The sequence below is a fragment of the Terrapene carolina genome, unplaced genomic scaffold (genome assembly GCF_002925995.2).
Source record: "Terrapene carolina triunguis isolate 2854851 unplaced genomic scaffold, T_m_triunguis-2.0 Scaffold231, whole genome shotgun sequence".
In the NCBI taxonomy this organism is placed as follows: Eukaryota; Metazoa; Chordata; order Testudines; family Emydidae; genus Terrapene; species Terrapene triunguis.
In genome coordinates, this window is record NW_020664582.1 from 3,940,036 (window position 1) to 4,012,124 (window position 72,089).

Consider the following 72,089-nt stretch of genomic DNA (forward strand, 5'->3'; position numbering starts at 1 on the left):
GGAGATTCTCAATTGTGTCTGCCAGGTTCAAAATAGTTTAAGAAAATATCTAATTGCAGGTATGGATTAATGCCTACAGCCTAGAACAGGGGTAGGCAACCTATAGCATGCATGCCGAAGGCGGCATGCGAGCTGATTTTCAGTGGTACTCACAGTGCCCAGGTCCTGGCCACCGGTCCAGGGGGCTCTGCATTTTAATTTAATTTTAAATGAAGTTTCTTAAACATTTTAAAAACCTTATTTACTTTACATACAATAGTTTAGTTATATATTATAGACTTATAGAAAGAGATCTTCTAAAAACTTTAAAATGTATTACTGGCAACGCGAAACCTTAAATTAGAATGAATAAATGAAGATTCTGCACATCACTTCTGAAAGGTTGCCAACCCCTGGCCTACAATAAACAGGTTCTAACTCTCTGCTGCCATAGAAGGATTTAATGGCTCATGACTCTTTTGCATGACACAGCTATTTAAGTTTTAACTCCCAAATGGAGAGTAAAACATGGGGGGCAGGTGTGATATTGGGCAAGGAACTATGTATTTGCATTGTATTAGTACCTAGGAGTCCTGTTGGGTCAGGCAATGCACAAACATAGTAGAGAATCTGTTCCAGAACTTTCACTCTGTATTTGTGTTTAAGTGAGATGTGTAAATGAAAGAGACAAATAAGGAGAGGGCATGACTAGGTAAAAGTTAATCTGTTGTATAACAAGCAGTTGTATTGCGTAGCCATTATCAGATGGCAGCATTGTGTAGGCATCATAGCAGAGGTCAGTCATGAAGTGATAGTTTAATTTTGGGATTTTTTTTTTTTTAAATAGAGTTTTCCCCAAGCATAATGGGAGCATGTGAGAACATTAAAGTCTTGATGGGAGAAATACTAATGGGCAGTATAGGCTGGCATCTTTTGTAGAGCAGTGATGAGGGCTGTCATGTCCAGAAAAACTGATAGGGTGAGGCTAAACCTTGAAGGGCCATAAAAGTAAAGACAGACTTAGGGCTGACATTGGAAAAGAGGAGTGGATGGAGGGATCTGAGGGTGTGTGAAATCTTAATAGCAGCAATTTCAGTGGAAGATAGCAGAGTTGAGATGCAAGATGAGGGCCTGGCTGAGAGATTTTGGTGGAGTGCAGAGAGGAAAGGCCAGATCCATAGAATTTTAACAGAAATAAGTAATAAGAATTAGATATGGCCTGGAAGTGTGAGCCTAATGAGAGGGCAGTGTCAAAGATGACCCCTAGATTACAGGCCCAATGTGCTCTGGGCTGCTTTGCATGGGAGAGCAGGATTTTACCCTTGCTTGGTAACATGGAGTTTTTTCTAATTAGGTTGGGAGGGAGAAAGAGGTTTTATCAATATGTCGATTATGAGCGATTCTTGAATAGGTGATTAACAGTACTCTCATTTACCCCTTTTAGTTTCTATTATTGGGGAGAGGAACGTATGACTTTGGCTGATTTGTGAGTTCCTAGATTGTGTCTCACATGGTGTGAACCATTTTTTTATTTACTTCTAGGTGGCTCTGGCTCTTATTTTGGGGTGAGTAGAGATGGACAGCTTTTCTAATTTCTTGAGGGCCAGAAGGAATTAGTAGTTATTGGTCCTTCAAGACATATCTGCTCTATATATCTCTTACACTAGGTACTTGGCAACACGTGCAGTAGCTGATGTTCAGAATCCTGTGGCAATGCAGGACATGCCCTGGAGCCAACAGAACCTGAAGTTGTGTGAGTGTGGGAGGGAGTCCCAAGCAAGAGGGGATTTAGACTATCAGAAGTGGAGGTGGGTCCTGAGTAGCCTTCCCTTCAGTGCCTGCTCCTGAAGCACAGACGACTCGATTGGGTAACAAATTGGATAGGGTGGGGCAGTGACTCTATACAATGAATAGAGCAATAGATCCATCTTGCCCTTGTTTTGAAGGGATGCTTAAAATAAAAACAATGGATAGCTAAAACTATGAAGGCATTTTCATTTTTAAATTTTGGTTAACTGCATATGTTCTTTGCTTTGCTTAGCTTAAATAGTGAAACTCAACTGGTCTGTTTCACTTCTTGTTTACAATCAGCCTCACTTTCTAGTTAAGCACTAGAACAATGGTGCTTTTTGACTTTCCAACACCCCAGGACAATATTTTTACAAACACTTTTGAAAAACCTTAAACTAACTTCAACGCGTGTAATATTAGGCCCAAAACATAAGCTGCCTTAAAAAACAAAACCTAGTGAAGCCTAAATTACTAAAGCATTGCTTTAAAGTTGAAACTTAGCTATTGAAAACATAACCATGTGGCTGCATCCAAACTTCTAACACTCCCAGAGACACTGTTTCAGTGGCTGTAATGTTCAGTGTCTGGGTTTAGTTGAATAAAGGGCAGATTAACAGTCATGGTTTCTGAGTGTTACACTCTTTAAAAAGTGTATGACTTATTAATAGTGACGCTGGCCCACAGCAGCCCATTGTCTGACTGAAGCGTGAAGGTGATATGAAATACAACAGGAACCTTGGACCACATTCTATAGTGTAACAAATACATGCTGCTTTTTCGTACTTCAGTGACATCTGGTGGCCCACTCTCCTGTTGACTTAAACTACACTGATTATGCCAAATAGCTATTTCCTACGAAAACAAACAAACAAACAAAAAGTATATTGTGTGTTCATTCACATGTATTCAGTATTGAAATCAGAGCACCCCCTTCAATTTCCTTAGAACTTAACTCTCTGTTGGAAGATTAATTACTGAAATCAAAACAGCAGTCTGTCTAGTTTAGGAATACTTAGCAATTCTTAAACTGAGCTTGCATATCTATCTCTAGCCTAATTACCAACAATGGTAGCTTACTTTAATTGCAACAAGGTTCTCTCACCCTTTTCCCCCCCCAGGTATTTGTAGCCAAAAGGAATGTGACCACTTACTTGTATGCACTAAGATATAGTTAATCCTTTAGTTACTGGACTAAATATCCTCCAAACCCAGTTGGGTGACATGGGAAGCAGAATACTTGTGGCAAAATTAAGCTGATCTACTTGTCATATGCAGTTGGTACAGAGAGACAGTACTGGAGAAATGTCATGAATTTAGTTTTGTAAGAACTATGAACAAATGAGTTTTTAGAGTATACCTATTGAAAAGCTGTTTGGTATGTAATTAAAATGTTCTTCCTTTAGTTTTTGCAAAACTAAAATCTTGCTTAAATTTCACTAGGGGCAGAATCAAACCCTGTGGTTCACAGAGAGCCAGATCTTCAAGAAAGCAAGACCATAATATTGCAGTTTTTCTCCACTTGCAATTGCAGCCAGATTGTCAAAGGAATTCAGCATGCTAGGTGCTGATTGTCAAAAGAAATCTGGCCCCAAGTGTGAGATGCTGCACGCTTAAAAATGTGACCCTACTGCTCTGTCTCTATGCGCAACACACCAATGATGTCATTAGCCATTCCTCCTGGAATACAATTTAAGTGTCTGCCTAGCTGTTGCACATAGGACCAGGCACTACACTGTTAATTCACACATTACTCATGCTGCAGTCTATTAAGGGAGTTTAAAGACTGAAGTTGGTAATGTGCAAGAGTGACTCACAAGACATGTGTGACGAGTTACCATTTTTTCTCTAAAACTTAGATTTGACCACTCTGTGTTCACAGAATGTTTTTTTTCTGCAGTAGTTTCTAGAGATTTCTAAAATAACTTCAGAAGGCAAACTCTAACTTCTAAAACAAGCACTTCAGAGTCGTTGCAAGCACTTCACCATGAATATGGTCTAGCAATTGACTTTCCATTAGAATACTCAAACAGTAATTCCAGTACCACTGTAACATCAAGTATAGTTGGCCTCTGTATGATAAGGTCTTTGTGTCTCCTGTACAAGGAAAATAAGTGTCCTTGAACTCCCCCCCTCCCCCATTTATCCTAGAACTTCACTTAACTACCTCACAAACAATTCACAACTTGGATTTCGTTTAGTAAGCTGGTCACTGACTCTTGTGTCCTGCAATACTCAAGTATCTATGACCAGAAGCTTCACAGGAAATCACAATATCGCAGATGCTGCTGCACTGTGATTTTCAAATCTCTCTTTAGTGTTGTATTTGTGAGGCTCAAAACTAAGCCTAAAAATAAGATTGGAAAGACCACAGTCCACAGCATGATTAGAGGAGGAAACCGATGGTGATGTTAATGCCTGCCTAATCCTCTCAGAACCTTTTCAGTACTCAATCTTGAAATGAAATTTGTCCATGATTTTGACAATATGCAGGGAGAGAAGGAAGTTCCTTCCTTATTCTCTCCCCCCCCCCCCAAATATGCTAAACCGTTCAGTTTCTGTCAGCAAAAATCCCTATAGTAAAACATGCTGAGATTCCATTGGTAGATCAAATAATTATTCACTTTCCCTTAATCGTGAGTTATGTGGAGTCTGGCAACAATATCTGAGGTATGTGACCCGCATCACCACAGTATCAGAGCATCAAGATATTTTAATGTATTTATCCTTGCAACACCCCTGGGAGCAAGGCAGTGCTATTATCCCCTTGTTACAGATGGGAACTGAGGCAGAGACTAAGATCACACAGGAAGTCCGTAGTAGAGCAACGACTTGTAGCCAGGTTTCCCAAGTCCTAGGCTAGTACCCTAGTCAGTGGATCATCTTGTCTCTCCTTCTTTTTCCCCTCTGCCAAAGAGGCCATCTTTGGTTCTAAAGAGTCTCCCTGAGTCCTGGCATCTGGAAAAAGTTGTTATTAAGATCTTCTCCGTTCACTCTTTGAGGCCTTCACAAAATTCTGTAGTACTTTTTCTTCATGCACAGTGGATTATCTTGTATTTACCTTGTCCAATCTTACCTTGAGTGCAAGGTAGAATATATTTTACAACTTAAATTTCTCAGCAAAACCCACAGGGCTGGATCTCCTTTTCCTGCAGAAGCTATATCATGGGAACCTTAATTTTCAGTGCAAGTGGCTAGACTTGTGGGAGGATCATCATTTCAGGAAATGACTACACCGGGTGAAGTTCCTCATAACTTGATTGCAAAATTGAGACCTCACTTAATGCACTTAGAAAAGAGTTTGAAACTTGTGGTGCCTTTATGCACGGTGGATCATGCAGAACTCTGTGCCAGAGGGGTCCAGTGGAATGAATGAGTTCATAGACCTGCAGTCCCAGCAGCCCCCTGGCTCACAGAATTATGGAGCTATTGCACCAACTACAAATACTGCTCAGTTCTTACAGACACCAGGAAACATTTCAGCAAAGAGATCTTACCTAGCAGTTGGTGTGCTGTGCTATATTAACTTACTCAACTACATGGATTGGTTTATTGTACCAGGTAAGACTCTTCCTCCTCTCTCTTAGAAAGAACAAACTATAGTTCTCAGCAACTCTGTTCACTCCACAGTTAATGGGGAAACATCTGGCTTAAAGCTGTTTATCTGTGTAAAAAAACTAAATTATTCAGAAGCTCAGACTGTTTAACACTTTTCACTTGTTTGTTTTGGTCCGTTGGTCACACTTCCTGTCAAGGTGCCATTTATAGATTTTAATAATTGTTAAAGGTCCATAAACTTTTAAGCAACCTCCAACTATTCATGTCTATAACATGCATATAACATGCATTAATCATTTATTAACCCTTAAATCATATATAAATGGAACCTGGGTATAAAGGGCAACTGATCTGGTTCTAAGTAATGACTTTGCAGAGCTTTGACAAAGATGCTTTTCTGGGGCTGTAGACAGGCAGCTCACAACATCTACCTTCAGTAGGCTTTTCTCCTCTCTGCCTGGGGAAGTGAGTGGGGGATTACTGCCCTCTTTGCTTGCTTTAGACAGTGCTCCCATTGAAACTAGTGAGCCTTGTATGAAAAAGGACTAATGATGAGATCATCCCTGACTCTCTTCTCTTATGGAGGGGATTAAAGGAGCAAAAAACCTACTCTTTTGGCCAAAATTTTGACAGGGAAAGGCTGGTTTTATCTTCTGGCCCAGTGGAAACTATGTGATCTCTGCAGTTAGGAGTTTCACATAACTTCGGGAGGAGTTGAGGCTAGAGGAGACCCATTCTCCATTTCATTGCCCTTCAAAAATCACAAATAGTTCTCTGAATAAGATCATTCTGACTTAGGAGGATGGTTTTTGCCAAGGCATGAGTGGGAACCATGATAAAAGCAGTGCTTCTAGTGGAGCTTTGTTGCAATTTGGATATCTGGAGAATCGTGAGGAAGCCATGGTTCTTCAGATGAATTGTGATCTGTGGGATTTCTTCTGGTTTAGGTGTCAAAACCCTATTTCTACTCCGCTCCCTCCCTCGCCTGCAAACCTCTAGCTTGCCCTCAACTTGGAGGTAAGAATGGAAACTTGTGATGGGTTTCCCAGGCTCCCTGCCAGTGTTTTTCAGTTTCCGATTGGGCACAAAGACTGGAATTTCGTCAGTTTCTCTATCTAGCAGACCCACTTTTTATTCACAAAATAGCAAATTTAACTTGGCAATCCTGAGTCTCTTGTTTGTCAAGGTCTTTGCGGGTTTGGTCATCAGTCTGGACTTAAATAAATGCCTGACTGCCCTTAACAGGAAAGGGAGTTATTTTGTGCACTAAGATGAAACTATATGTGCCATAGACTTAATTCACACAGGAAGCAGTTTTAGCAACGATGAGGGACTGGGACTGTACATTGTTTGTGGGTTCAAACTTGTTTTCCCCTGAATAATTGGGGAAATGAACATGGCTCCTTTTCAGCCAGGAATAGGAAACAAATAGGAATATGAGCTGAATGAAGTAGCAAGGCAGTTATTGCCACAAGCCTTTCATGGGAATTTTTGATTCTCCTACTATTTTCTTTTGCTTAGGCATCAAATAACTGACCCTCAGCTAGGAGCCGAATGGGGGATGGACAGAATAACTGGAAGGGGGGATAAGGAGAAAGAATACACACAGGGAAAATGTTGGATGTTAATAAAATGAATTTGACAGAGGCTAGGTATGCGAAGTCCTGGCCATCGTCATTGTCGTTCAACACATTACTAGACCTGTACTACTTTAGCTCCTTCCAGTCTATGATATGAAAGTGCTTTACACATATTTGTTAAAGTTTCACAGCACCCCTATGAAGTCAGTGATGGCACCCCAGCTTAACCAATAAGGAAACTGAGGCACAGTTTAACACAACCGAGATAACACAGGAACTCGATAGCAGAGATGGGGCTAGAACCCAAGCATTCAACAGATCAGTCCTGTACCCTAACCCTAAGCTAGGAGTTAACTGAAATATGTTTCAGTTCTCAGAGTTCTAGATCCCCTTTTGTTTGCCAGTTAAAACAGCTACCTATGCCGTATAGCAACATCCTGTACATCAGCTTGAAGTCAAGCTGTATTGTAGAATTCTTGCATCAGCCACCTTCCTTTTTAACTCTCCTATCTCTTTGGCTGTCAGAACCCTTAAGTAAAAGGTATGTCTACACAGCTCATGGCAGCGAGCCTCACAGAGTGCTTTGGCCGACTTTGGCTACCGGGGTTTGCACTGATGCTCTAAAAATAGCTCTGTCGACAGCATGGGAAGTTGCAGCTCAGGCTGGAGCTCAGGCTCTGAAGCCTAGGGCCGGGCCCGGGGGGAATAAGACAGCAACTTCCCATGCTGTCGACACAGTTATTTTTAGACTACTATTGTGAGTCCTGCTAGCCCGAGTCTGCGTAGACATACCCAAAGTGTCTGGCTTTTAATAAGTTTGAACAGGAAAGTAGGGGAGGTGTGTGCATCAACTTGCAAGGGTACTGAAGGCTATGGAGAAGTTGTGGTTTTCTGTTCTTAACAGTTCTTTTCAAGATGCAATCTGCTTTGCTCTGACCCTCAGCCATGAGAGACCTTTTGTCTGTGTGCATCTAATTATATGAGGGGAAAGGATAGAATAGATTCTGTCAAATGTTTCTTCAAGTGTTGATAATTGAACTTTGTCCCTCTTGTTTGTAATCCCATTGCTGGGGGTTAAGGTCAATACTTTCCAACTTGGTTCCCACTAAAAGTTATACACCTAAATAACTGGCCTGAATTTCAGAGGTGCTGATCATCTTTGGCTCCTATTGACTTGTGTGGCTTGGTATGTGAAAGCTAGAGAATTATTTAGGTGGATAATTTTAGGTAGCATTCAAACTGAAATTTTTTTAGCTTGGGTTGGAATGCTCAGTTTGCATGTGTGGAGAATCTACTTGCAATTCCAGTTGCAGTTTTACTTTGATACTTCACTTTCTGCATTTCCTGTTGATCAGTGGTGCTGTGCATTGATAAATAGCTACCAAGTTCTACCAGTTCTACCCTAGAGGCATGGATAAAAGGGTCTAGTTTGATTGATTTCTAGTGTGGTAAAATCTTGACCATTAAAAGTCTGTCTCAATCATTGAAATAACTTCAGGATTTAAGTGGGGTTCTGCTCTGAAAAGTGACTAAAAATGTCACTGGAGTTCCATGTGTTGTACATCAATGTTTGTTTGTTTTGTTTTTTCTCATTCTAAGCCCTGCAAATTTATCCTGGGATATGAAAATCAAAGTCTGAAGGTCTACACAATCACTAAAAGCAAAGGGCCTGGAGGCAAAGTTCTGCCTTCAATTACACCTGTGTTTTCTGTAATGAAGGCACAGGGATTGTAGGCATGACATGTACGGATGATTGCAGAAACTGACTGGTGAAGGAAAATAGACTCTCCAGTCACTGAGGGAGATTGCAAGAGTAGTGGACTACAAAAAATAATCTGTTGCTTGCACGTGAAGAATACAGTATAATCGGAAGAAATTAAGAATCAAATATGGAATCTCAGTGTTGCTGCTAGTCTCATTTCAAAGTCACTTTAATCAGTCATCAAAGTAGGCCATATTCAACTGTTGCTTGTCTACCACGCTATTGGAGATTAGAGAGTGGCACCATGTCTCCTCATTAAAATTCTTTAAATTCCTTTTTCAAAAACATAAAAATAAACTAAACCAAGTAATACAAGAAGTGAGAAATTGCTAAAATATCCACTATTATCAGACTAAAGGAATACAAATACATCCCTGTTTCTTTATTGTTTAAGCCTCTACTATCTATTTTAAATTTTGTCTCAGGAAAGGGCTGATGCGTGATTAAAAGATAAGTGTGTCCTAGCTACAAATGCAGCCTAAAAATGATGATGGTCATGATATTATGTAAATGCCATGTTTTATCACAACTGCATTAATGCATCCATATGATGTCGAATCCTAGTATTTTTCCCTATTTTGTTGCTGATGTAAAGTCAAACAGTTTTGAAAGAAACTAACATTTCTTTCAATATCTTTTAATAAGCTGGAAATGTTCAAATTTTGCCACTAGTCTTAATTAGTTAAGAGGAAGTGAGGAAGATCAGCAACCAGCTCTTCACACCTTTATATAAACCAGATACAGAAACATCAAATAATTCTTTATCACTGCAAGCTTGTGGTGTTTGTCAGTGTCATAGGGATTACAAAAATCCTTTGTCTCAAAATTGCTCTCCTACATATGCCTCAGTTTACCCCAACAAAGTGGGTACAAAACATCAAGCTCTTGTCAGGATAACAATCTTTCCAAATGGTGAAAACTATTTTTAGAGAACTACTACACCAATCACTAAAGTTTATTTTTTTTAGCCTTCAACTCGTAATAAGGACTATTGTAACCATTAATACTCTCTTTGGAGAGAGACAGAAATCAGAGCACCTCTGTACACTGAACATGTTAAAATGTCATCCTTAACAGAATTTTAGAAATAACTTTTGCTTATCCTAAACATTTCAGTATCTCTAGCTGCATGCAGCTAAAAGCCCACAAAATTAAACTACCATCTATTCTATTTTGTTTCCCATTGGGTCCGTCTAAACCAGTGGTTCCGAAACTTGGTTCATGGCTGGTTCAGGTTAGGCCCCTGGCGGGCTGTGAGACGCTTTGTTTACCTGAGCATCCGTAAGTACGGCTGCTCGCAGCTCCCAGTGGCCACGGTTCGCCGTTCCCAGCCAATGGAGGCTGTGGGAAGTGGCACGGGACGGGCCACCGCTTCCCACAGCCCCCATTGGCTGGGAACGGCGAACTGCAGCCACTGGGAGCTGCGAGCGGCCATACTTACGGACGCTCAGGTAAACAAAGCGTCTCACAGCCCACCAGGGGCTTACCCTGAACAAGCCACGAACCAAGTTTGGGAACCACTGGTCTAAACCTTGAATTGTAAACCGTTTATACATCACTATGTACACACATGGCTCTGTAGAAATTCTATGGAAATCCTGGCTGAGTTGAGTCTTGCAAGATCTCCAATAGTAGGATGACTATGAATTGCCTGAAGAAAGTGATGGAAACTTCACAATAACTAGTTTATTAACGTATACAAGATGCTATGGAAGGTTTAAAGATTACAGCCCCCAGGAAAATTAATGGGCCAACTCACCACCTCTGTGCAACCCCTTGACTTGAAGTGAGTCTTCAGGTTAGCAAATGAGTAAAATGGCAACTACTGAGGAATGATACACTCTGCTATAGCTGCATAATTATGATTTTTCTCTTTGTTGCAGGGGTGCTGGTAGATATAACGAAGTACTTCAACATCAGTGATAGCAGTGCAGGCTTACTGCAGACAGGTAAAGAGATGTCACAGTACTGGGAGCAGCTTAGCCTACTCCACATCCATGTTGCCTGTCTCTAAAATGCAGTCTAGTTTGTCCCTGCTCCTTATTTTTTCCAGTTTCCCACTGTCCTGTTGATTTCAGCTTTGATCTTTAAAATGTTTAGTCAGTTTGATCACAAATACAAGACTGAAAGTCACTGGCTAAAGTCTGACCAAGCCTGCAGCCTTCCAGGAGTAAAGAAAGTGCTTGACTGTTTGTGGTCACCACTAAAGTTCTTACGGCACTTAAATCATAAGAATTGAGGGGGGTTAAACTTGGTTTCTCACCTAACTTCCAACTTGGGCAATAAAATTCTGCATATAAAAATTCTCCTTGAGGTTACCATTGGGAAAGATATTTGCTTCCTGCCCTGAATACAACAGGTAAAATTCTAACCTAATCAAATCCATTGACTCCAGGGTATAAATAGAGCAGGCTAACCAATTAAATTGCTCTTTTTTTCATAAAGCAATTGGCATGAATTAAAGTTCTACATAAAGTGGTCATTGTATGTAATCCCTTTGTTTTACTTTTAACTGTTGGGTATCTTTCAGACTCTGTAAAATGATCAGTTCCAGAATTAGAACTCTTTAACTGAATTCGATAGTATTTAAGGGTGTACCCCCTTTTGGAGCATGCTTTGGGAATAACCAATCCATTCTGGATGGTGACATGAACTAGTAAGCTGGGCTGACAGTGTCTGAACTGTAGCTGCAGAGTCTGGAGGCGCAACCTTAGGCTGAATTTTCAGTGTCTTCCTATGGGCTATTGAGGTACCTGGGAGAAGTGTCTTTCAGCTATGTATATAAAATAGTAACACATTTCATCCAGTTTATTGCTTTAATCATGTATTTTACTGTCCATTGGCTCTGTCATCTCCATCTGTAAACTTCAATAGCTAGAAAAGCCACTGCCTAAAACAGAATTAATAAATCCAAACATCTTGTAACTAGAAAAGAGCCAGGGATTTAAAAATGTGAATTGTTTGGATCTGGAGGGTTGGCTCAGAGCTCTCCACTCATGAATTGCACTTCTGCAACCTCAAAATTGGGCATTCCGCCTAATAAGTAGCTCATGTCAAGTATCAGAGGGGTAGCTGTGTTAGTCTGTATCCACAAAAACAACTAGGAATCCGGTGGCACCTTAAAGACTAACAGTAGCAAATGGCATCCCTCTCTGGGGAGCGAGGGGAGCCATAAGAATAATCTGGCCAGCATTGTCACTGCTCTTGCTTTGGATTGCAGTCTTCATCTTCTGTTTTTTGCTGTCTGCACCCTTCTTCGGATACCTTGGTGACCGGTACAACAGGAAAGTCATCCTCAGTGCTGGTATCTTCCTCTGGTCAGGTGTGACGTTAGGCAGCTCATTCATCACTGAATCGGTACGTCACTTGCTTATTTGGAATGGTACTTTTAGAATCAGCTGCCTGAGTCTTGCAGTGACTCATGGAACTTTTGTTCTGATCACGTTATAGTTTGTTAAAGCTTTCAGGCAGCACCCTGGAGCTTACTCCTTGAAACAAGAGTAAATGGGCTTTGTGCAGGAAAGCTCTATAGGGAATGATATCCTGACCCTTCCAGGCCATAGCGCACCAGTGAAGCTATTCTACAGCTGCTGCTGCAGTATCCTTAGCTTTGTCCTTGCCCTCTTTCTGAGCGTGTGCATTAGGGTGTAGGGGCTTGGCTGGTGAATCTGTGGAACTACTGACCATGCCTTGCAATGCCCCCCGGTGACACCCCAAGAATTCACCACATGCTGCTGCAGAAGGAAGCTTGAAAAGCACAGTGTTGTGTTTGGAGGGGGTGCAGGTGTGGGAGGAGACAGCACTCTGAAGTCAATGGGAGTCATGAATGAATAAATGCCAGGCACTGCAGGATTTGGCCCAGTTACTTCAGCTGCCCTTCTTAGATCCTCCAGTTTAGTGAGGCTACTTTAGTAACTATAGGGGACTCAAAGTGTTCTCCCTGTTGTAAACACTGGTAACTGGAACGACCCTGGCAGAGGCAGCTAAGACCTTGTCTACACTAAGGGCTTGTCTTCACTACTGGCTAGATCGATGCAGCGGCCATCCATTTAGTGGGTCTGGTGAAGACACGATAAGTTGATGTGAGAGCGCTCTTCTGTCGACTTCAATACTCCACCTCCCTGAGAGGCGGAAGCTGTGTTGGCGGGAGAACATCTCCTGTCAACATAGCGCGGTTTAGACATAGCTGTAAGTCAATCTAAGCTACGTCGACTTAAGTTACATAATTTAACTAGCATAACTTAAGGCGACTTACATTACCCCCTTAGTGTAGACCAGGTCTTAAACTCCCATCCCATGAGAAACATGCTTTCTTAAAAGATAGCTTCCATTTCATGTGTGCTTGTTGGATCTTAATGTCTCTTCTGTCCCCAGTACTCCTGGATATTCTTCCTTTCACGAGGATTTGTTGGCATCGGCACAGCCAGTTACTCCACCATAGCGCCTACCATCATTGCGGACCTGTTTGAGAAGGACCAAAGGACCTGTATGTTGTCTGTCTTCTATATCTTCATCCCAGTTGGAAGGTTTGTCTGCTCACCAGTAACGGGCACTTCTTGGAGCACTTTCTGAATTGAATTTTTTCATGTTTACTTTTTCAACTAAGAATGGTTTTTTGACCCATTTTTTTTTCTTGTGGAAAACTTTGATTTCGGTGGAAAAATTGAAATATTTTAATAAAACGAAAGCAAACTGAAAAGCAGAATTTTTCTGGAATACCCAAAGCTTTTTGGGTTTTCCTTAAAAATATTGTCAGGGAGGTTTTTTGTTGTTGTTGTTGTTTTTTAAATTTCCCATGAAAAACTTGCACTTTTGAAACATCTCTACACATAAAAAGAATAAGGTACTGAAAATGTGGTTTGCTTTCTTAATAAAAAACCTCCTCTGAGAGTGGGAAAATAATGGTCTTATAGATAAGCTGTCCAGAGTCCTACCATGTGTTAGTGACAGTCAGGACTAGAGCTCAATCTCCCAGTTAAAGCTAAAGGAAGGAACCATTGCAGAGCTTAATTCATATGGTTTACCCAAACAGGGTCTCGCAGTGAACCTGTGTGTGGGCTGCCTGGATTTGGATGCTTGGGTCTAATTACACAGAGTAAATGTTTACTCCCAGGGGAAAGACTCCTCCTATCTCAGGGGTGGGCAAACTTTTTGGCCCAAGGGCCACATCTGGGAATAGAAGTTGTATGGTGGGCCATGAATGCTCACAAAATTGGAGTTGGGGTGCGGGAGGGGGTGAGGGCTCTGGTTGAGGATGCGGGCTCCGGGGTGGGGCCAGAAATGAGGAGTTCAGGGTGTGTGAGGGGGCTCTGGGCTGGGGCAGGGGGTTGGGGTGCAGGAAAGGGTGCAGGCTCCAGCTGGAGGTGCAGGCTCTGGGGTGGGGCTGGTGATGAGAGTTTGGGGTGCAGGAGGGTGCTCCGGGCTGGGATCGAGGGGTTCAGAGGATGGGAGGGGGATCAGGCCTGGGGCAGGAGGTTGGGGCATGGGGAGAGGCTCAGGGATGCAGGCTCCGAGCGGCACTTACCTCAAGTGGCTCCCGGAAGCAGCAGCATGTTCCTTCTCTGGCTCCTACGCGGAGGCGCGGCCAGGTGGCTCTGCACACTGCCCCATCTGCAGGCACCACCCTTGCAGCTCCCATTGGAGCACCGGAGGGGGTCACTGAAGTGCGTAGGAGCCAGAGCGGGGACATGCCTCAGCTTCCAGGAGCCGCATGGTGTGGCCCCCGACCCTGCACCCCAGCTGGAGCGCTGGAGTGAGGCAACCCCCAGACCCTGCTCCCCAGCAGGAGCTTGCGGGTTGGCTTAAAACTGCTCGTGATCTGTAGTTTGCCCATCCCTGTTCTATCTGATACGCTGAATAATACTCTCCCCTACCCTGCTTCTTAACCTTGCCCCTACCTCCCCCACTCCCCGTTTACCATTACCTTCATGGAGGGAGGGTGGGCAAGCCAGAGGCATCATCACATTGCTTCTGTGCCTTCGTGGGCCTGGAAAACCCTTTTCTAGCATAGTCCAACATGAATGGGTAGCTGCTCCCCAATCTTAACATTTTGTGTGGGGCTGCTGGATAAGGGCCAATCTCCCATTGTCCTCCAAATCTGTCCTGTGAGGGAAAGGTAGCCTGACCTCCTGTGATTCAACAGTAGGGACACGCAGAGTGTGTCTGTACTATGAAAAATCAGTACCTGTTTTTCAGCATCAGCATACTTGCATAAATATTAATGTAAACGTGGCTTGGATATTACCACCATCTCAAACCTGCTCTGAGCAGGTTACAATGCCTAAACCCAACTAATTTCCCTGGGAGCTACAATTGAATAGGCCTCACTGCTAGGAAATGACTGCAAAAAATGTTCCTCTATGCTCCTCTCAGTACAAATCCTACCCCTGCAGGGCCTTGGGGTCTCACGGCACCAATGGAAACTAATGTTGTCTTGGCATCACATTTTGTCTTTTCAGTGGTCTTGGTTATGTTCTGGCATCTAGTGTAACACAGGCTGCTGGCCACTGGCATTGGGCATTCAGGGTGAGTCTTTCCCTTTCTCTCACTGCTCAGTAATGATCCACTCTTTGTAAAATCCTGGTTTTGACTGGGATCCATATAGCCTATTGGGGTCTGTATCATTAGGATTTCAATCCTGTATGCAGGGACTTCTCTGATCACTGTGTCTCAACAAGAATGTTAAAAGGGTTTTAAAAAAGCAAAATATAAGAATAAATGGAGGGGAACATAGTTACCAACAGAGAAAAGAGTTGGAGTCCTAGAACCTTCAATTAAAGCCCCTCTTTCTTACATAAATTCACTATTTAATGGAACTCTTTCTGGAGGGTGAGCAGGAGCGCTGCCAGCTTTTCTGCTGCCCTAGGTGGCGGAAGGTCCCACCCCGAAATGCCACCCCCCAAATGGTAGCACCCTAGGCGACCACCTAGGTCGCCTAATGGGTTGCGCCGGCCCTGAGGGTGAGTGGTGTTTTAAGGTTCCATGACTGTAACTATGCTCAAAGCAAGGATGAGTGAACTGCAGAGCTGCCATCCAGTCAATTTTTAGGTGGGACATTGGATCCTCCTTAGCTTCATAGGTACCCCTTAATTAAAGACCCATTTGGAAGAGCTGCAGTGGACTGAAGGGTAGCTGGTGCTGGGCCTAGAGGCCTTTTCAGACAGAGGCACCTAAAAACTAAAATGGTCATTACTTTGACATAGAATCATGTCATTCTGCAGAGAAATTGTTACAAGAGGAACCAGTTTTGTGAAAATACTGCTACAAATAACCCCTATTCCAGTCTTGTATTAGTCAGATTGCCGTGATGAATGCTCTGCCCTTATAGGACATTTCACGTCTTCAAAGCACTTGATAAATCTTCCTAACTCACCTGCAAAGTATGTCAGCAAGTATCAGTGGGGCAAAGAGGACATGGGGTTTGACTTAGAGCTGCACGGAAAATGAGTGACAGCTGGGATTAGAACTCTGAAATACTTGATTTGTAGTCTCAAGCTCAATTCTTCTACATTATGCTGCTCAAAGTGTCCTGAATAACCCCCCTATTGAGGTACTTGCTGGATTAGAAGTGTGCACGTGGGTGCGAATGCTTTTCTAGGTGCAGCAGGGATGCTACGGCTCCCCTATCTGGTGACCCGCCTGCTCGAGATCCCAACATTGCATCGTGGGGAGCCCTCCCCTTACATTTTTCTCCAGGATCATGGGGAAGGGGGGACGGTGCCTTTGCATAGGAGACTGCATAAGGGTTGGGGAACATACTGCATCTTTTCACCAACATCACCAAAAGGATTTCTCCCCTGAGAGAAAAGCTAATCGTGTCTAGGTGACGCATGCAACTGGGTCTAGGCTTGTCTGCAGCTTCCCTAAATGTAAATCTTTAGGAGCAATGTTGTGACTTTCTTTTGCTAACTGGCCTTCAGTATCAGAGGAAAGGTGACCGTGACCTTACTCCAGTTTTGTCTCTACAGATAACTCCTTGCATAGGTGTTATAGCAGTGGCTCTTCTGATTCTACTGGTCCCTGATCCAACCCAGGATGCAGCTGAAGGACATGGAGGCGAGAGCATCACTAGCACAACTCAGGGAGCAGATAAGAAGCCTGGTGCCCAGAGTACTGACAGCTCGACCTGGTGTGAAGATGTCAAATCCCTCAGCAAGAAGTAGGTGGCTATGGCTGCAAAGGCTACACCCCGTAGGTGTCTATGGCTGCAAAGACTAAACCAATAGAGCGATTCCAAATTCAGAGAGCTCCCATATTCTACATGCAGGTCCTCTGCATCTATGTGCTGTAGGGCATGTAAGATCACAGAGATGTTTGTAATGAATCCCCCTTCCTTAATTACTGGGATACTGCCTGTGAGACTAAGAACTGATCTGCGTTGGCCACTCTCCCCCTATGAGAGGAAAGAAAGATGCAAAGCAGCTAGTCTTTGGGACAGAGGGAACAGGGGTGTCTGGCTCACTCATTACTGGAGAGACCCTGTTAGAATTGCCTATCTAATTTAGAAATGGGCCTGAACTCTAGCACTGGTTCAGTCTAGCTGCTACTGTCATGCAATTGGAAACCTGATCCAAACCTGCCTCTAAACTTAACAGCCCTGGGCCTCTATGTTGGGATTCAGTTCAGGGGTATAACTTCACAACTCTGGCCCATCCCTAGCATGTACAAATGTTTGTGGTCTCCCCTGAGGCTATCTGTTGCTGTGATTAGTTGGAATCAAATGAAATATAAATCCAGTGTAGAGGAACTCCTCACCTGCTTGTGGTAGACCAAACATAATCCTATTCCTAGGTGTACAGCTGATGGGGCTGAGAGTTCACCCCAACAAACAAAGGGCGTCCCAAATGTTGGGTATTTTGACAATTAGGTTGCAACATCCTGAGTCATGGTATGAGGATGAACAACCCAGATGCTCCTTCAGATCCGAGCAAATGGAGCACATTAGAGGGCAGAAAGAGCTGTGCTACAATCTGTTGATCCCAGTTCAAAGTAGCCTTGCGGGCCCTAGACATTATAGTCAATAGCGTGCTTGGAGGTCTCAGATGACAGGAGATACAGGAAAATGAGGTGTCTTTATAACAGGTCTGAGAGCCAATTAAACACCTGCAAATTAGGAATAGACCATATAATTCTACACTACTACTGTCTCACTGCTGCCTCATGTCGCCCTGTTTGTCTTGTCTTTATACTTTGACTATAAGCTCTCTGGAGCAGGGACTGTCTTTTGTTCTTTCGCCATATTGCCTAGCCCAGAGGGGTCCTAGTCCATGACTGGTGTTCCGAGGCACTACAATAATACAAATAGCAAATGAAAGCAAGTTGCAATTCAAATGGCTGAATGCCCCGTGGGGCTTTCTAACGGAATCTGTCTCATTCCTAGTGTTCTGCAGCAGCAGGAGCAGCGCACTATTGCTAATAATTATTCAGCCCTGTGAATCTATAATACCTTCTGCCCTCCCTTCCCCTAAGAGCTTCCAGAACAGGGGCCTGCCCCAGCAAGTGCTTACTGTTGGGCATATGTTTGTTACCATTTGTGACTTTAGCAGGGCTACACTTGGTAGTACATGTTTGCCTCTCCCAACCTTGCTCCTTTAGGGGAATGCTGGGCTCAGGATCTGTTGCCATGGAGTATCAGTTCCTTAGCTCTGAAAAGTGCTTAGAGGATGACATGGCTGGCAGCAGGGGAAAAATAAGAACAGGAAATTCCATATCTCTCAGTGGTGCCATTACTTGTGACCAATGTGCTGTTGAACTTCGTGCCTAGGTGTTAGTGTTAATACCATTGTGTGATCATTTCCTTTTCATGGTGCTGAATTTGTGGGTGTCTCCTAAGGAATGTTGTATCAGCACTTCTCAGGCAATCTTGAATAGTCTACTGCAGTGCCTTATGATACCAGGGGGCTAGATCCTGTAAGATCAGGACTTAGATTTGTGAAGTAACTGTGCATCATCTGATGTATGACCAGCTAACCACATCAGTTTTGGCAAAAGGCTGGAAATGCTGATCTTCTTTATCCGCTGGGTGGCACTGTTTACCTGCATGAAGTTTCTTTCTCCCAGGCCAGACTAACATTGTAATCTGCCTTCAAATGCATTCTTATCTGCTCCCTTTATTTTAAGGACAAACTCCCTCTTCTGCTTTCCTAGGAACCAGGCTTGATCATATCTGGCCACCATAGAGTGACTACATCTGGGAGGATGGAATTGTGGTTCATTAGTAGTGGCTGGACACTAGACTAGAGAACGATCCTCCACTTGGTGACTGGCATTTCTTTATGTGCACCCTGCGCAATAATCAGACTTGCGACCCAAATCAGGATTTTTTGTGGTCTGTAGGCAACTGCTGTCTTAGGTGAGCCAAAAGGGCTTTGTCCTTGGTTGTTCCAATGCATGAAATGCAAAGCTTTACTCATCAGAAGGTCAGTATTCAAACATTAGTGATGTAACAGATCTGTGGCCGCCTAGTGTCACGTACTGGCTGTGTATGTATGCGACCTATTTGCCTCTAGTGACTGATCCACAAAGAATAAGGGACCTACTACCGCAAATTTAACTCTTTAACTCAAGTGCTAGAGCCATGTGTCTTGAGGAGCTGAGGTACTAAGCTGCTAATCCTGGCTCACTGGGAGGTTATGACATGTCATCTATAGCACATCAGTGGTTCTCAACCAGGGGTACACATACTGCCGGGGGTTCGCAGAGGTCTTCCAGGGGATACATCAACTCAACTAGATATTTTCCTAGTACATCAAAAGCACTAGCGAAGTCAGTACAAACTAAAATTTCATACAGACAAAATGAGAAAGTACGCAATTTTTCAGTAGTATTGTGCTGTGACACTTTTATTTTTATGTCTGATTTTGTAAGCAAGTAGTTTTTAAGTGAGGTGAAAATTGGGGTATGCAAGTCAAATCAGACTCCTGAAAGGGATACAGTAGTCTGGAAAGGTTGAGAACCACTGTCTTACACTAAGATGTCATCCTTACCTTGACCCCTTAGTCTAAAGTAGACTTTCTGTTAGTCCTAGGGGGTCTGTGAAACAGTTTAACAGTTCTAATTGCTTCCAGTAGAGATAGCTTGTTACACTGCTTACCCTTCTGCTTGAAAACTATGTAGGCTGATTAAGAAATAATGTATACTTTCATGACACTTTGAGATACAGTAACACTTAACTTCTCAACTCCTTCCTTAACTATTGGACCATCCAAACTGTTGTGCTTGTGTATATTGGCAACAAAACAGATTTCAAATCATCCTGAGGCACTCAGGGCTCTCTCTGTGCAATGTATTTTCAAACTGTTGGCAAGTCATGACATTTTCACCCACCTTCCAACACTCATTTTTCTTTCAGAGCCTACCTGCAGTAAATGCTGGTGTGAATCTTCAAGAGACTAAAGATGGACTTTAACACTGTGAAAGCAATAGTTCACGTAACTAATTAATGCCTAACCCTTGCTGGTTTGAGTGTATATAGATTTGATCTCTTCAATAATCAGATCTTCATAATCAACAGGGAAGTTACTCATGTCGTTAACAGCTCTCTGAAGCAATCCATTCATATTGATTACTTAGAACACTAGATACCCAGGCTGGACTTCCCCTTCCTTCCCATGCCCCATTCTTTCAAACTATTGATCATACTAGCACTAATACTTATTTCTTTTGGTGTGACAGCCGAAGTTTCATCTGGTCCTCATTGGGTGTGACAGCGATGGCCTTTGTGACTGGAGCCCTGGGATTATGGGTACCACTGTTCCTTGACAGGGCTCAGGTAGTCCATGACCTTGTACCTCCATGCCTTCAGGAGCCATGCAAATCTCCCAACAGGTGAGGCACACTTCACTCTGAAAAGATCAGACAGGATATAGGAAATGCATATATGAACACTCCATGTTTCTAAATGCTAATGGCTGTCATGTGCTTTCTCTTCCTAAAGACAAAGGGTGGGATGTGGCTGTGAACGCTTATTGAGAAGGCATAAGTATTGCTCCATTTTACAGATGACAAACTGAGTCAGATAACTGACTTGTCCAAGGTCACACAGGTAGTATATAATGTAGCCAGGAACTAATGCCGGCATGCCCTCCTTATGATGCGGCATAATTCATCTGTACATTGCTTTAAATTGTCTGAGGAAAGAGATGAACTGTGCATATTACGATTAGCAGTGTAATCTCTTGACTAAATTACTCTTACTGTACACTTCTTGCGACAGAATCTAATAACTGGGGTGCCCTAAGGGACTGCTCCTCATCCCAAGTGAGTGGATCACCTAATTAGGAGAAGATGCTGGCTTGCTCCTGAAATGCTTCTCCAATGCCTTGACTTGGCTCGTGTACAATGTGCCGGTTCACTAAAGGGTTAAAATCGGCCACTGGTGAAAGGCTCTGATCTCTCCCAGATGAAGCTGACTTGTAGTGGAGGAAAATCCAGGGCAACATACTAACTTCTTTAAACAGCGCTTAGAAGATGGTACTAAATTGGTTTGGCTTTGCAGAATTGGCTCCCTCCTTCCAAAGAAGTATCAGCCCTTGATCTGCAGTGCATCCCTACTTGGATGCCACTGAATCCCTGATGGGTGTCCCAGACAAGCAGCAGCCCTTGCAAGAAGTAGAAGTCTTAGAGCCAGGCTTACACACACATATATCAATTCAGGTGTTCCCACAAGGACTTTCACTGATTTTGCTACACTGAATTAGTTAAATCTGTGCAATTTCCGTGTGTAGACAAGCCCTTAATTTGGCTGCTTGGGGAGCATCCCAGTTAAACTTATTCTCTTAAAGGGCTTTCCAGTGGCATCAGATATATCAGTATTAGAATACGTGGGTTGGAGGGGAGAAGTAATTTAAACATCTAAGTAATGAAAAATTGCTGCCTGGAGAAGGATTCAAGCATGAGGTTCAGATTCAGAGTTTAAAGGAGTTTAGTCCTACCTTCAGTGCATATGGAGAACAACTGATCATTGTCCTCTTCCCTTAACATATTTGAAGACTGTTATCAGTATTTGGTCCTGCCATGCGGGCAGGGGACTGGACTCGATGACCTCTCAAGGTCCCTTCCAGTCCTAGAATCTATGAATCTATGAATCAGGTTCCCTCCTCAGTCTTCTTTTCTCAGGACTAGATATGCCCAGTTTTTTTAACCTTCCTTCATAGGTCAGGTTTTTGAAACCTTTTATAATTTTTGTCGCTGTCCTCTGGACTCTTCAGTTTGTCCAGATCTTTATAAAAGTGTGGACATCCCTATTCCTTTCCTACTATTCTGGTATTAGAATCAACTGCCAACGTGGCAAAGTTACTGTGACTCCAGTGTGAATCAGGCTTGATTCATCTGGCACAGTACCATAACCTTTTATATCAAAATAAGGTAATTTCCACCAATCAATAATTTATCTGCAGGCAGAGCTCTTCTGGAGAGGAATTCTCTGTTACAGATCTTGAAATGCAGATAAAATATCAGGTTCCTTCAGAAAATGATGTGTGGTGTCGGGAGGAAGGGAAGGATTTGTTACTTTTGTGTCCCAGCAAGGCAGCAGGACAGAGCATCTGATGCTGTAATTCCGATCTGACATTTCATTGGCTTTGACGTTCTCAGAACCCTTCCTCCTTCAGGGTGGAGGAAGACGATCCTCCTTGGCTTTCTGCACTTAGGGATAGTGGAGTGTGCTCAATACTGCGCTCCCACCCTCGCTAGCTACTGCCTTTCACAACACAAGCAGCAAAACATCTCCCCGTCCCCTCTTCCTCTATGTACCGATTGCCAGACTCCATGCAAGTATGACTCATCGGGCTTATGATCTGTCATGGACATCCCAAACCAAGCTATCCCTAGCCTTTCAGGATATTTCAAGGACTGAGTGATTTGCCATACTCTTCATCCCTGTAGGGGGTTTAGAATGAAGTAAAGCAAATCAGTAGAACCCTGGTCATGTCCTGGTGGCTGTGAAATGCAAGAAACCTCAAGGAAGCAGGCCAGAAGGTTCTGAATTTGGTGCTTGAGGTATCCAGACAAGTACCTGGGGGTTTCAAACACTAAAAGATTCCATGACAGTCTTAAAAAAAAAAAATTATCTCCAGAAATGGGTTTCATCACTTAGCCAAAAGACCTCTTCCACTGCTTCTGTCTTAGCTGCTCCTTTTCTGTCTTACGAGTGGCTATGTTTCAGTACTAGCCTACAGCTCATAGCTCCTTTGGGATAAAAAGGGATCTCTAAACACAATTGCAGGGCCCCTCAGAAACACTAATGTAACCTTAGAGCTTCAAACTTGCCTGTACCGGGCAAATGTGTCTAAAATAAATCTTTTGACCATTGATGCTCTATCCATGTTATTTCTAAGAAGAACTGTTGAACTGTGACGGTTGCCTAGAGTACTGAAGAGTGGTAAGCCTATTGCACACTTGAACTCTGCCTAATAGAGTTGGCTGTCAGTTATTGCTTCACCTTTTTAGTGTAGAATTAGTAACTAATTTCCTCCTAATCATCTGGGAGAAATGGTAAGAGCCAGTGTGCTGCAGTTTAAAAGAACAGATTCCTTGTTTGGCATCACAGCCTGCTATGTAGAAGTGCAGATCTCCCTGCCGTAGAGCCAGGGAGAGCCAAGAAAGGGCACCGTTTCTTAAGGGTATGTCTACTCTGCAATTAGACACCCATGGCTAGCCCGTGCTAGCTGACTTGGGCTAGGCTAAGGGGCTGTTTAATTGCAGTGTAGATGGGCTTGGGCCGCAGCCCAAGCCCTGGGACCCTCCCACCTCTCAGAGTCCTAGAGCCCAGGCCCCAGCCTGAGCCTAAACATCTACACCACAATTAAACAGCCCCATGAACCCGAGTCAGCTGGCCCGGGCCAGCCATGGGTGTCTAATTGCAGAGTAGACATACCCTTAAAGCCACATAGAGTGCTACCAGAATGCTAAAATAGTTAGAGCCTCTTGTGTTCTGAACCCTACACTTCTGTCTCCATTTCATTCGAGAGGGCTATGATGGATTAAATTATCAGGGACACCAAAATCTTATTTATCACAGGGAAGTTTATTTTTGTCATCAGAATCTCATCTGGGATAGAAGAAAGGGTTTACAAAAGTCCCACTGGAAGTCAAGATAAGTCTTGCTTTCAAGAAGACAAACTGGCTGTTCCTCTGAGGAGCACTTCAGCTTTCACAGGCACATGAAACAAAACTGAGTGGCATTTGAAACTCTACATTGTGAAAATATTTTGTGTAGTTCCAACTGGATAACTGTTCAGTCTGCCCCGAGCTGTCATGTAAAGAAGGGCTGTATCCAGCAGTGGGAGAAGTGTCCCACGTGAGCCAGATTAATTTGAGGGTTATGATGGGTTCTACCAGTATGATTCCATGTGATGGGATCTCTTCCAAGAGAGCAGACAGGTACAAAGCTACCCCATCCGTACTGGGGGTGGGGGAGTAGCTCAGTTCATAGGTATGGCCAAGATGGCTGGAAACTCCTCTCAATCTATGGCTCTCTAAGGCAGCTCCTACTGATGGAGCACCCAGTGGGTTGTTAATCTCCCTTCCTCTGGCACAGGTGATAACACCTGCTCTGTGCATGGGGGCATCACTGCTTTGGCGGACACGACATTGATAGCAGAATTATAATTTCCAACTAAGCATGTATTTAGCCCTGGAGGACTTGGGTAAAATGGAGCCCAGATTTGATTTCTCCATTAAAATCCTTCTCTGCTTTGTGCAATAAACACCGAAAAGAAGCTTGAAACTTCTCTCTGAGACATACAAGACAGGCTGAGGTCACAAACTAATGATAGACACTTGGACTGATTCTTCTCCCTTAATGTGCCTTTATTGCCCTACTCATCCCATCCCTTTCCTTTACTGCCAGCCTAATATTTGGAGGAATTACCATCGTGACGGGAATTGTTGGTGTCATCACTGGGGCAGGAGTTGCAAGAAGATATAAGAAGATAAACGCTAAGGCCGACCCTCTTATCTGTGCTGTGGGCATGTTGTCCTCTGCCCCATGTCTCTATCTGTCTATCATGCTGGCCGCGCGGAGCATCCTTGCTACTTACGTAAGTGTCGATGAACTGTGTAGCCTTGACAAATGGTTTTGTAAGATAGCATGGGTGGGTTGCAGGGTGTGGTCCTCAGAATGGTCTAGTTGAAGGAATTTAATTAACAGCTTGCAATGGCTCATGCCACAATGTAGGCCGCAGGCCGAGTGCTGCACAGGAGACTCTAACCTGGTCTGCGGTTGCAGTCTCTGCTTCCAAGGTGCAGCCTAGGGACTACACACCCCATTGTGCAGAGCTCCCCTTTCAATATGAACAGCCAGACCACCTATGGAAAAGGGAACGTTGCAGACTGGGACTTGTAACCTCCATGCACTGCATCTTTGTATTGAAGAGGGTGGTAAATTTAGGTAAATTCAACCTAGTATGGCCACTTGCTAAAAGACTACAATGCACCTTTAGCTGGGCATGGTTTGACTGCCCCAGGTTTCCAAAGGTATATTTAGGTGCAAACTCGAAGTCCTAACTTGGTGTTTGTTTAAATGAATCTGCCATCTATGATACTATTTCTCTTCTCTCCCAGAACACTTAAAGATTACAATGTGCTTGGCACTGTACAATAAACAAAGTTCCTGTTAAGAAGAATTTAGTCAGCAAGTTGGGTGCCCAAAATCACTAGCTGCTTTTCTTAGACCTGTGGAGATGTAACCAGAAGCGAAAATAGCCTAAATCCTGCTCTCAGTAAAGAGGAATGCAGAAACATACCAAGAGAGATCAGTAGCTGCAGGAACTCCCTGTGAGGATGAACTGAATGCAAACCTTATTTTAGCAATAATCTGTTAACAGCTATGAAAGGAATCCCAAGCCCTCTCCAATGACTCTAGATCCACCATTACCAGAATTAACATAAACAATAGGATCCATGTAAAGTTAATTACAGTAATCAACACTTCACTGCAAAAAAGGGTGCTTTCACAGTGCTTTCTCTTCTAAAAATAGCTTTTGTTCAAAAAGGTTTTCCTTTTGCCTCTTCAGCAATCTAAAATCCCAGTGAAAGACCACTGACACTTAAGGGGGAAAGAGGATGAATTTTTCATGCACACAGAGCAAAATGTGGACTTGACTTAAAAAAAATAAATAAATAAAAAAAAGATTCAGGTATGCGGAGGTAAATGGCAGAGAATATAATTGTCTTGAGAATCTGCGTGCTTTCTCTTTATAAGAGCCTCTATCTCAAATCCGTTTACAGTCCTGCCGCTAGCAGACATTTTTACACCTAAAGGTGCAGCACACAATCATAACTGCGTATTGCACTAACGTTAACAAACATTATAGATGATTCTGCCAGCCTATCATAGTGCTTCTCTCCCCCTTCACGGCCTCTATTTCTGACTATGGATGGTTGGATGAAAACTCATTTGCTCAAAGGAGTTTGTCAGCTCCTGTTCCCTAGTTGTTGCATGAGACATCAAATGACGACCAAGCAGCATGAGATGAAAATCTTCATGAATGAAAAACATTTTTCACACAAAAATCTCGTAGTTTTAAAGGGTGGAGGAATATACCACCATCCCCATCAAAATATATTGGCAGAATCCTCCTCTGAATAGAGGTTGGCATCCAGCACTCTGTTCTCAGGATTTGGGAGGAAATCCCAGAGTGGGATATGGACAGCCATAATTTCTCCCTTCTCTCCTCCTTCTCCAACCTCCCCCAAATACAGGCCAGTGGGTCTTTAAATGCTGCAGCTTCTCTATATAGATAGAAGAATATATTATAATATATTATACTTTTATTTATTTATTTATTGAGGTCTGTGTAGTCTTGCCACCTGTTTCTTCTGATTCGTACAAGTACAGCTGCCTAACTGTTCCCCTTCCCAATACTTACTATGCTGTTGTTTTTTTCTTTCCAAACTCCATCTGGCATAAGTCATAATGGTGTGAGAATTGGGGTGGACTGCCAGCTGGTGCATCTGACTCAAAGCTCCCACTGAATTGGAGCTTTCCGTGGTGTAGGAAGCAGGCAGAGAAGCTTTCCCATCACTGTTAATTCAGCCACATGGAGGCCAGGAAACTAGTCTATATCTTACAGTATAAGAAAGCTACTGAGGCAAAAACTGCATGCTTCACATAGTTTCTTAAGGGTGCTTGCTGTATTGCTCTGTCCATATCTGAATACATTATGAAGGCTGCTTTAGCTGTAGGTAGCTGGTGGGTGAACATCAGCCTTGTGTTGTCTATCCAAACTTACAAGAAACCTCTGGTGGAAGTTGAAATGGAAGTATTTCAAGACTTTTTCAGTATTTCCCTGTGGCAGCTGGATTGGAGATGCCATTAGAACAGTCTCTTTCCTCCGCTTTCTGTCTGCATAGTTCAGCAATTCTTGATTTCAAAATTAGTTTTTGTGCAGGTTGTGCAAATTGCAACAAAGTTGTCTGAATTTTGTTCCATCTCAGGATGTAGTTTGGTTTGGATCACCTGTCTGAATCTATTCCACCATCCAAAGCTGTAAGTTTTCTTATGCTGACAGGAAAGGAGTATACTTGTCTGTAGCATCGAGTACTGTCTCCTTAGTGCCTTGATAAGTTTTTATGTTTGAATTTTAGCTATTTATCAAGAGCCAGATTACAACGAGGGCTGAATTCAAACTGGATTTAAATGACCTTAGGACTGAGTTTGCCCCAGTGAAGCCAAATTTTGAGCCAACCTGCAGCTACTCTCTTCTTAGCCACCGACTGCTGCAATCCAGTGGGATTGGTACCTGTGGCCTGCACTTAGACTTTCTTGGTTATGTGTGATGTCTGCTTCTTGCCCAAGTGACTCTTTTACTTTGTTTAGGAAAGAGGCACCATGTTTTCCTTAAACCAGCCCATTAATTGCTACTCTGACTCTTCCCTAGATAGATCTTGCTGGAACGGATTTCGTACAAACTTGATTCCTTCATCTATTTTATTTTTCATTTGACAATGTCACAGCATGTTGGCTGCCCTTAAAATCCCTTTCCGAATCTCTTCAGGAAAAAAAAATCACAGGGGATTTAGTTTTTTTCTAGGACGGTTACAGGGAACCCCAGGGAGTCAGATGCTGCGCATGTTGCTGTTCCTATTCACAACCCTCCAGGGCTGATGTAAGTCTTTTCTTCAAAGCTGACGGTCCCTTCACATAGAAATTGTAGCCAATGCGCCATGTAAACTACCATCCGGCTTTAAATTGCCCATTTGTCAGGGACTGGGAAGGGAAACAGGGAAAGGAAATAGACAATTGGAGTGGGCACAGTGCTGGAATCCAGTGGAGGGTGGGAGGGGGGGAAAGAAAGGGGGCTTAAAAATGAGGGCAGAGAAAGTGATACAAATCTCCTTTGATACAGTAGACATGGTTACCAAGTTCTTGCCCAAACGCTACAGCTGTACTAAATATGCAGTATTTAGGGCCACTAATGTAAAACGTAATGTATTTGAGGCAAGGTGGGAACCATTAAGACTTAAATAATGGACCAAATGTGCATCCTTGGTGCAACTGCCTTGACTTCAGTTGTTGGAGGAGGGATAAATCTAGCCTATTATGTATGGCAGGCAGATATGATCTAGCTTCGCAAGCCATTGTTGCAATGCATTTATTAGTCAGTTTGACGACAATCATGGAAGATTATTTGTTAATGGTATGTCACAAGGTACGTGACTGACTTATAACAGGGCTTTCTTGAATCTCATTTCATGTTTAAATATCATAGTACAGCATTCAGTCTACTTTATAGGTGCTATATAAGAATACAAATACCTCATTCACAGCATTAATCCTAATAAAATAATAACCCTGTTACTGTGGAATCTTATAACCATTTCAATATAACTAATTGCTGACTCCTAGTACTGTATATAGGACCTCAGCTGACTCTGTGGTCTGAACAGTACCGTAGCTGGGCTTTCCCTGTTGTTTTGGACAGACATTCCAAACCGTTATACTTATTAACAGATGAGGGCTGACTTGCCACAAAACAACCAAGATTGTCTGTAGCTCTGACAGAGCCATTCCCCATATTCATTTAGAGCAGTGATTTGAGAAGTCTGAGGCTGCATTGGGGAATGGCAGAAATAGCAGGGTGCACATAAATAATGCATTGTGTGTGGCTTCTCTGTGTGAGTAAAGTACTTCCAGGATCTATTTCCCTGAACCAGGAAAAAGAAACACACACAAAATCTCTATACTCCTGTGTGCAGCTGGATGGTGAGTATATCTGGGAGGTACCATGATGCATTTATACCATAGGTGGGAAAATAAAATTGGTGCTAGTTCAAGAACAGATAACCACGTGAATCTGCAGCTTTAGGTATTGCATCCCAAAGCTGGTTGGGTTAATATTTTTCCACTCTGAGCTAAAACTACTATCTGCATGAGACCTTAAAAATGAACTCTGTTAGGCCAAGGTGGAATCACTCATACTACCAGAACTAAATAGATCTAATAATATGGAATAGTACAAAGTATTTAATAATGATCTAAACTACTCTAGTGGAATTGTATGGAGCTGTAGGGCCTGGGGCCTTTGCTGTAGCATGCTGTAACTCTTTATCCCTGTTTCTCTGCTCTTCCAGCTCATGTCAGTCCCACCACTTGTAATACTCTTGGCCCAGTTCATCTTTGACTTCCCTCTTTGGCCCTCTTTCTCAGCACCTTGTTTGGCACGTCCTTGTGCTGGAGGAAGTGTCTGGACCTATTTCCACTTTGATTTTAACACTAGATTTTACGGTTTAAAGTTATTCTATTTCTGTATGACAGATGTGCTCCACGTGTCCTCTTTTTTTGGTGCATGTACATTATATATAATGCCTTGTCCTACTATACTGCCTTTCATCCCTGAATCTCAAATTATTTTACAAATGCAAAGCATCATGAGTCCCCTGTAAGGGAGATGTGTAGTATTAACCTGCTACTTCTATAAAACAGGGATAAGTGAATTGCTGAAGTCCATAGTGTGTTAGTAGTGTCCTGGACTCTTTCAATCCTTTGGTTCTAATCGCTACACAAACACACACCTCTTCTAGATCCAAAAGATCTGCCACTTTCTTTCAGTGTTTCCATAAATCTCCACTTTCTTTCAGTGTCTCTTCTCTACATCACTTGAACCTGCACTGCCTCTTATAACCTGCTGCAGGATGGATGGATTTGCATAACGCTTAAGCGGCACAGCAGGACTCAACTGCATGCAAACACTTGCAGAAAGCCCCTTTCCAGTACTGAAATCCGCTCCCTCAATCTGCAGTGATTCTAAAGTATCACATTACAGATAATGATCCAGTTGAATTTTCGTGGCACCAGTAAAAGAGAGGAAGTAAGGGACTTGTCTAGCACATGATCAATTAGGACTGTCCAGGGAGAAATTAACGAAAGCATGGTAGTTTGGGTTGAGGCAGAGAAGGGCTAGTGTTCTCTAATGTTCACAAGGTGCTAGGGTATTTGTGATTATAGCCAGGTGGCTTGACATAGGCAGAGTTGTATGATATTGCTACCCATATTAACAGACATGTTTCATTGTGGGTTTGGTCCAAAGTGCTATAATGAAAGTATTGCTTGCTGCCCAGCTAAGACTGGCACAGAAAGCATTTTTGTACAGTTTATAGGCTATCTGGAACTGGAAAAGAGACTGCATCCAAGTCTGCAAGGTCAGATGTGACAGGGCACTCCCTCAGCTACCCCATGTGCCGTGCTGCCAGGCCTGTTTGTATTCTTGTGTAGTCACAATATACTCACAGTCTTTTGCTTTTCCCCCATGTGTATCTTCAATCTTTAGATTCCTAGCATCGCCGAGCATAGTATGGGCATATGTCAAGAGGAGCCTTCCACCCGGCTCGCTCTCTAAACTCTCCCCTTCATTCCTGTTCCTGCCAATTACATAGCTTCCCTTATTGAGCTAATTACCTCATTAGCCCAATCATTGTCCCCAAGTGTCAACAGTCTCTCATAATAGGTTAACTGCCTCCAGTTAAGCCTGTAATCTTCTTTGTTATGCCATTACCTAAGTGACCAGGGTGCTACAGTTAGCACTCTGGCACAGTGGGTTATAGCCCAGTCCACCTCCCCCTGAAGTAAAAGGAAAGGCTCCTGTTACTTCAGTGTCATTTGGGCTGTGCACATAAACACAGGTGCTGATACATCCTGAGCCAGAGATATTGGTATTGGTCACGGTCTGTTCAATGAATAGCATTTCTATTGTAGTAGGTTGCTTAAGTTTCATTTAGCTGAGTTCAGAGTTAATGGGTGCAGAGGCAAATTAGGAAACTGCTTTATTAAGCATGTTGGAAGGAGATAGGCCTGGATTATAGCTGTATCCACATCCCTCTGAACTTTAGGGGGCGGGAATGACTCAGCATCCAAACGCAGGTCAGACTTCACAGCTAGCCCTTCTCTCTAATGGGTCCACCCAGAATCCTAACTCCCCTGGGAAGAGCCTACCCATAAGATTTGGCTGTGACTGAGAGTTCACCGCTAGCCTTACTTCAGTTACACGAGCTGAACTTCTAATGACAGGTTTCAGAGTAGCAGCCGTGTTAGTCTGTATCCGCAAAAAGAACAGGAGTACTTGTGGCACCTTAGAGACTAACAAATTTATTAGAGCATAAGCTTTCGTGGGCTACAACCCACTTCTTCGGATGCATATTGAGTGAAACATATCGAGGAGATATATATACACACATACAGAGAGCATGAACAGGTGGGAGTTGTCTTACCAACTCTGAGAGGCCAATTAAGTAAGAGAAAAAAAACTTTTGAAGTGATAATCAAGGTAGCCAAGTACAGACACTTTGATAAGAAGCAAGTGTGAGAATACTTACAAGGGGAGATAGATTCAATGTTTGTAATGGCTCAGCCATTCCCAATCCCTGTTTAGCCCTGAGTTGATTGTGTCTAGTAAAGTGAACTAGAACTAGTTTGAATTGATTGAACAAAGGAGAGACTCTTGTTGCATCCACCCTCCTCTTTGGTCCGTATGTCTGTCTAGACTGGAAGCTCTGCAAGCAGATCCCTGGCCTGACATTTCTAGCCTCCAGTGTGATGATAACTGCTTCTCACAACTTCTATAAATGATCCCTTTTGGTGGGTGTCATTCCCCAGAATCATAGCACAACTGGGCTTCCAAGGAGGTAGGTCAGTACTGAGGTGCATGGGCTAACGAGGGAGGAAAGCTTGCCACAGCATCTTCCTGCACGTGCTTTAACTGTAAATTCACCCACAATTCTTAAAAATGAGAAGAAAAACAAAGTCACAGATCTGTAACTATGCCATCAGTACAGTGATTACAGGCTGTTTACATAAGCACCTGCTTTAACCACTGGACTTAGTGGTTCTCAGCCAGAGGTACACTATCCCTGGGCGTACACAGAGGTCTTCCAGGGGGGAGCCAGTTCCTCACATACATATTCGCCTAGTTTTACAACAGGCTACATAAAAAGCACTTGCAAAGTCAGTACAAACTAAAATTTAATACAGACAATGACTTGTTTATACTGCTTTATATACTATACATTGTTATAGGTTAACTTTTTAATCTTGTGGTGTTTCCATCAGATGCGGTTTGGTCCACACAACCTGATTTAAACCCATATCTAGGGACTGGCAGGGAGAGGGTTAATACTTTCCAAGACCACAGATGTAAGATTTATTAGGGACCCAGCATAGTGGGAAGTGTGGCGTGGCCCATCTGCGGTGAATTAGGGAATCCCCACAGGGTACCATAAGAGGGATGTGATCCAAGGAGTCTGGGCTGGCTGTGTCTAGGAGCAAGTTCCTCCCTCCTCTTGGGAAGAGCCCTCTGAGTGCAGTACTTGAACTTTGCCGGCACAGAGTCATCCCGTTGGTTTCATTTAGAAACCTGGCCAAAAGCACCACATGGAGCTCATTTTAAAACTCATCTCACTGTGGGGAACTCCTGCCGCGCTATTGGTTTTATTTATTTATTTATTTATTTATTTGACTGGGTTCTGAAATGCTTGCTCCCATCTGCTACACCTAAACCTGTCCCTTCTGTTTTATGTGTCTGAGAGTTTGGGGATTGGGAGTGAGGACTCATGACTCCTGTCCCTGACTCTGCCACTGACAAGATGTGATGTTTGGCAAGTCACTTACTCTCTGTGCCTCCATTTCCCCATCTTTAAAATGAGACACTATTTGCATTTATCTCTGGGGGTGTTAGGATGCTTAGTTAAGGTTTGTAAAGAGATTTTCATGTACAGCACCTCTCATTAACATAGCAAAGTGTAATTACACTTTGGTGAACTCACCTAGCCACTTTATGGTACAGAAAGTCAATCTGTCAAACAGAGCTACTATGGTTTGTTTTGTTTTTCTTTTTTCAGATTTTTATTGCACTTGGAGAATTTTTTTTAGCCTTAAACTGGGCCATTGTGGCGGACATACTACTGGTAAGTTCAAATTCATTCTTCCTGCCATTGTATGGTTTGTGCTGATCATTTTAATTCTGTTCTCAAATCTGTGTACTCAAAGTACCTGCTTCTCCTACTAAGCCTTTTGTCTCCTCCCAAGAATACCATAATCGGTACCCTATTAACACTAAAAGTTGGCCTGTACCACCAGTAAGAGACTCCATTTCACTGCCCATATTCAAATGTTTTACGTTTGTGCTGAAATGGCTTTGAATAAGAGATCCAAGTGGGGAAAACTCAACATCTTTAAATCACTGTTTTCTAAAGAAAATTGCTTATTAGGGAAGTCTGATGAAATATGCATTGTTACTCTCCTTGGCTTGCGGTGTCACTACTGGAACCCCCAGTAGTGTAGTGAACTTCGCTGTTTTCCTAACACTTTGGAAATGTGGCACTGTTTATTAATTTGATCTGTAAACGCTGAAAGCTGTGTGCACTGTTTTGGGGAATAGAGGAATTTCCTGATAATTGACAAAGTGGTGAAATGAGGTGGAGTCACTTGCTTCGTAATTTTAAGCCCAGATATTTAACATTTTGAGACCATTAACTCTCTGGAAGGGGGAAAAGTGTTCTAGCAGATGGACATTATGCTGTCATTAGTGATCTCTGCTGAAGGTGTACATGAAGGGACATGCTCAGTAGCAATAAATTCACTTGCAGCATGAACTCGAAAGCCCCTCGGAACAATGCCTTTGCTGCCACGCTGCTGCCATGTGGAGAGACTAGCTTAGGCACAACGCTGGGACTTGGGCAGCATTCTTTTCATGCATTTGGAGTGTGCATGATCTTGGGACAGTAGCTGTGGTGGAGATAGGGAAGACGATTGCTGCCTAATCAAGTGTGATTAATAATATACTTTTGTTATCACTAATGCTGTCAGTCAGTGTCCTGATGGACACCGGTCCCATCAGCGCTTGCCTTCAGGTGACCCTTCTGTCGGTTCGTTCAGTCAGTCCATCCTTGCTTTCTTTGCCTATTCAATAACAACTTGCTGAATTCCCCTCTCAATATTGACGTCTTCTTTCCATTGTGACTCTTTTCTTTAACGGGGACTGTCTGCTAACATTGCTACTCTATAAAGGAGTTCACGTTCACAACGAGTGCACAATCACACCTTCTTACTGGGTAAACTTCTACAGCCTATTCTATTATGCAGTAGGTCAAACTAGAAAGCTAGTTTAAAAACTCAAAAGACCAAGCAAGTCACAACTTTGATACACTCTTTGCCGTGATAGAAGGTGACACTACACCTGTCAGGTCCAAACCTTTTAATTTTTCCACTTGCCAGTGCAGAGGTCTGCCACCATTTTTTTAGCGACTAAATGCCCATCGGGGCAAAGTGCAGTAAGCTGTTTTCTGAGAATGCTTTGTGAGGTAATCTTAAATTGTAAACTTCAGTAATTCTCATTTTCCTGGTTACACAAATCTTCACTTAGGTCACTTGTTGTGTCTTTGCTCACTCAAGGCCACTATAACTTAGGAATTGTATCCATTGCATTGAAAAGCCGTGTGGGTTCAGTGTACTGATGCTATCATCTTGGCTGCAGAGCGACACAGTAACCATTTAATCTTGGTTTTTTTATATATATGTATTGTCATTTGTATCGTTCAGACAGTTGCTGATAATACCGCTGGACTTGGGAATGGCTGTTCTTATTTTGCCATGAAAGTGGCTTTTTTTCTCCCCAAGTGGTGTTGCTATCCAGAAAATATCTTCAGGCTTTATTTATCCTGCAACCTGTGGAGCTGCAGACAAAGGAAGATGCTGACTGAATGATAAGACTCATGCTCTTCTGTGGCTATTGAATTAAGATGTATTGAATGTAGCAACCTCTGTGCCCCTTCCCCCCAGCACTAAAAATGAAGAGAACTAATGTACACACATAATAACTTGTGTGAATGGAGAGGTGCCAAGCTCCTTCATGGCTCTCATCTAGAGAGGTTAGATGGAGTCTCCATGTGTATGAGTCTGGTTACCAAAGTGAACAACCAAGACAACAGTCATGAGGGAAGAAGGCAGCCTGGGGAAGAGCACATTTACTTGTGGGGTGTCAGCGTGTGCACAGGAGGTCTTCGGCAGCTCGGGGTGAGGAAGATGTCTTGGCTGGAGCCTTTGGGTTGGGACTGGGTCAGCTTGTCTGGTTTGGGAGAGGCTCATGAAGTATATGGGTACATTTGTGTGTGTGTCACAGCTGGGAGTGTGAATGGCAGCTCTCCTGGGAACGTACCCAGTCTTGTGCAGCCAGCACTGAAGCACATGCTGCAGCATCCACACTTGTATTGTTAGTGAACAGGCCCTGTAAATTAAGACATTTGTTTGGGGCACTTTGCCTATCTGCATAGGCATGCACAGCCCATTTCATTAGGGTGTGCACCCAGGGAGCCCCACCCTTGCCCTAGTCCCGCCCCCATCCACTCCCTCCTACTTCCCACCCCCTGGGTGTGGTCCAAAGTGCTGTAATGAAAGTATTGCTTGCTGCCCAGCTAAGACTGGCACAGAAAGCATTTTTGTACAGTTTATGGGCTATCTGCAACTGGAAAAGAGACTGCATCCCAGTCTGCAAGATCAGATGTGACAGGGCACTCTTGCAGTTATTTTAAATGAAGGTCAGCGGTTAAACCTATAACATTACTCAACATAAAGCTGTTATCTAGATGTAGAAAGGGCTTATCTACACACAAGCTGGAACTGAAATAACTCAACTGGTTGTAATTCATGCCACTAGTTATTTACTTTGGGGCAACTCTGTGTGTGTGGACACGTACTTAGGTTAAGTGCCCAGTTATATCTAAATAGGACATTTTTATTTTCAAAAAAGCATCCACACACAGACTCACACCAAAATAACTAGTGGCATGAATTTAAAAAAAAGTCTTCACTTCACCAGCAAAGAGTTGTGTTCACAGCAAGAGAGGTAATGTAATAGTTAGCTCCTATAAAATCCTAATGGTGACAAAATGCAGGCAGTTTTAACGTCACCTATCTACACGGTTAACATTCATAGATTCCAAGGTCAGAAGGGACCACTGTGATCATCTAGTCTGACCTCCTGTATGACACAGGTCATAGAATTTTGAACTAGAGCATATATGCATTTCAGAAAGACAGACAGACACTCACTCACTCCCTCCCTCCTTCCCTCCCTGTGGCTGACTATGCCTACCTACCTCACAGGCCTTGGCTACACTGGCGCTTTACAGAGCTGCAACTTTCTCGCTCAGGGGTGTGAAAAAACACCCCCCTGAGCGCAGCAAGTTACAGTGCTGTAAAGCGCCAGTGTAAACAGTGCCCCAGTGCTGTAAGCTAATCGCCTCGGGGAGGTGGAGTACCTGCAGCGCTGGGAGAGCTCTCTCTCAGCACTGGCGCACGACCACACTTGCACTTCAAAGCGCTGCTGCAGGAGCGCTCCCGCGGCAGTGCTTTGGAGTTTCGAGTGTAGCCAAGCCCACAGTAAAAAGTACCTCCGTTTTATCTCCACTGGGACTTTATGGCAAGATAACTAACATGTACTAGTTGTCTCACTGTAAACAGACACACCTTTTTCAGCTGTCAAGACATGGCCTTGGTTATTTTGCTTCCAGTGTGTGTAGGCATAATGTTTGAAGTAAGATGCCCACTATTAAAGCAGCATATACAAACTCGTGTCTGAATAACACATGAGGGAAGGGGCTTTTCATGTGGCGAACACTAGAATTGAATTATAAAGTGATGCCAACAGCAGTCAATGCTACCTGCCTGGTTAGACCCCAAATGGGGACCTTTATGGAAAACCCAGGTACAACAAGGATTGGTATTTACTAACTAGGCCAGGGGTAGGCAACCTATGGCACGCATGTCAAAGGGGGCTCGCGAGCTGATTTTCAGTGGCACTCACAGTGCCTGGGTCCTGGCCACCGGTCCGAGGGGCTCTGTATTTTAATTTAATTTTAAATGAAGCTTCTTAAACATTTTAAAAACCTTATTTACTTTATACAACCATAGTTTAGTTATATATTATAGACTTATAGAAAGAGACCTTCTAAAAATGTTAAAATGTATGACTGGCACGCAAAACCTTAAATCAGAGTGAATAAATGAAGACTCGGCACACCACTTCTGAAAGGTTTCCAACCCCTGAGCTAGGCAGTGCTCTTCTGTGTGTTCGTGCTGAACCCAGTGCCTCAACATGGTATGGAGGGAAGTTTTGGGGCTATTGCAGTGAATAAATGAAGACTCGGCACACCACTTCTGAAAGGTTTCCAACCCCTGAGCTAGGCAGTGCTCTTCTGTGTGTTCGTGCTGAACCCAGTGCCTCAACATGGTGTGGAGGGAAGTTTTGGGGCTATTGCAGATGATTTCTTAAAGATGTAAAATTGAGGCCTGCTCTATTCACCCATTTTTTTGTACTGGCATGGCTATTTTATTTTGAACCAAAATAGTTACACTGATCCAGCCTGTAGTGTGGACACAATTATACCGGTTAAGCTAATTTCTCTTTCCAATACAGGAATAAGCGATACTGGTATAACTGCATAAAACGTTTATGTGTAGAACCTGACCTCTTCTGGTAATTAAAGAGCGTATGGTCCTTTTTGCAAGAGTATGGGTGTTAACCCTGGGGTCCTGGCCAAAACTAACTTGAGTAATTACTTGTAGCCTTCCTAATTTCCACCTTCAGTTTCAGCTGAAGCAGTTATATGTGATGGTGGAGTGTTGTTGGTGCAGTGTAGCTGCATTTCAGTGATGGGTGGAGTGATTCCTCTGTCAAGGGCTCTGGGATCTCTTTAGATGGAAGGAGATGCATAAACAGACACAAAGCATGTTCATGAACTTCACGTGCACATCAGACATGAAAGCAGATCTTTTTCTAAGACTTCTTTGCCTTGCTTGTTAGCTCCCTTTTACACAGACAAGAAACAAATACTTCATTTCTCATAGTAGCTAAAGCAGGCACTTTGGGTTTAGAAAGAAAAACACCAGCCATCACATTAAATACTTTATGAGATGCCCTAAGGTGAGGGACGGTTTCTATATTTATGAGAAGAATGTTAATAATTAACAATGCAGCACTGTGTCCTTGTCTGGTTCTGTCTCATCTAAGATTTTAAGCACATGAGCCTTTAACAGAAGAAACTATCCTTCCACAAAGCACAGAGAAAGGACTATAATGTTACATAGCTTCTCTCCAGTCACTTACTGGATGGAGAGGAGCCTCAACTGTGAAGTCCAGAGAAGTTCCCAAACTTCAGGTATGTTTGGATCTGGAGCTTTGGTCTTGCCTCATCTGGTTGTAAAATCCAAGGGTTGCTTTAATCCAGGGGTGGATTTTCAGTAACCTCATGTAAGAAGAAAGGGATAAACATCTGAGTCCCTTAAACATCTGTTAGAGGGTAATGATACAAAGGCTCCGAATGCTGTCCTGGAACAGAATTTTGCCTGCCTCTCTGCATAAGAGTGCTTCATCCCAGTAGCACTGCTTTGGAAGGGAAGAGGGTGCCAATTAAGCAGCATTTAGAGGGTTAGGCAGCCAATAGAAACTAACAGACTGAATTTCACATGTCTGAAACTAAGTGTTATAAGTGAATATAGTGAGTTGGGAACAGGATAAGCAGCTCATTCAATTTTGAGGCTTCAGATTCTTCTAGCAAAGGGCTAACCTCAAATTTCAAGGGTTGGAGAGGGCCGCAACACCAGAGCTGTCTATCTGAACCTTGGAGCTCTAGGATTGACTTGTAATGCAGTTACATTGTCTATCCTCATTCGAACAGCTTTGAAGACCTTTCCCAAAGGTCTTTATTCTTCAGGGAAAAGTCCTGCTGATGCTCTGGTGCCAGAATCCCTACATTTTGGGCTGATGTTAGCATTGCTGAAATTAGGTTTCAGTTGTTCAGGGCCTCTGTGCCCACCTTTATAGTGGGTTCAATTCAGACTCCTGTGGCTGTAACCTGTTTCTGGGCTTCATTGAACTCAGAGTAAAACTTGGCTGGACTCAACTATTTTTTTCCTTCTTTTTTTAAATGAGTAACTGAGCTGGTAGCAGTAGCCAGGCCAGTCACTAGAGAGAAATATCATCGCAATTGCCCAAGTCTGGGGTCCACAGGAGTCAACTCCATGCAAGAGGTACAGCTTCTACCCACTTTCCCCCTCCGGCAGGGGATTAATCTCAAAGTCAAGCAGGCAGCCTAAAACCCCACAGAACTCCATGTTAGTGTCCCTCAACACCTTCTGGGTTTGAGATTAAACCTGAGACCAAACAAGACTCTGTAGGCCTGGGGTTTATGATGAAAGTTTGGCATAGATATGGCTGATGGTAGGGTATCACCTGGGATTAGAGCTTTAGGTAAAGGTAGGGTTTGGTGCTTCTCCTCTTCCTCCTCAGGGATCTTCTTTCACACTTGCTCGGATCAGAGTTTTATGCAGCAATAATACAGTACTTCCAATGAGCTAGATACCAATGCCTTGTCCTCCTTGGTTAGGAACATGTGTAAAAGGGGATAATACTCTCACCTACTCCTTGTTTTGCCTACTTAAATTGTAATCTCTTTGTGGCAGGGATTGTCATATTCAGGGTATTTCTACATCAGGAGAATACATAGTGTGTTAACAGATCTTCAACACATTGTTAAATACAATTTTACCCTTGGGGTTAACCATGACCAGTTGACATGTTTCTAAAATATAACTTATCCTTGTCCACAATAAAGGTAAAATAGCATCTTAACATGTTGAAGACATGTTAACACACTCTCCATTCTCCTGGTGTAGGCTTATCCTGGCTGCCCCGTACCTAGTCCAATGGAACCCTAATCTCAGTTGGGACCTCGTGGCACTACCATTGTACCACTGTGTATTTATGTGTGGGCCCCAGGTTGGCTTGGGCTTGATTGCAGTTGATCTGAGGCTGTGGGTGTTATCTCTGGGCTGTATGTATGAATGTGTCTTTCTCGTCAAAGTTAATCCAGATAAAAAGACTGGTGTTTCAGGACTGTATAAATACATTGCCTGGCTATCTGTAATAGTGTAAACATACTGTCAGAACAGAAAAGAGTCAAACTATGTAGGATCCCACTATACTTTTTATCCATAGTTTATCTCCTTCATTATCCAAAATGACCATATTCCATTTTTAAAAATCACCATAATTATCTCCGTGCTTTTCAGTGTCTTGGACACACAGGTACATATGTTCTTCTTCAAGTGCTTGCTCATGTGCATTCCATATTAGGTGTGTGTGCTCACCGCATTCACCGGTGCCGGAAGTCTTTCCCTCAGTAGTATCCGTAGGGGACCGTTTTTGGCGCCCGCTGCAGTGGTGCCCGCATGGTGCAGTTTGAGGGGCGCCACTGGCTCCCCCCGACCCTCAGTTCCTTCTTGCCGCCAGTGATGGTGCTGGAACATCTGCTGCTTTGGCTAGCATTGATTTCTTTTCTGTTCTTGCAAACTTTGAAATCCTGTAAAATAGTTATGCATAGGTAGTAGTTTTCTTAGTTACCCTTAGTAGTAGTTCTCAAACTCTCTGTTAGTCCCGAACTGAACCCAGCCGGGAGTCAGAGCATACCCCAGTCCCCATGCTTTAAGCCCTGTGATCACTGCAAACGGCCTATGCCCGTCAGCAATCCCCATACCAGCTGCCTAAGATGCTTAGACGAAGGGCACATAAGTGACAAGTGCCGTATCTGCAAGTCCTTCAAACCTAGGACGAAGAAGGAGCGCAATATCCCTCTAAGAGCGCTCATAATGGAGTTGCCACTAACTCTGGCACCGGAGCAGCGGTCTGATTCCGCACCGAGCACCGTGGCCTCTGTGTGCAGTGCTCCCCTGGCGCTGTCTACGAGCTGGCACCGGTCTCCCTCCACGGCTCCGGTCAAGAAGCCGAAAGAGAATGTGAGGGGAAGATCTCCTACCTCCCACAAGGGAAAGGAGAGGGCAGGGGACAAGCCAAGACCTGTGTCAGGCAGCTCAACATCCTCCTCGGGAAGTTGGGCCCCAGCTCAAGTCGAGCAATGCAGCCCATCCCATGCCTTGCCTGCAACTCCAGATAGCGGTGCAGGCCTTGGGCAGCTTCAGGTGCCGTTGACGCCCGAAGCCCTTCAGGCAGCTCAGGAAATCCTGACACTCCGGGTGTCACCCTCACCAGCTCCTGCGGTACCCTGATCTCATGGAAAACCCGCATTGGGACCTATGCGTGTGTCCACACCTTAGTGGTACCGTTCCCCATGTCCCACCAGCGTTCACCCACCCGTAGCTGTCACGCCTCAGGATGGGAGAGGCAGGCTCAGTGGAGCCCTCTTCAGTCCCTGCACTGGGGGCACCGATCAAGGGACTCGAGGCATACCTCGCCAGTAGATTGGCACAGACCCTCTGAGGCAAGTGCCACCCAGCAAGCATTCCGGGACTGGCCCCGACATCTTTAAGGGCCCGGTACCGATCCTGGGATCGATCGGGCGCCAGAGACTGCCCATCGCTGCGCCGTCATCGCCTATCTCCAAAAGGAAGGTCGCCCTACTCAGGACGATCCTCCCGGCAAGTGGCTCATAGTAGCTCCCGGTCCCATTCTTGAGAGGGCTCGAGAGACTCTTCCCGCAGGTACAGGCTCCTGTCCCACAGTGGGATCTTAATTTGATCCTCTGTAGGCTCACTGTTCCACCCTTTGAGCTGCTGGGTTCCTGCTCCCTTTCCCACCTGTCATGGAAGGTCGTGTTCCTGGTGGCAGTGACATCGTCAAGACCAGTCTCTAAAATTAAAACCTTGACCTCAGAACCTCCGTACACAGTCTTCTACAAAGATAAGGTTCATTTGTGGCCCCACCCAGCCTTCCACCTTCCATATGAACCAGGACCTCTTTCTCCCGGTGTTCTGTCCCAAACCACACAAGACCAGTGAGGAGAGGTGTCTTCATGCCCTGGATGTCCAGAGGGCCTTGGCTTTCTACTTAGAGCGTACCAAGCGTTTCCGAAAATCGACTCAACTCTTCATCGTTTCAACGGATAGGATGAAGGGTCATCCAGTATCCTCGCAGAGGATTTCCAATTGGATTACCTCCTGCATAAGGAGCTGTTATGACCTGGTGGGGGTTCTGCCACTGCCGATTGTCAGAGCCCACTCAACGAGAGCGCAGGCGTCTTCTGCAGCCTTCCCGGCGCATGTCCCTATCCAGGACATCTGTCGAGCTGCAACGTGGTCCTCTGTTCACACGTTTACCACTCATTCTGCCATCGCTCAGCAGGCCAGAGATGATGCTGGGTTCAGCAGAGCTGTGTTGCAATCTACACATCTGTGAACTCCTACCCACCTCCAGGGGTACTGCTTTGGAGTCACCTAATATGGAATGGACATGAGCAAGCACTCGAAGAAGAAAAGACAGTTACCTTTTCCGTAACTGGTGTTCTTCAAGATGTGTTACTCATGTCCATTCCACAACCCGCCCTCCTTCCCCACTGTCGGAGTTTCTGGCAAGAAGGAACTGAGGGTGGAGGGAGCCGGTGGCGCCCCTTATACCGTGCCATGCAGGCGCCACTCCAGAGGGCGCCAGAGACAGTCCCCTACGGATACTGCTGAGGGGAAAACTTCCAGCACCGGTGCATGTGGCGAGCACACACCCCTAACATGGAATGGATATGAGCAACACATCTCGAAGAACACCAGTTATGGAAAAGATAACTCTTTTCTTTCAACTTGTTATTTAAAATGTGTGTAATTAAAGCAATCTCTGAGCAATATTATTAGGTAGAATGGATGGCTCTAGGGATTAATAAAAGGAAACAATTTTAGTGTGTCATCAGAGGTAGAATTGCCAGCATCTGACACCTTTTTGATGCCCTGTATGAAAAGTTTGAGCTCCATCCCTAGTGACTTGGAATGCATAACGTTTCATCTCAGCTGGCATCCTTGTTAGTCTTGGCAGAGATTCCAGACTGAGTCTGGAGTCACAAGTACCCTCAATCCAAGATGCAGTCCTTCTAGGCTAGGCAAACTGACCATGTAGTGTGGGTGAAACTACATAGAAAACTGAAGAGCAAATATCTGCTTATGGGTAAATCAATAAAGCCACAAAGGCTATCGTTCGGCATCGTCTATAAAAGCTAAAATCACATGGCAGAATGGATCGGTATACGCTGCATTGAGAGACAGTGTGGGTGAGGTCTTTTATTGGACCAACTTCTGTTGGTGAGAGAGAGAATCTGTGAAACAGATTGAAACATGTATTAACGCCTTATACTAAACAATGGACCATTCAAGGTGAAGTGGCCAGCTAACTGCTCTCCAGTTATGGGGGGCAGAAGGAGGAAGGGGGGAGAAGGCTATTAATGGAGTGTCACATTCTCCCCATTTCACCCTCATTCTTTCTTTGGAATTTTTTTCACCAAATAGTTTCTCAAAACCCATCACAGAAAGTAGTCTGCAGCTTGCAGTATTACCTGTAGCGTAGATCTGTGCAGGTCATTCACGGAATTATTGATTCTTCAAATATTGATGATCCTCTTGTTTTGTTTCAGTATGTGGTGGTACCAAAGCGCCAGTCAACAGCTATTGCCTTGCAGATTTTCGTGAGCCATTTGCTGGGAGATGCAGGCAGCCCATACCTCACTGGAGTGGTAAGTAATGGGATTTTATGGCTACTTCTCTGAAGCTTATCCAAACCTTTTTTAATATAAAACATTTGGAAATTTCTGAAGAATAGACTCTGATTCCTGGTTCCAGATTGGAAATGCTTTGAATAGTCTTTCTTGCAGTGTGGAGTTGGAATCCAGATGCACTTAAACCAGCACTTCTGTACTAAGTGCTTTTATATCACTATTGGTCTCCTGGCTCTGCAAACCCTTAAGTACAAGCTTAACTCTATACATACCATTAGTCCCATTGAGTACAAAAGTGTCTGTAGGCTTAGGACTTCACTTTGATATCAGCTATATTAATTCATAAAGATTTGGTAGCAGTCTGATTATCGCAATGGCACTTGTTCAGAGTGTTTAAATCGAAGTGCAAAACTTTTCTGCCAGGTTAAAGGACAAATTCATGGGAACTACTAAAATATCATTTTGCACCTCAAAATGTAAAATACAATTAAATAAAATCTGTGGGCAAGATCTCATTCTGAAAAATACCCTCTGGAAAACTCAAAATATGCAACTCTTGTAATAGCAGGGGGATTACTGTAGCTGAGGTTGCATAATGATTGGCATTCCGAGCCCCTGGTCTCAAATGCTCCTAACTTTCCAAAACTTTACCTTTCTGGACTCAAACTTTCAAAAAATTCACCCCGAAAGACAAGAGGTGGAAAGACCAGGGAAATGAAAAGAGTTCAAGGAGTGCGAATGAACTTTGTCACTTCCAAAAATAACTGGAAGGTTCAGTGGCTCCAGTGCCAAAATGGGGTAGCCAATTGAAATTTGGCAGAAATATACTCACTGAAGAAAAGTAGATGCGAGTGGTCTGATGAATGCTGGGTTTGATTTTATGGCTCTGCTGCTCTGAAAATCACTCTGATGTGCAGTAACCTTTACACAGTAGCTCTTATTGGATAGCTAAGGAAGGCTGCATTGCACATGAGTGCCTGAACAGCAGTGGCACATTCTACAAGAAGCACCTTGTTATGAGCTTTGAGTTCTTCGAGTGCTTTTCATGTCAATTCCAATCAGGTGTGTGCACGCACGTGTGCATAGCAGCCGGAAGATTTCCCCCCTAGCAGTATCCGTTGGGTCGGTCAAGGCACCCCCTGGAGTGGCACCATCATGCGCTCAATATAGGGTCCTACTGACCCGCCACCCCCTTAGTTCCTTCTTACCGCCAGCGATGGTTAGCTGGAACTTCCCTTGTCTTGTCGTGACAAGCACATTTGGCAGTCTGTATATAGTTCTCTAGTTAGTGTTAAGTAGTTAGTAGGTACTTTACTTAGTTCTTAAGTTTCCTTTGAAGGGGTTTAGGAGAGGGAAGAGAAGGTTCTTGCTTAGGAGGATTTCAAAACCTATAGTGCGGCAACTGAATTCCATATGGATTCGGCATTGTGCCAGAAACTTCAGTTCTGCCTCCTTCATAAATTTATGCTAATAACATCAAGCAGAGCCAGAGGGGATAACCTAATGTGGGTGCACATAGCAACTTCCAGCTGAGACCACCGTAGCACAGCTGCTAGCAGTCTGTCCAGAAGGAGAGTTCCCTTTGGTTCACCTGGTGCAGCTGCTACTGATGGCCAATAAGATTCCCAGTTGATAAGTTAATCCTGCAGCCAAGATAGTCCTGCCACAAGATAGGAGAATCATATTGTTTGGCATTGTGGAGGTTCCTAAGTTCCATATTCGTGCCAGCTGTAGTGATGCGTTATGGTGTGGATACTTGCCCACAAGGGCCTAGATTGAGGCTTCCTACTGAATGCGTTGAGGGCTCTGTGAACTGCTGGTCTAGATTTTGTTCTGTCATGTGGCTTCTGCAAGCCCATTTCCCAGGCCTGTTGCATCCTGCATCCTGTTGTAATTTATGTGCAAAATGCTTTTTTGAGTTGTGTTGCTGTTTGCAAATATATTACCTTGTGTGGAATCCTTAAATTGTGCTTAAAAGCACTTAAGGAAAAAAAGTATAAGCCTCCGATGTCTTATCCAACTGTTACTCCTAGAACTGTTTACGTGATGATGCATAACGTTGTAACTGTCTTGCAAGCCACACTACGCTAAGCAGACGTAATAAGTTAATGACTGAGACTGTTGTATTTCCAGCTGGGATTCTTGTGCAAAAAGCCTCTTTTCTGCAGAATTTCTAGACTCAGGACATTCGGATAAACATCAGACTTCGGGAGGCTTGTGTGAACCCCACCATCAACCCTTCTGAAATTCACCCATTCCTGATCTCGTTGGCCAGACATGGAATATTCCGTGTTCAGATCTTGCTGTTGCATGCTAACCTGCTTCCTCTAGCTCTTGATTTTTTTAAAATAAATCCACTCTGGAAAGCTTGCGAATAGCCTCTTTTTGCAGTGTAGACATACCCTCTGAAGGAGATCCCCTCCCCCCGCCCTTGGCAGTGACTCTCAGAGCTTGGGTCAACAGAGTCAGGCTCCTGCCCTAAGGCTAAAACTAACCATGTAGACATTCCTGCTTGGGCTGGAGTGCGGGCTCTACACTTCTATTTTTAGCATTGTAGTGCAAACCTGAGCCTGTATACCCAAGCTCTGAGACTCGCTGCTGCGGGGATTTTGTTTTTGTTTTTTGTTTGTTTTTTTACACTGTAGGCATACCCAGAGTCTATATATTTTGTTTTCTCAGGTGCAGAGATTTCCTTACTGTGCTTTAAATAAATAAATGTGTTAAATCTGCATTTTAGCAAAAACTCATGGTACAACCTCTGGCTGCCTGTTTGCAGTTAATCTTACTCTGATCTGGGTAACTTGCCATAAATAATCATATCATATCAGTGTGGCTTTAAGAGGCTCTTGTTTGTGTATATTTTAAGTCACTTAGCTTATCAGATCTATGACTGGCCAATGTAAGAGTAAAAAGAACTGCCCTTATATATCCATCCCTCGGCTCTGCTCTACGAGCGAGGTTAAATACTGAGGTTTTTATTGAACATCTTGAAATGAGCACTCAACATCGGGCCACACAGCTCAAACTCATTCATTTGGGCCCGTCATGACTCCTGCAGCCTCCCTCTCCATTCCATAGAATATGCAGCTATTAAGACCTCTTCCTTTCCATTTCTGACCATGTCACCCCACCTCTTCTTGAACGTTTCCTTGCTCAAAATCAGACTCCCTTTCCTCACCCTGAAACCCCTTCATAGCTCTTCCCTTCTCTTCTTGTCTCTTACTCCTGCTTCTGCCTACTTCTGCCAACAGTGCCAGCTTTGACACCCACCCATCTATCAGAAGTAAAAGCTTTGAGGAGTGATGGGTGGTGAAGACATTCTGATAATGCAAGAAATGACTCAAACCTTTGTACAAACTTAAAATGTGGCTCAAGCCTGTTTTATGGAGACCAAGTAGGAAACCTAGTAAAATGAGTTAATGGCCACTGCACGAGCACTCCGCCCTTCCATGGTTGCAGCTATTTCCAGCTCACGTGAAACTGGAAGCTCTGGACATATGCAACAACCTGATTGCATGAGACTTCTAAGCCGAGTGAATACTGAGATGCGGTGAGGGCCAGTTTGTGTGTGTTACCAGATCTAGCGCATGCAGGCAGTGAGTTATCCTTTCCTGTCAGTCTTATTCTGGTCAGTGATGGCATTGCGAGCAACACATTTAAAGCAGGGAGAAAATAAGCCAAATTAAATGACACTGTGTCCCCCCCACCAGATCTCTGATGCTCTCCAGACCAGGCAGACTGACTCACACCTGGGCGCCTTCCGGAGCCTGCAGTACAGCTTCATCTTGTGCGTCTTCATTGGTGTCCTTGGGGGAGGCTTTTTCCTCCTGACAGCCCTTCATGTTGAGGAAGATCGTACGGAAGCCCAGCAACTTTGCAGAGGTTTCTATGTCCGTTTGTAATTTCCTCTATCAGCCTATCCATCTGCCGTAGCTGTTTGTTCCCCAAACTAAAATACACTCTAAGTATATGACATAACAAAGGGAAGTCTGTTCAGCCCAAACCCGCAGCAAAACCAACCAACCACAGTAGCAGACTCAACAAATTCCTCATGCCCCGGGACAATAGGCTTTGCAATGTGCCCTGAAAGTCAGCAAGTTGCCATTCTTGGCAATTCCTCAAGTAACCTCGCAATACTACAATAAGAAGACGTAATAAGATAGCGTTATTGTAAGTATTGCATAATTCAACACACTGTGGGGGTTTTAGGTCTTTATCTGGATCATATCATCAGTCTTTCCTAGGCAAAATGCCAGATCAGAAGGACCATTTCTGGTCTTATGCAACCATTCCTATAAGTTCTCCCTCATTCCATGCAAGGATCTAGGTGCAGAAGTGTAAGAATTCTGTTGAAAACTGATGTATAATGTTCCCTTATCACAAATACTCTGGTAAGTAGCCCACTTCTTTTGATTCGGACTCTGTTTTCCAGGTATTGAGAACAAAGGCTACATTTCAACTGAAGATGGACTCCAGGATGAGCCCCTCAAAGCATGAAGGAGCCACTGCCTCCTTTCCTTTTGCCTGATGAAGCTACAGTTGGAGGAAAAGGCCAAATAACAATCCCTCCATATGGAAAGAAAAACCTGCATACTCATTTTTATGATGCTTTTGACTGAGAGTCAAAAACTTGCTACTGAAATGGCATATGGCAAACCTCCACCCCCATCTGTGAAACTGGCACGAGAGCTCTGAGCAGCTTAGTAGCTCCAGAAGCCAGGAGTATAGAGCTGTCACAGAAATGGATATTATCCCAAAGACGACAATCCCATTTAAGGTGGAATGTCTAGTTGAGATGGGGGATGGGGCTACTGTAAATTCTCAGCAGGATGATGGGTTGTCTGTCTAAAAGCTTGGAAAATCAGGGCAAGTACAAACATAGCTGAGGATTCTGTATCCCCATGTCCTTATTTATGAGAATGGAAGGCAAAGGCTGACTGTGGAACTGAACAAGTGTAACTAGGAGGGGCAGAACTTGCTGTTATGGAAGTTTAATAAATTACAACTTTAAACAATCACGGGGGAAAATGGATAACTAACTTGGAGCAACTTCTGCAGGACATACAACAGTAACCTATTTCAGAGTGGTAGCTGTGTTGGTTTGTATCAGCAAAAACAACGAGGAGTCCTTGTGGCACCTTAGAGACTAACACATTTATTTGGGCATAAGCTTTCATGGGCTAGAACCCACTTCATCAGATGCATGAAGTGAAAAATACAGGAGCAGGTATAAATACATGAAAGGATAGGTTGCTTTACCAAGTGTGAGGTCAGTCTAACGAGATAAATCAATTAACAGCAGGATACCAAGGGAGGAAAAATAACTTTTGAAGTGGTAAGAGAGTGGCCCATTACAGACAGTTGACAAGAAGGTGTGAGTAACAGTAGGGAGAAATTAGCATTGGGGAAATTAAGTTTAGGTTTTGTAATGACCCAACCACTCCCAGTCTTTATTTAAGCCTAATCTGATGGTATCTAGTTTGCAAATTAATTCCAGTTCTGTAGCTTCACGTTGGAGTCTGTTTTTTTGTTGAAGAATTGCCACTTTGAGGTCTGTTATTGAGTGACCAGAGAGATTGAAGTGTTCTCTTACTGGTTTTTGAATGTTATGATTCCTGATGTCAGATTTGTGTCCATTTATTCTTTTGCATAGAAACTGTTCGGTTTGGCCAATGTACGTGGCAGAGGGGCATTGCTGGCACATGATGGCATATATCACGTTGGTAGATGTGCAGGTGAACGAGCCCTGGATGGTGTGGCTGATGTGGTTAAGTCCTATGATGGTGTCCCTTGAATAGATATGTGGACAGAGTTGGCACTGGGTTTGTAGCAGGGTTTGGTTCCTGGGTGGTGTTTTTGTTGTGTGGTGTGTAGTTGCTGGTGAGTATTTGCTTCAGGTTGGGGGGGCTGTCTGTAGGCGAGGACTGGCCTGTCTCCCGAGGACTGGCCTGTCTCCCAAGGTCTGTGAGAGTGAGGGATCGTCCTTCAGGATAGGTTGTAGATCCTTGATGATGCGCTGGAGAGGTTTTAGTTGGGGGCTGTGGGTGACGGCTAGTGGCGTTCTGTTACTTTCTTTGTTGGGCCTGTCTTGTAGTAGGTGACTTCTTGGTACCCTTCTGTCTCTGTCAATCTCTTTCTTCACTTCACCAGATGGGTATTGCAGTTTTAAGAACATTTGATAGAGATTCTGTTTGTCTCTGTCTGAGGGATCGGAGCAAATGCGGTTGTATCTTAGAGTTTGGCTGTAGACAATGGATCGTGTGATGTGGTCTGGATGAAAGCTGGAGGGAGAAGGAGCGAGGGCACAGCAGGCTCAGGGGAGGGGGCGGGAAGGGGTGGAGTGGGGGCAGGGCCTGTGGCAGAGTCAGGGGATGAGCAGTGAGCACCCCCCGGCACATTGGGAAGTTGACGTCTGTAGCTCCAGCCCCGGAGTCGGTGCCTATACCAGGAGCTGCATATTAACTTCTGAAGAGCCGCATGTGGCTCCGGAGCCACAGGTTGGCCACCCCTGATATAGAGGATGTATCAGCTATTACATCTGATGTTATCCCAAAAGTAGTGAGCCATGATAACAGATTACAAAACTAAATGTGGGGAAAATTGTAAGAAAGTAGTTGCCTCAGAATAAAGTAAGGGCAGTTCTTTCTACTCCCCCTTTTCCCTTTTACTCTAGCCATACAAACTTGAAAATATTGCCCTTCCTACCTGTCTCTGCCCCTCTGGCACCAGGAAGAATTGATCTCTGACATCAGGAGATAGGTTTTCAAAGCCATTTTTGCACACTTCTCATGTCTATAAAACCATGTGTCAGCCCTAGCTGTAAAATGTGGATCTGGATCCAAATATCCAAAATGCTGCGGTTAATAAAAGCTGGTGTGATAACTTTTAATGTTTGCTTGAGTTTTGGCTTTGCTCATTATGGAATTAGGACCATCCATGATATTTAGACCTGAACTTCCCAAAGTTTGGGGGTAGTCAGAACTGACGTTACACAGCATTTGGATGATGCGTAGCTTAATTTTCAGGGATGTGCAAAAGAATCTGGACCTGTAGTGCATAGTCACCCCGTGGTGCCAACTCTCATTACAAATGTAGTTCTAGGTTTGTGTTCATGATGGAGGGGAAATTGAGTTACCTGTTGTTCATAAGGATTGCCTAATACAAGAACATGTGCCTACTTATATGGCTCTCAGCCACCGTCCTCTTGCTGTCTTTTCCTGGGCTTACTTAATTCTAACATGTTCCCTATTCCTACCATAATTCCTGGAATAAGATTTGATGTCTTAGAATTTGAAATCAACCAAGAGATGTTGGGAAGGATATAACATTTAAGATTATACACTTCTAGCGTGCCATCAAAAACCTTTAGTAGGCCGGTTGTTGGAACAGTATTACATTCCAATAAAGTAATGAGCATTATTTAGGAGTCCACTGCACGTAAATTAATTAGAATACAAAGTGCCTGCTGTGTTCCAAATAGACTGAAATGATGCCTGGTTGCAATGAATTTTCTAACTTGCACATGTATCTGCCCACTTAGAAAAGAGCTGCTGCAGAAGACTGCTGGTTACTGAGCTAGTTTGTTCTTTGGTCTTGGAATCTTCTTTGTGTGGTTCAATAAAAGGTTAGTATGTTAAGGAAACCAAAGTGGGTGCTCGTAATGTAGCAATGCACAATCACCTGGAAGATTTCAGTTTGTCTCTTGATTTTGTCAAATGAAAAAAAATGGGATCAGTTGTAGTTTCTTTAATAATAATAATAATAATAAAAAAGCATATCTTCTTCTACCCTAGTATCTCCTTTCTGCTCTCCCATACTAAAATAAAAGTAAAAGAAAAAGAAGCAGCAGCAGCATTTTGGAACCGCTCCAAAAGATGCAGTGGTATCATCCCATAAGGTTATGTTCTGCCCAGCAAAGCTCTGGGCCGATGAGTCATGTTGGGTTTTACCGCTCTTTGTGTATATTAAGATTTTTTAGAACTTTACAGGCCCTCAGCTTGATTTGAAAGGGGCGACCAAACCAGAAAACAGCAAGCCAGCAGGACAAGTCCACAGTAAGTTTAGTAATGCCACATCATTCATCTCCCTAGATGATTCCTCTCATCAGAAGCAATGCTGATTACATGCTATTGCTAATGGAAAGACTTTGTTTTCAAAGCCCATTTATTGTCTTAGTCAATGACCCTGGGAATCTGCTCCTGAAAGTGGAGTGTGAGACTAAAGAAGTCCCACTCGTAGCGATGACTCAATGTGTAGACATGGCAGTCTGTGGCTGAACAGAATACAGAGCCATGCGTTCTCACAAAGGGTACATCTACACTGCAGCTGGAAGCGTGCTTCCCAGCACGAGTAGACAGATAGGTGCTAGCTGTGCTTGAGCTAGTGCACTAGGAATAGTAGTGTAGCTGGGGCTAGCCACCCAAGTACAAACCCACCCTGACCCCCTGGGTACATACTTGGACAACTAGCCCAGGCCACCACTAGTGCTATCCCTGACCACACTACTATATTTAGCATGGTAGCTTGAGCAGAGGTTGCGTTTGTCTGTCTACCGGAGCTGGGCAACATGTATCCTGAGTTGCTCTTTTTAAATATCCCTTGTCTTGTTCCTTTTCACTCTAACCACTGACACAGCTGAATGACCTTGGCCAGGACACTGTGTGGAGCAGTGGTCACGGTTATGTGGAGTGTGGCTGCAGAAACCAAAGGTGGTCCTTCAGTTTGGAAGGGCAGGGTTCAGGACTGCAGAGAGCTGCCGTCAATACCAGGCTCTGATTGTTGCTGGAGTTCTGTGATATTGAAACAGGTGACCTAATAGTTCTTTAGGGCACAGACAGCTTGCATGTAATGGACATGGAAGTAGGATTTCTAAGTTAACTTGCTTAGAACCAAGGTATAAGATATGATCAACAGTGATGGGGGTGTTTGAGCCCTTTCTGCACTCTGAGCCCCTTGCTGGTCCTAAGAGCAGTTGCACTGAATTTCTCCCTGTTCTGATCTTTTAAACGGAGTGATTTATAGGCTGATAGAAGGTATTGGATTGGCAGCCCTGGAGAGAATGTGTATTAGCAGAACAGAGTGCATGCAAGATCCCCCATGCTGCCCTGCCCAGCTGCTTCAGTCTAGCATGAGTGGAAGGGAGCAAGAGGGGAGTTCAGACTACATGTCAAGTGAGTAATGTGACAAACTGCGTGTTTTAGGCTTATCCCCTATGGCTCTACCATTGTCCTATACAACCCTCAAGTGTTTGAGAGGGTGGCCTATCTTGAGCTATTCTTTCCTTCTTGATGGTTTCCTTACAGTCTGCCATTAAACTAAACCAATACAGTCCTACAGTAAACATCCCAATAACTAAGCCAACATACAGTATTCAAAAATTATTAGAGAGCAGCTCCACGTCCATCAGTTGTAGTTGGTTTTGTTTTTGTTTTGAGTAACACAGATCCACTGCCATGTAATTCTTCCATTTGGCAGATGAATAACTTTTGTGAAGTCTTCTGTACAGTAATAAGCTGAAACTTCGTGCTTTTCCTGTTCACTGGAGATTGTAACCAAGTGATTTCATTACATAGTGTGTTGTCCTTCTTCCTTTCAGGACACAACGGATGATGAAACTGAATTAATTTTCTTGCCAAAGATGAGTTCAATGGGTGATCAAATATGTATGTTCAGGTGGGCATACAAGGGAAAAGTTACTACCGCAAGGCCAGATGAGCCACATACACTGTGTAACCTGTTGTGCCCAGTAGAGGTGCACTCTTCGGCCTTAGCCTTTTTTTCTAAAATGTGAGCTCAGAGTCTGTGAAAACTGCCAGTCTTAGAGCCACAAGGCGAGAAATCCTCACTTACCCATAGAGCAGGTACAGCACAGGGCATGCTTTCGAATGCTACCCTTCCGATATGCTCCTTTGAGGCAGGAGAGTTTAGTTCACTCTCCAGGCCCCAGCCAGTCTGGGGACTCTGAGTCTGCCAACAATGACACTCTATAGTGCTGATTTTGAGTGAGTGACAGGACACCCTTCCCACTGGGATCTGGAGTGAGAGCACCAGCTCATTTCACACAGGCCACAGAAGCCTTCAGATGGTAATACCTTTGGGTCATCACTGAGCTTGGCTGCCATTCAAATAGATGAAATTGGCTGCATCTGATTACTAAGAGAGCCGGTCAGCCTTTATAGGTTCAAATGACTAGTCATGCATTCTCCTATCATTCTTCTCTTTATTGTAAAGTGGTAGAGTCTAGTAATGTTGACTCATTGAGCATAATATGAAGAGGTTTGCCTCCAGTACTAACTCCAGAACATAATGGGATTGTCTTCACTCGATATAACTTAACGATCACGGCAGTCTTATTCTAATATGTACAGTTGGGTACACAGCTTTGTTTGTAATAATAAAATGGTTGTAATTTTGGAGAAATTGTTTCAACCACTGTGAAAACTGTAAATGCACAGCTGACACTGTCCCCAAATGCATTGCTATTTTGCTGTTTTCACAGGACTAATGAATCGTAACTGAAATCCAACAGACCTGTGGAATTGGGTTAAAGTCAATAGGAGTTGCAGGTACTCAGTACCTCCATAAGATCAGGTGCCTATAATGCATGCACCTTGGCCTATATGCTATAAGACTCTGAGTAAAAACATTAGGATTTAAAAGGCCCTATATTTGGCCCTCATGACAGTACTGAATTCCATTTTGCTGGGCTCTTGTACTGTGGAGCTTCTGTTCCCATGTCTATATTTTTTCCGCATTGCTATGAAAAGTGCTTCTAAACAAAGTTGAAAAATAAAATTCAGTGTTTTGTGTTTATGTACATTATAATCTACAGTGGGGGGGACAGTGGGTCAGGAACCTGAACAAAGAAGGGCAGAGGCAACCATTTTTGAAAATCTTGGTTTAAAACTAGGAGTTTAAATCCATATTAAAGTGCCTGAATAAGTGGCCTGATTTTCTAAAGTACTAAACACCCACCTCTTCCCAATGGTGGGAACTGCTGCATGCTCAGTACCTTAGAAAATCAGACCACTTACCTAAGGACCCTAACTGTGGGCTTAGGAATCTAACCATAGGCATCCATTTGTTGAAAATCTTAAGTGGAGGCATTTAGAAACACATAACCGGAAAAGTCTTCAAAGCCTATTGCAGACAACCTATCATACAGTCTCATTTATAAACTTCATCTTAAAAGCTAATTAGGTTGTCTGCCCCTTCTACTCCTACTGGAAGATCCTCATTCCCTGATGATTAGAAATCTTATTCTAACTCCCAGCCTAAATGTATTCATGGCCAATTTAAGGATATCTCTAATCTGATGAATGGAAAAAGAACAAGACAATAAATACTACCTTGGATTAATATTCAGTATGATGAGCCATGCAACCCTAACCTCTTTACTGCTCTTCACCACTGCAGCAACAGGTTAGGGTTAGAACAAGTTTTCTTAAAACACCAAGACTCCACTGGACTTCCGAAGTGCAAGGGGCAGCATTGGAGCTGGAGGTTGCCCAACATACCGGAGATGTGCGAGAGCGCACAAAGTGGATACAATGAATTGAAAAAGCACAGCTCATTTTTCCTAATGGCCATGCTGAAATCTTATTCCACAGCAGGTCCGGGTCAAAACACTCCTGCAAAACACTTGGATCCCCCGGCTGAGCTGCATAGTGCCTGACTGAAGTGCAGGTCAGATTGTAAATGAATAGCTTCATTTATCTCAGAATTTTATGGACACTGCCTGGGGAAAATAACCTGACGGTATGGTGTGGAGTTACCACAGAAGATAGAGATGGTAAATACTATACTGGTAATCCCATTTGTCTTCCTGTACTACATTTTCTAGTGCTTTGTCCACTGTTAAATGCCTCAAGCAGTATATATAGAACTTGCTGTAGATGCCACACTGATAAGGTGCTCTATCAATATGTAGGTATTGAAACTGCACCCATTTCTCTTGGAAGGCAACCCACGTAGCCTAATTTCACCATCGAAACAGCCACCTGATTTAAACTAGGACTCCCCTCCAGGCCAGAGGTACATGCTGCTGACCCCCACTTAATTCTCACTGTTCCACAAACTTGACGCACGTCACTCCAAGTTATTTAGTAGGAGTTGTGGGGCTAAATCCCATGCAAGGGAATTAGTTTTCTCTGGCACTTTGTCCTCCCGGAAGTCGTGGAGGACAGAGCTGTTTGCCTAATCCTTCAAATGAGAAGGCACACTTCCTAAAGAGAATTCTGTCTACAGAATTGAGTTTTTTTTAAGCTGGCGTCAGATATGCCCGTCTCCTACCTATTAACCTAGACATGCTGTGTGGTCTTATCCTCCTCTAATAGCATGTGATTAAATATGATTCATCATCATCTCTGAACAAACTGCTGAGCGCATGCAAGTCGAAGAATGTCAGGGAGTGAGGTAGATACAGTTATTTTCATACCAGCTGCTTTCTCCTGTAAATTCAGTTTATATTGTTAAAGCGCTGTCACGTTGTAGCGGGCCAGTGCCTCCTGGTTTAGTGCGATGACTAATGCTCTCTGCTACGCTTTAATGAGCCTGTGCAGTTTGGGAGACAAAGTGGCACTGGGGGGACTGGCAGGAACAATGAAATTGTAGTGTTCACGGTGGATATCAGTGACTTTGAAGGATGTGGACAGTCTCTGCCCTGGAGAGAATGAAACCTCAATACTTATGGTACACTTGTGCCAGGCTGTATTTTTAAGGAACTTGTTTTTTGCTTGTCTTAGACGTGCAGGGGAGGATAAGGAGATGGGGTAGAAGTGTCTTAATTGCTGGTGCCTCCTGAAAGGCAAACTTATTTCATAATGGAAAGTAAGTCACTTGATAGGAGAGATGACTCTAGTGGGATGCTGCATGCTCCCTAGAGAAGAAACAATGGTGCAAGTGTGGGTCTGCTCAGAAATGACTTCAACAAGGGCATTGCTGGGGCTTCAATTTTTGTTATCTCACTGACCTCAGATTAGACCTGTTTTGTTACAAGTAAATACATTAACTTCCAGCTCTGCAAACTTGCCCTAGAGCTGAGTCAAGCTGGGTTCTCTTTGGCCCCTGTTCCATTCCTGGTGATAGATTTTGCAGGCCAAATACAGTGGGGTTGCACAGATGTAGGAATAGGAACTTAATTAATAATTCCACTCCATGAAATCTTTGTTTGGCTCTGCAGAGCTAGAGGGAGTAAAGTGAAAATCTTACCTGTCCTGGGTGAGAGAGCTAGGAACACTGCCCAGGTTTGTGTTCAGCTTGGGGGGCCGAAACACTGGTCTGGGATAGGATGCAGCTTGTTCAAGTGACCCTGCAATCATGCCGCTAGCAATAGGGGCTACCAGACAGCAGGTCTGCAGCGCCAGCTCTGCTCTGTATTTCCTGCCCAGACAGGCTTTACTGCCTCACCAGCAAAGGCATGGAGGGCCCGATCTTTCTCTTGACCTGAAAGAGGACAGCTCCAGGCCCCTCCGGATTGATGCTCCCCAGCTCTAGCACTTCATTGGTAACCTGATTTTATAGCACGTGTGTGGGCTAGTGGCAATGACAAGAATTCATACGTAGGGATGCTGTCAAAAGAAGTGGATTGAATTTGCATTTTCAGGAAGGAGCGGATACAGGAAGCTTTAGAGTTAAGAACTACACTGCTTGGTTTTTCTCCAGGTCATCCCCATTTCACCCTCTATTGCTCACCTGGGCGACGTTCTGTGGGCCAGAAGAGAGGCTTTTAAATGCAGCCATCCTCAAAGTTCGCTGCCTCAGGTCGGAGTTCATTTGCTCTTCATCACGGTTCCTAGAGCTCTGCCTCCAAGAGCCTCAAAGGTATTTTTAATTCAAAATAAACTGTACTGAGATTTACCCTGTTTCTAAATGGTAAATCTTGGGAAGTAGCTTCAGTGCCACTGGCATGCATGGTGGCTCACTTGTCCGCTCAAACTCACACCATTGTTTTAAAGGGTAGAAAACCTGCTGTAGAAAAATCAACTGATGATGTGGCTCAAAAACGAGACTGGGTGAAACTGGCCAAATTGAGCTCACAGGGATTCATGAGATCTTCCTCTCAGCATTCAGCTTGCTAAGGGTCCAGTGCTTAATTTGTACCAGGGTTGAGCCCCGACACCTCTAGGCTTGGCAGGTCATACCCCTCGCACCTCTGGGCTTGCTGCGTCAGCTATGAATGTAAAAAAATTGCTTGAGCCCCGGCACCTCTTTCATTACAAATTAAGCGCTGTAAGGGTTCACCCTGTGGGTTCGGCCTGGAATTTCAGGGACCCCTGCCCCCCAGACACAGTTCTGTATGGTTTTGTGTTTAGTAATGCTGTTCTTTTCAGGTTCTTTTACCATGTCCATCACCATGGTATCTGTTTGTTACTAACACAGTTAGTACCTGCAGTTCTATCATGGGGATTTGGCATTCTGTGCCTGGCATTTCCTGCCTAGATTTGGCATTTCCTGCCTAGAATGAATGATAGTGGGCCACATCTTCTCATTGGACATACCCACTGCCTCACAATACTGCTAGTTCCCCACTGCTTGACAAGGGAAGTGACAAGGGAGAAGTAACAGGCCACATCAGGAGGTTAAGCTGGCCAAGAACCAGTGCAGATCCGATCAGATGGGCGACAGGGCCAGCAGGTGCACAAGAAGCACATGGGGATAGGAAGGTGGGAAAGAACTGGTGGTGTGGGAGGGGGCAGAGGAGGAGTAGAGCAGGGAGGAGTCAGGAAAATGAAAATTACTTGTGGTATCCATTGAAAACCCGTTTCATAGACTTCCAGTGTCTCATTTAACAATAGTGACATTCAGATTTTTCAAAGAAACATCACATTAATTTATTTCTTCAAAGGATTTATTTTAATTCCTCATTAAAATTAGCAAAGTACATGGGTGTCTCCCACTTTAATATGATTAATTTTAGAGCTCTCCCCCCCCCGGGTTCTTTTCTTCAAATATCCTATATGAAATCGGCTCATCAGATCTAATCGGGTGTTTTTTCCCCTCTCATTGGCAGTGAGGAAATTAATTTTTATGAGGAGGGAGAGCAGAATAAAGGGGATGAATCTCCTCCACCCCACCCAGCCCTTCACTTTCATTCGGTTCAGTTGCTCTAAATGTAGCCAATATTTTCTCGTGTCAACAGCTGCTAATTATTCATAGCACTTCCATGTCCACCAGGACATTTGTCTCTCCAATGCCAGTCATTACCCTAATTACTTTCATGTTTGGTTTACTTTATATTGCTCTTTGCTACCCAAAGCCATAAGAAGCATTGATATTTTAAACAGAGAGGGAGTGGAGGCACTTGTATCCAGAGCCAAAGCTTATAGCTCAGGCCTACTTTTCAGTGCAGGTTTGCAATCTCTGATGCTGGGCTTTCATGTGCTAGGGCAGAGGTGGGCAAACTACGGCCCGGAGGCCGCATCTGGCCCTTCAGACATTTTAATCTGGCCCTCAAGCTCCAGTCAGGGAGCAGGGTCAGGGGCTTGCCCTGCTCCACGCGTGCTGGGGTTCTGCATGGCTCCTGGAAGCAGTGGCACATCCCTCCTTCGCCTCCTACGTGTAGGGGCAGCCAGGAGGCTCCGCACAATTTTGTGAGCATTCAAGGCCCGCCATACAATTTCCATACCCAGATGTGGCCCTCGGGCCAGAAAGTTTGCCCACCCCTGTGCTAGCGCCAACAGTTCTATTGCCTTTGAGACACAGATTAACTATAGCTCCTGGGTTCAGTTCGCTAGTCTGAGGCCATTTCTACTGGTTGCTGTCTGTTTTACTCTTTGAACAACTGAAAGGGGTGGGGTTCGAATCAAACATTCCTTTTATATGTAGCGCTCAAAGCAGTTTAAAAAGGCAAGTTAGTATTATTATCCCCATGTTATAGGTAGAGAATGCAAGGCATAGCTGGGAATAGAACCTGGGTCTCCTGACTCCCAGCTCAGTATCCTATTTATTAGAGCATGGCACCTCCCTCTGACGGGAATCTAACCAGGCCAAGAAGTGAGTTTACTGACCACCCATGTTTGCATAGGATCATGAGATTCTGTTGCTTCTTCATGACACCTTGCTGCATGTTTGATTGGACTTGTGGCAGCAGGGCCACTGGTAGGTGAGGCGAGAACCAGTTACAAAAGGAGTAAGTGGGGAAGGTGCAAAGTAAAGGCAGAAAGTAATGCTGCCCCACAGCCTGGAACACTGATAGCGTGGAGACACACGTCAGGCATGTGTATGTGTTTGCCATGGGCAGATATGATCAGTCAGAATGGGCTAGGTGGTATAGTGGATGTGTAAGGCCCTTCGTTTTCAGTTTTTATTTTAATTAATTTTTCCCTGAAATTTATCAGTGTTTATTACCACAACAACAAAAACAGGTGAAAATCAGTGCAAAAAAATATTAATAATTTTTCTGGGTAAATATCGGGGTTTATTTTGGTGGACGGAAAGATGGGGAAAAAGTATTCAGTAGATTAATGCTCTGAATTCCGTTCATCAATGTGGTTTGCTGCAGAACTAAAACAGAACTCAAAACACAATCCCACCTCTGAGTTTAAGAAAACAATATCTCTCTAATCCCCAAATAAAACTTTTCATTTGAATAAACAGTTTACTGTTGTAGACTTATAACTATCAGCCTATAAATATTTACATTTAATAATTGGGCCACACCATTTGCAGTGCATACACTCAGCTTCATCCTTTTCTCCTGTTTTTGTTTAAAACTTTTGAATACTTCCTTGTGTTCTAGGATGTATTCTGATACAGATTTTTGTTTTCTTCCCATTTTAGTGTGTCAAATCTTTAAACCATTATCTGCTAACAGCTTGAAATGTGTACGTAGTGGGTGTGAGGTTTATCTGTACTGTGATGGGGCAAGGCCAGATGGCTACAGTAAAGTAGTGAGGAACAGGTATGTTAGCCCCAGGCTAAACAAATCCCTGGTACCATGGTAACCAAATGGCAGTTGCTCCAGGTTAATCAAGACACCTGGGGCCAATTAAGATCCTTCTAGAAGGCAGTGGAGATAGCTACATTGATTGGGACACCTGAAGCCAATCAAGGGCTGGCTGGAACTAGTTAAAAGCCTCCCAGTTAGTCAGTGAGGCATCCCTGTGAGGAGCTGGGAGCAAGAGGTGCAAGGAGCTGAGAGGGTGTGCTGCTGGAGGACTGAGGAGTACAAGCATTATCAGACACCAAGAGGAAGGTCCTGTGTTGAGGATAAAGAAGGTGTTTGGAGGAGGCCATGGGGAAGTAGCCCAGGGAGTTGTAGCTGTCATGCAGCTGTTACAGGAGGCACTATAGACAGCTGCAATCCACAGGGCCCTGGGCTGGAACCCACAGTAGAGGGCGGGCCCAGGTTCCTCCCAACTCCTGATCAGACACCGGAGGAGTTGACCCAGACTGTGGGTTCCACCAGAGGGGAAGATCACGGAGGTGAGCAAATCCACCAATAAGCGCAGGACCCACCAAGGTAGAGGAGGAACTTTGCCACAGTACGTTCAGATGCACACACACTTCAGAGCTTGTATGCACGCCTGTTTGTTATTGTGTGTATCTTCTAGACTAATACATAGCCTTCCGTCAACAGGCAGCTCTGCATATACACACAGACGAATGTATTATCGTACTACGTATATCTCATGCAATGTATTGTATTTTCCTAATAAGACCAGTTATTTTTTATATATTTGAATGATACAAAAGTAGGGTGAAAATCAGAAAAAACCTGTGTGATGGGTTGGATCACAGAAACTCCCTTGGGGCTGCCAACTGATGTGCCAAACTACTTCTGCCCCTGCTTTCCTGCCCTGGCAGCTAAAGACTTCAGTGCCCTGCCTGGTTTGAGCCAGACCCACTAGCCTGCTGCAAACCCAGACCCAGGGTCAGAACCACATCCCCTAACAGCAGTAGGCTTAACTGAAAGCAACTTACAGAAGTGTTCCTGTCTGTAACACTCAGATGTCCAACTCCCAATGGGGTCCAAACCCCAAATAAATCCATTTTACCCTGTATAAAGCTTATGCAGGGTAAACTCATAAATTGTTCGCCCTCTATAACACTGAGAGAGAGATATGCACAGCTGTTTGCCCCCTCCCGGGTATTAATGCATATTCTGGGTTAATTACAGAAAGTAGGATTTAAGTGGTTCCAACTAGTAACTAGCAAAGTGATTTACCAAACAAAATAAAATAGAACACACAAGTGTATGTCTAAGAAACTGAATACAGATAAAAAACTCACCCAGTAAGCTTCCTTTTACAGACTAGTCTCCTTCTACTCAGCGTCCAGCAATCACTCACACCCCCTGTAGTTACTGTCCTTTGTTCCAGTTCCTTTCAGGTATCCTTGGGGGTGGAGAGGCTCTCTCTTAGCCAGCTGAAGACAAAATGGAGGGATCTCCCAGGGGTTTAAATAGACTTTCTCTTGTGGGTGGAGACCCCCTCCTCTCTCCTATGCAAAGTCCAGCTCCAAGATGGAGTTTTGGAGTCACATGGGCAAGTCACATGTCCATGCATGACTCAGAACTTATGGGGTAGCAGCCCTGTTCACAAGCTTCCTTGAACGTCCTCAGGTAGACTTCTTATGTGGATTGGAGCATTCCAAGATTCATTGTTCCTTAAGTGCTTCTTGATTGGGCACTTAACTTTGCAAATTCCTTTCTAAAGAAGCTGACCAAATGCCTTACAAAGCTTACTTAGAAATCAAGCAAGTATACAGCCAATATTCATAATTTCAAGTACAAAAATATGTGCATGCAAATAGGAGGAATGTATTCAGTAGATCATAAGCTTTACCGAGATATGTTACATGGCATATGTAGCATAAAACATATTCCAGTTATGTCATATATACATTCATAAGCGTATTTCCATAAAGCCTTATGGGGGGCACCCGTCACAAACTGTAATACTTTTTGTAAAACCTGGGAGTTTTTCGGTAAAAATACGTTTAAACTGAAAACAAAGGGGCTTACAGAGGTGATGTGAGGGGAGTGATTGACACAGCCTGTCATGCTGCAGGAGGCGGCCAGGGAGGAGTCTTGTGCAAACAGAATAGAGTCGCCATGCTTGTAAAATAAATAATACTTCTCAAGTTCATTTCATGCTAGGATCTCAAAAAGCTTTGCAATTATCAGTGAATTAGTCCTTCTGACCCCCTTGTGATTAAGCTGTATTATCCCCATCATAAAAGTGAGAAAACAGATGCACAGAGAGGTGAAGGATTTCACTCGTAAGGGAGCTCTGGGCTAGATTTTCAGGTGCACAGCATCCACAACTGGGCCCAGATAGTCCAAAGAGCTCAGCTCCCATTTATTTTGTGTATCAAAAGCCACACTTGTGTATCTTACAAAAGTGCCCATCAACCAGCAGCTCCTGTTGTGACACTTCTGGCCAGATTCTCGGAAGCTCAGCAGCACTCGGCACATTGAGCTCATCTGAAAACCCGTCTGCTTATTTTGATGCTGAAAGTGGGAGCTGAGCAAGCTTGAAAACTGGCCCCAGCTATGGCCGCAGAGTCCTTCTGAAAATTCTGGCTCTAAGTGACTTGCTGAAAGACCTGCACCGACTCAGTGGTAGTGCCGGGCAGGCAATGCAGGACTCCCAGTCCTGGGCCTTAAATAACAGACCATCCTTCCTCTCCTTCAGAAACGGGATTCCTGTTTTTCACTAGGTTTTTAAAGGCATTATTTCCCCGGGGGGGTGGGGAGATCACTAGCCAAGTGTGTAGTGTTGGATTGGCCTGCCTGGATGTGTGTCCTCCAACATCAGTTGGTGCAAAATAATTACGCCTGACCCAGGAGGGATTGGTGTATAATTTGCCAGTGTTGGTCAATGAGCGCACGAGGATTCTCTGTGTACTTAATCACCAGGTTTTCCTTTGGCCATTAAATCAGCATTTCTTTGACCTTGTAGAGTCACATGTATGTGAGGACCCAGCATAATGATTGGGGATGGATGCTGCTTTCAAAAGAGAAGCAGGGGGTCAGACTGTGATCCACAACAGGCAGGTGGGTAGTGCCTTCGACTTCAACCCCAATCACACCTTTACAGGATGGAGATAGAAAATATTACATTGAATATACCTCACCTATGGGTGAGTGTGAAGCCTTCCCTGTAAAAGCTTCTCTTTGGGGAAGAGAATAATTAATTTTCCAGCAGCTCCATCCTAAGGACCAGCTCCTTCCTTCTAGTAGTTCCTCATTTGAGGCTGAAGGCAATAGTTCTAATTCAGATGAGCAAGATAGCTGAGTGTTACTTCCCATGCTCTGTAACGGGTTTACCGATGCCTTGTTGGGGGATGAAGGCACAAAGAAACTACAAAATAGCATTGGTCTCTCCTGGATTAGCATGATGCAGTTTACAGAGACCTGATTAGAAGACTTTTTGGATGCCTCGGAGATGCTAATTAAGCAAGCTCCCAGTGGTATTAACTGGTAGTGTTGCCAGAGCAGGTGAAATTTCAGTTCTCTTGGTATTCTTTTTATAACTTGAATGGGTCCCTAAAATGAGTTCAGGTAGCATTACTTGCAGCGTGGAGCTGCCCTGTATCTTAGCTGCTCCTTGGACATAAGAAGCTGACTTTGCCCCAGACACAATTCAATATTAAATACAATATCATAAAATCACCCTACTTTTTGTTGTGAGTTTTCTGAAAGGTGCAAAATGGACACCCTATGAACCTGAAGTCCTGGATTGGCATTACAGGGACATGGGCACAGGCAATGCAAGCTTGCCCTGCAATGTGCCAGCCAAGACCACCTCTTCATTCTCGGCCTCTCTGCTGAGAAGGCTGGTCATGGTGATGATGGTTTTGTGCGATGCACATCTGTCCACCAGCCTTTAGCGCAAGAGCCATCAACTCAGTTGATGTAAGCCAGCAAATAGCCCTCAGATAGTAACGTCCTTTACGGTCAGGTCTTCAAAAGTTTGGAGATAGATTTTTCAAGTGCTCAGCACCCCCAACTGGGGCCAGATTTTTTTTCAGTAGTGGTCAGCCCCCCGAGCTGACACTTAATGGCAGTGTTTAAAGGAGCTCAGTACCCAAGTGTGAAGGCAGAGAGAAATGACACAGGGGAGACAGTAGTTACAGAACAGATAGAGGGAACCAGGGATGAAAGGAGATGATAAGGGATGGGGCCAAGGAACAGGTCAGAGGCAGAAAGTAGGCAAGACCTTTGACTCAGAAACAGGAGTGAAGGAGAAAAGAAGTTGCCAAATGTCTTCTTAAAAGATACTCTAGTTCAATTGCAAGTTATTGGGCAAGAACTGCTGGGAGAAATTCTATGACCTGTGTTATGCGGGAAGTCAGACTTGGATGGTAATGGTCTCTTAGGCCTTAAGGATCTACGAATATTGCTTCAGAAGAAATCTGCTCGATCCTGTGCAGCAAAGAATGTGGAGATAGGAGTTCTGTCTAGCTGGGAAGCCAGTCAGCATGGTACATAGACATTGAATAAAAAAAGCTAAGCTTCCGTAACCAAAATGAGCCCTGCTTTCGGCCTTCCTGCTTCATAGTACTTTAATAGCAAGGGGAGGTAGATTTTTTGAAGCAGCTTTTGTTATTGGGGGTAAAGCAGGAGTTGGTGGCAGGAGCTGATCCTGGAAGAAAGGTAAATGCATTCAGGAAAGATTTGAGAGAGGAAAGAAGGAATTTAAGCGTGGAGGAAAGCGAACATAGTGAAAGCTCCGAGTGCCTGTAGTTAACATAAAATAACTCAGACTAAATGCAGCTTTTGGCTAGATAAATCTCTCAAAACTATACTTGAAATATTGTATCACCAAGGGGTAGCTTCCACTGATGAGTCATTTGCATAACTTCCATATTTACTTATAAAACGGAAGGATGTTATAATTGTTGTAAAAACATCATCTTGCTTTATGCCAGGTCATTCCCCAAGGCTATGATTACCTTGTAATAAGCATCTTGCCTGTGGTGCTCTCTTTTTAAATTGTATTTTGGGTTAGTAACTGCAAGTAATAAGTGTGTCTGGTGCTGGTTGCAATGCAATTTTCAGTGCAGATGCAACTTGTCAGTTACCTGATACCTAACATCTATATGGAAAATACAGCACTTGAGTTGAAACCCTTACTTTCTAAGGCCCTGCCATTGCCTTCCTGGGATTTAAACCAACTGTTAGAAAAGACCAGGGCATCTCTGTGGAGAGTTCAATGAAGACGTCTGCTCAGTGTGCAGCAGTGGTCAAAAAAGCAAATGCCTACGAGAGCTGGAGAATAAAACTGAAACCATCATGCTATTACATAAATCAATAGTACCGCTGCAATCATGTGGTCAGTTTGTGTCACTTATCACCCAAATGATATGTCAGAAATGGAGCAGGCCTAGAGATGGGTGCTTAGAATGGTTAGTGACACAGGAAACTTCCATGTGATAAGAGATTGAAGTGAGTGCAACCATTCCATTTAGAGAGGTAACCAATAAGCAGCAACACAAAGGCTGTGTTTGTGTAGCGCCTAGGACCTTGGAGTTCTAGTCCAGGACTGGGGCTATTAGGTGCTACTTCAATGCAAATAATGAGTGGGTGAGAGAGAATAGTCCAGGCACCTGATTCACCCTCTCTCATGATACAAGGGCAAAAGGATATTCAATGAAATTGAAAGGCAGAAGATTTCATACATAAGAAAAACATTTCCACACAGTGCACAACTGGCCTGTGGAACTCATTAATCCTACTAAGCTAGTGAACAGAGACTGGATATTTGTGTGGATAACAAGAACATCCAGAGTTAAGAGTAAAGTTTAAATTTTTTAAAAAAAGTTTTAAATGGGTTATAAATCCTCATTCCGAAGCCAAACTAAGGAACGAATGGAAGACAGGAAAAACTGGGAGCATGTTATTCCTAGGTCATGAATGCCTCCTGCAGCATTTCTTGCACCTTCCTCTGAAGCATCTGGTGCTGGAGACTGTTGGAGACTGGATAGTGGATTAGATGGACCCCTCCTGTGGTCCTCCTGCCATGGAAGCCAATGCCAAAACTACAGTAGGAGGATTCAGCTCTAATTTAGACCATTAGGAATTCTAAGATAAGGCTGTCAATCAGAGATGGAGAAGATGGCTTATTAGATTCTTTTCTGCCCAACCTAAACCAGTGCGGAATTGTTCTGCACAATTTCTATCTAGCTGTGGCCGCTGATTGTGCAAGGCAACAGTCTGATGGGTGGGTTTGGGCCTAAGGCATACACCTGTGCACCAATATAGCTGTGTACAGCTGACACCTAGTTACTGGAGAATCATTTCCCAAATACCTGTGCCTTTGTTAAATAAGGTGAGTAGGGGGAACAGTCAATAGGAGCCTCATGAGATTGGGGCTTGAAGGAGAAGAGCAATAGTTTGCCATTCCTAGCACAGTGTAAGCAGCCCTTCAGCTGATTCAAAACCATTTTCTGTTGCAAAAACGTAAGGGCCCAATCCAGTGAGCACCACCATCCCTGCTCACTTCCGCAAGCATTGATCATGCAGTCCCTCAAAGGCCTGGAACCTGAACTGACACCTGTTCAGTGTTCCAAACATGGGCCCAGATTTTCAAGTGCTCAGCCCCCCATATTGAGACACCTAAATAAAGGCCAGATTTTCAGAGGTGCTCAGCACCCAAACAGCTTCCACTGTAACCCTGGTGCCCACATGTTCCTAGCGGCTTGGAACCAAATATGCTGACAATTTGGAAATCCAGCTGCTTATTTTAGTTGCCTCTTTTGAAAATCTGGCCCTGACTGTGGGTGCTGAGCACTTCCTTCTTATAATGGAAGGCAAGCTCTCTCTTGAGCCACAAACTGCTGCTGAAAGGCCAGTTGAGCTGCTAGGGAACAGCAAAAAAGGGTCCAAATAGCCTAGGGAGCTTTAAAAAGCATCCCTGGCCCAGGCTTAACCTGAGTTTGGCTTCAGAGTTGGAAAGAAATGTTCTGATAAAACTTCAGTGGCTTCAAGTCCATTTTCTCTACAAGAGAATAAAGGACAATGGGAGAGTAAAGTCTCGTCGATTTACGTTTAAAATAAAATAGCAAGCTGGAACAGAAAGGTAGTTCAAGAAGTGGAAGATGAAATGCGAATGAGGATCCCTTTCCATAAATAGCTGGCATGCATCTGAGCGTGTCAGGAATCAGCAATTGCACATCAAGGGGGACTTGCCAAACCCACCTGAGGGTATTCACTGAAACTGCTGTATAAAGAAGTTAAGGCTCTTGATCTGCTCTGTGGCGAGAGGAATTGTTATTGACAAGAAGCAAATCAAAAATGCATCCTTCTACTGAAGAGAACAGATAATTAATTAGCTACAAGGGAATGAAACAGACAAACACCACTGTGAAAGAAAGCGCCCCTTTTCAGAGTGATAGTACACTGCCACCACTGTGCAAGCTGGATTGTGTCTATGGCATAGACTCCGAATTACTCATCTGTGGGGCACAGTCCCTACGCAACTGCTAAGAGTGCATTCTCTAGCTCTGCAGGGCTGGAGGACTGGAATCTTATCCTTGCTTTTGCTGTGAAGTTCCCTGGGGCCATGGAGGGGATTGCAGTGCAGCGATAACTTCCTAGCTGGCTGTTATTTATTGACAATACTACTTCACATTCAAGCAGTTCTTGGACAACCTTACCAGTTGGCCAGGCTCATGATTCGCTGCCAGCATCTGCTATCAAATGCTGTAGAAATGCTCAAGCCCTACCTTCGGTAAACCCCAGAGCAGCCCAAGCACCAGGACATGTTTGAGTGTACACAGAGGAACGGGAGGCAGGCAGAAGTCGTGAACAAGCCTCACACTTGCTCTGGCAGCCTGGTGTGAGCATAAGGCAAGAGCAAGTAGGGGACAATATAAATTGGTCTAGGTGAGGGAAAGAAGGCATCCTATCGTGCAGGGAACATACTGTTTCATTATGAGAGGCCTGTTGCTTGCAGAGGGAAACATGCATTAAGAAGCTGGGTGTTTTAATTTTCTTTCACACACGGAATGAACTGGCCTATGGCTACCTATGGTACCTGGGTGAGAGCACTGGGGATAGAGTAGGATGTAGAGTCTGTCATCTAGATATAATACAGATAGAAGTGGTACTGCTGGTGCTTTTTCACCATGCTGATTTTCTAGTATGTAGCACGGTACACCCAGGAGCTTGCGAGGCGCCATCCAACAACAAATAGGATGTTCCCTTAGCCATGACTTTTGGAGGCCTCGAAAGATCTTGCCTTGGAATAGAAAGATTCTGAGCCTGACATTGTGGTATCTTTCAGTCATCGGTATGCTCCTCCTTGCCTAGGCCCAACACAACAGCAATACCTTAAAGAAATAGAGAAGGGGAAGGGAGGGAAGAGACTTGGTAGCCAGGGACACCCAGTTTGGTTCACAAATTGCCAGCTGATGCCACCCAAAATTCCATGCATGACACTTGAGACATTTCTGTTCTCGGTGAAATTAAACAAGCAACCTCAGCCAAAGCCTTCAAATGAGGCAGCCAGTCACTTGTAGCAATTATGTTGATATACACTGTCATTATCTTCTGTCTTGGCAGAAGACAGTCTGAGTGTCTTTAGATGTAATCTATACTCTGGTGTTCAAGGGCAGTAGTGTAATAGTGCTACAATTGGATAGGCTAACTGTAATTTTCCATAATGATGTTTGTATAACGGTAATGAGAGGCTCTGTGATTGTGTGTACCATTGGAATGCCCCTGGAATGAAGCACAAACTACATGTGTTTAAATGTTGGTAGGATCCAGACAGATTTCCATCCCCCCCCCCCCCAAACATATTTGAATATATATTTGTACGAAGAGGCAAAACTAAATTGGGTTGGCAGGCTCTGTGAACGGGTAGCCCAATCCCGTGTTGGGGGCACCTCAGAAAGCCTCATCAGAAATGGCATTTGTCAGGGATGACCTAAAAGAATCAAAAGTGTAAAACCAATTGAAGGTGAAGAGTGTGAGGGGAAATATACCACCCCGCCCCTACCCCGTGGTTAGTAGCATTTGTTCTTGTATCACAGGCATTTCCTTAAGGATGAAAAGATCTGTTGGGCCATCCGTTCTCTGACCATTTTGCCAATGCAAGATTGTTCCATAAAGTTTTCCCTTGAGTGCTCTCTGCAGTTTAGTTTTAAATGTATTTACCTGTGGAGTTTCTGTCAGTTCCCTCAGACCATAGCAGAGTCTAATGGATTTCACCAAGAGCATATTTCCCCCGATATTCACTTTCCTCTTTTCTTAATGTCATCCTAGTACCCCTTCAATTCTTCTCCCTTTAGACCTTTCAAGCACTTGTAGTCAGCTCCCTTACACTCATGTTAAGAAAACTATACATACTTAGCTCTTTTGTCTTTCCTCACTAATAGTCCTTCTAGTTACTTAAACCATGTTTGCAACCTGTGTGTTAAGTTGGTCTATGCTGCTACAGGCCTGGCTTGTGGCTCCAATGAAATTCCTCCACCTTCTGTGTTACATCCCTAACAGAAGGACACTGACATTTTTATATCATCTGTAGATCATTGCCAACTGGCCTCAGTACTATTAATATCAGGAGTCAAGATTTTATATGTGCGCCTGAAATCTTCCTTTACTTGATAAGTTCATTTTCTGTTAGAGCCTGTAGGATTTGGGCTGTGAGCTGTCTTATATAAATATAACTGTACCTAGTATTATTGAAAGTAGCAGGTACTATGTTGCCATACTTTCCCCCTATACTGTAAGAGAGGAAGGCTCTGGCTCAGATTTAAAAGTTCTCAATCAGTAAGAGAAGGACTGGTTAGTTTTTGTTTTCATAAATCTATACCGCTAAAGGTTGTTTCCATGTGATTTACCACAAAATTGCTCTGAGCATAATTTACCGTTCTGAAGCACGCACATGTCGAGATGCTGAGTGACAGCAAAGTCCTAAAAGGTCAGATAGGTGAGTCAAATGAAAAATTAGTCAAACACTAAGTATCTGTTCCAATTAGAGGGGAAAAAACATTGGAGGAGCTATGCAGGGAAATATATAATAAAATCCCCTTTGTTTCTGCTCACATTCCTTCCCCTTTAAACTGTAATGAAGGGGCTAGTTGCTATCCTGACTTTCTACTTGCTAGAATCAGCTTAACTGGACAGAGTAGGTGGAAGACAGTAAGAGTAACTACTGGTGAGATGGAATTCAGAAGCTGTTCGAGGTTCTGTATGGGTATGTCTACACTGGAATAAAAGACCCAAGGCAGGGCTCAGGCTGCAGGGCTAAATAAATTGCTGTGTAGACATTCAGGCTCAGGCTGAAGCCGGAACTCTGGGACCCTCCCCCCTTGCGGAGTCTACACAGCAGTTTTACGGCCCCCAGGCCTGAGCCTCACGAGCCCAAGTCAGCTGACCTAGGTCAGCCACGGGTGTTTAATTGCTGTGTAGATGTACCCTATGTATCTTACAATACAAGTTAATTACCACCAGCTGGATTCCTTTTGTCCGATGGACAATATCAGACAACTGCACGTTGCAATATTTCCCTACTCTGGTATAGGAGAGAGACTTTGAAATGAGCTGTTTTCCTCCCATAACTCACCTGGGTGCCGTCTGGTCCAGGCTGATTGATAGTAGGGTGACCAGATGTCCCAATTTTATAGGGACAGTCCCGATTTTTGGGTTTTTTTCTTATATAGGGTCCTATTACCCCCCACCCCCGTCCCGATTTTTCACATGTGCTGTCTGGTCACCCTAATTGATAGATATAGCTATAGATGCATCCATGCAACAACCGGAGCGAGAAAGGTGCTACCAGCTGGTTAGGGATAATGACTCATCATGAGAACTCTTGGTTTCTGTTCCCAGCTGTGTCACTGATTTCCACGTATGATCTTGAACAAGCCACTGAGCCTTTCTGGGCCTCTGTTTTTCTCATCTGCACAGCAGGGGGTAAGACTTTCCACTCAGGAGCATTCTGGTACTTGGTGTTTTGCAAAGCGCTTGGATGAAAAGGGTCCCTAGCAGTACAAAGTATACGATCATTCCCTGTGAGGGGGCATGCTCCCATCCCAATCAGGAGATGGCTAACCAGCTCCTCTGGGCTCAGTCCTACCCAACCCAACCTCCCACACGGTTGGAGGAAGCAAGCTTAAAAAGGAGAGTGGGTCACAGGAAGGGGCAGCAGCCAGGCGGAAAGCTGTCATGCCTCACAAGGAGCTGACTCGTGTTGCAGAGGCGCTGAGAGGGAAACAGCTGACAACCCCCCCCCCTACCCGCCCCCCAAGACTTGGCAAAACCCAAACAGCCCTTTGAAAAGGGGAAAGGACTTTGAAGCCACCCCAGTGCGACCCCTGAAAAAGGCCCTGCCTACCACAGTCACTTAAAGCAGGTATTTGCCAAATGGAAGTGGCACAATTAGATCTAAATAAACACGGACCGAGGAAGATTGTGTGGCTCAGGCATTGGCATGAGTCCCGGCTTCCAGGATTGGCTGTGCCACAGACTTCCTAAATCACCTTGTGTAAAT

The 72,089-nt window shown here is 44.0% G+C and overlaps 1 protein-coding gene across 1 annotated transcript; it reads left to right on the plus strand.

Moving 5' to 3' along the window:
- The first annotated feature begins 5,102 nt into the window (after positions 1–5,102).
- Positions 5,103–48,141, plus strand: SPNS3 (sphingolipid transporter 3 (putative)). Its single transcript, XM_024207695.2, has 12 exons — positions 5,103–5,328; positions 10,551–10,616; positions 11,888–12,024; positions 13,042–13,193; positions 15,126–15,192; positions 16,635–16,825; positions 20,341–20,493; positions 24,518–24,707; positions 33,001–33,066; positions 43,564–43,662; positions 47,355–47,526; positions 48,077–48,141. Exons 1-12 carry the CDS (start codon positions 5,103–5,105, stop codon positions 48,139–48,141), a joined length of 1,584 nt encoding a protein of 527 aa, XP_024063463.2.
- The last annotated feature ends 23,948 nt before the right edge of the window (positions 48,142–72,089 follow it).

What these genes read in the sequence shown, in the direction of transcription:
- SPNS3 (XM_024207695.2), top strand. Translation starts at nt 5,103, where the DNA reads ATGCAGAACTCTGTGCCAGAGGGGTCCAGTGGAATGAATGAGTTCATA. An exon ending in GGAGCATCCTTGCTACTTAC is followed by an intron (nt 24,708 to 33,000) that starts GTAAGTGTCGAT and finishes TTCTTTTTTCAG; the next exon opens with ATTTTTATTGCACTTGGAGA. An exon ending in TTGTGGCGGACATACTACTG is followed by an intron (nt 33,067 to 43,563) that starts GTAAGTTCAAAT and finishes GTTTTGTTTCAG; the next exon opens with TATGTGGTGGTACCAAAGCG.